The sequence below is a fragment of the Musa acuminata genome, chromosome BXJ3-4 (assembly GCF_036884655.1).
Source record: "Musa acuminata AAA Group cultivar baxijiao chromosome BXJ3-4, Cavendish_Baxijiao_AAA, whole genome shotgun sequence".
NCBI lineage: Eukaryota > Viridiplantae > Streptophyta > Magnoliopsida > Zingiberales > Musaceae > Musa > Musa acuminata.
The window spans coordinates 31,785,524-31,857,612 of NC_088352.1; the positions used below are offsets into that span (position 1 = coordinate 31,785,524).

Here is a 72,089-nt window from a genome sequence, read left to right on the forward strand (position 1 = left end):
CGTAATACTTATATTGATCTATCATTATTTGGTTTAGATTTTGATATTAAAATTTTTATATAATAAAAATATGATTATGCTTACGTGTCACTTTTTATATCCAACCATGTGTTAAATGTGACGTAGAAAAGCTGCTCATGAGTTCCCTCCGATCACTTTTTTCTACTTTTACATTGAAGATATTGAGCCCACCACATTTGTCTGTTTCAAAGATTCAAACCTTCTTGGTTGATCTTTTTCTTTTATAAATCAGCAGCCTCTCTCAACATTATATCCTCAAACCTATCTTCCTTCTCTCTCTCTCTCTCTCTCTCTCTCTCTCTCTCTCTCTCTCGTCTTAACAACATAATTCTGCACAAGATATAGTTAATTTTCGATCTTTCAAGTTTTGGCTGCAGCTATGGCCCTTACTCTACGTTCATCGACTTCTTTCATGACCAACCCCATCGACCCCAGCAAGAGCCACAAGGCCTCCGACGAGTCCCCCAGCTTGCTCCCCCTCAGCCCCCGTAAGCCTGCCTGCCGCCTCCGAGCGGCGAAAGCGTCCAACCACGGCATGATCGAGCGAGCACCGGCAGTGCACGGGGGCTGGAAGGCCGAGCAGCTCCACGGGCTCTCCGGCGTGCACGGAGTTCCCGGAGGGACGGCTCGGGTGCCGGTCTACGTGATGCTGCCACTGGACACGGTGTCGCCGGAGGGGAGACTGCAGAGGGCGAGGGCGCTGAACGCCAGCCTGATGGCCCTGCGCAGCGCCGGGGTGGAGGGGGTGATGGTGGACGTGTGGTGGGGGCTGGTCGAGAAGGACGGCCCCCTGCGCTACAACTGGGAGCCGTATCTGGAGCTGGCGCAGATGGTGGAGAGGAACGGGCTCAAGCTTCAGATGGTCATGTCCTTCCACCAGTGTGGCGGTAACGTGGGAGACTCTTGCAGGTACATCATGTTTGATGATGCTTTTGGCTTTGCCTTTTACTTTGTCGCTAATATTCATCTTGTTTAAACTTTGTCCACTGCTAATTCTATATACAATCTTGTATATGCTACCCAAAACTTGGATCCATGCAATTTTGAATTAGATATCCATCCACAAAAGGATTAGTGTCCCATGACATATCTTACTTGATTTGTGTAGATAACAAGTGTTGGGGGCTACTTGAGGCTAAGATTCACCCTTCACAAATAATAGGATAAGTCACTCAAAATATTACAATTTTTCAAGAGAAAAAAATGTTGAAAACAGTATTTCGTATCTGATTTGTTATGCTTCGATTAGATTAACCCATGAGTATTTTTGTTTTAATTTATGTCTAGTTAAAAAAAATATTGCATTTTTATTCCATAAATAAGGCCTATGTTGATTTATATGGACTTAATAGGTATTAAATAATAAAATCATATTTAAGTATTTCGGACCAATAATATAGTCTCAATGATCCCTTCAAATTGAGATTATGATATTGTAAACTATAAATAATCATTTTTAAATCTAAAATAAGGGGTAAAGATTTGTATGCTAATCATAAAATAATTTTCCAAAAAGGCCTTTTTCAAATTTACATCACTAATATAATTTTTTGATGTTACCTAACGAAAAAATAATTTCTTTATGTACAATAGTTTTACATCTTGGGATCTACCAAACCTTTCGGCTTGATATATATATATATATATATATATATATATATATATATATATATATATATATATATATTGTAAAAGTATAATTATTTGGGGATTTGGTCATTTCATTGGTAACACAGGCATCCAAAACTCCCATAATGTTGCGTGCCAAACTTCTTCTTGTTCGATAAGCGTTTCTTGCGTGACTCCTCTAAATTGGGAATCTCTCCCAATTCGAAGTTTGAGGCGTCCAACTGTCTTGTTGCTTGCCTTTGTGGATTTGCTATGGTTGCTTGGCTTAGCGCAGCCTAGTCATTGATTTGATGGCTCTCCTTTGTAGCAGTCGTCAATACAATATCATATGCCTCCATGGGGTTGGTGAGTCCACTTTAGCCATGTTAGGTGTACCTCCAATCAACAGTACTTGCATATATTCATCATCCCATTTCACATGACTGGTAAACTGAGGTGGAAGTGTCCTTCACATTGACAAACAATAATTAAATATATGTTAGTCCAATTGACTTTAGAGACGCATCGAATTTAAGTTTTCAAAAATTAAAATTTGACTTTGAGACGAGAAAGCATCCATTAGAACTCAATTTTTGCTGCAACCTTAGCTCTTCAGTTTTCATTAAACATGACAAATATCAAAAGCATAAAATATTGCAACGCCGGGGTTCTGTTAGTACTGTTGTTGACCTGAGCTAATCCAAAGCTTGGAAACTGAATGCAGCGTTCCATTGCCGCCATGGGTGCTTGAAGAGACGAGGAGGGATCCAGACATCGTGTACGCCGACAGATTAGGACGACGCAACCCCGAGTACATCTCGCTCGGCTGCGACACGTTGCCGGTGCTCATGGGGCGAACTCCCATCCAAGTCTATTCCGATTACATGAGAAGCTTCAAGGACAGATTCAACTGCTACCTCGGCCATGTCATTGTCGTAAGCATCAAGCATCTCAACAATTCTTTGTCTTCTCGATGTCATCAAATCCAATTGTATCTTTTTCGAAGGAATAAATGTTTCCGATTAACTCTAGAGTTCCATCCTGAACATATCAATCTCATGAAAGAATCATCAATTCGGCTTCAAACCAATGCAGTCACTTATTTACTTATTGCGCTTCAGGAAATCCAAGTAGGGATGGGCCCCTGTGGGGAGCTGAGGTACCCATCTTATCCTGAGAGCAATGGAACTTGGAGGTTTCCTGGGATTGGAGAATTCCAGTGCTATGACAAGGTGACCATCTAAGATTCGTTACATGCTCAAGATTTGCAGTTCTTTTTGCCCAGCATCCCTCTTTTGACAATGGCTAACTTTCCATATACGATCACGCATTAGATAGTCTCACAAATTAAATGGTGTTTATGCTTTGGGACAGTACATGAAAGCTTCTCTGCAAGCTGCTGCGGTTGCAGCCGGACATGAGGAGTGGGGCAAGGATGGGCCGCATGATGCTGGGCACTACAACCAGTTCCCGGAGGACACCGGCTTCTTCCGGAGAGAAGGCACGTGGAACACAGACTACGGCAAATTTTTCCTCGAATGGTACTCGGGAACGCTACTGGAGCACGGCGACCGCGTCCTGGCTGCAGCAGAGGCCATATTCCGCGGCACCGGCGCCAAACTATCCGGCAAAGTTGCAGGAATCCACTGGCACTACCGAACCCGTTCTCATGCAGCCGAGCTCACCGCCGGCTACTACAACACGAGGTTCCACGATGGCTACCTGCCCGTAGCAAAGATGATGGCGACGAGGGGCGTTGTCCTCAACTTCACGTGCATGGAGATGAGAGACGAGCAGCAACCAGGCCACGCCAACTGTTCGCCGGAGCTAATCGTTCGGCAGGTGAAGCAGGCGGCCAAGGCAGCCGGAGCGGAGCTGGCGGGGGAGAATGCATTGGAGAGATACGATGAGAAGGCGTACTCGCAGGTGTTGGCTACGAGCAGGGCCGACGACAGCATTGGCCTGAGTGCCTTCACCTACTTGAGGATGAACAAGAGGCTCTTTGAAGGTGAGAATTGGCGGCACTTCGTCTCGTTCGTGAAGAACATGTCGGAAGGTGGAAGGAAGGTTGTGCCCCACAAGAGTGATTGCAGCCACTCCGACCTCTACGTTGGTCACATCACCGGATGCAAGAGCTCGAAGATGGCTGAAGCATCCGCTGTCTGATGACTACGAGAATACAGACGGAGAATACATACGCAGATCCATGCATACATAATTGGATATGGTTGTACGGTGTAATTATAGCTGCACGCATAGCAAACAATAAACCAGAATTTAAGGACTATACGTAGAACCAAACAAAATTGAAAACTAGTTGGTTGGGCAAAGTATATGTTCATTCACTTAAAGAAATATATATATTTATATGACAGGTTTTAATAATTATCTGTAATTTCATTTTTATTGGTCAATATATGTAGTTTATTTTTCATAATGCTATATCAGGATATACTGCTTTCAAACAGTGGCAAAATCTCATCTTATTGAGACCGTCGATGGGGATTTTAAATTACTATGTTAAAATTCTAAAAACTTTGGATAGATTATGAGTCTTTTATACATGATCAAAAGAGGCAATGGAAGGATGATGAGTTGGATGATCTTTGTGCCTTGTTATTTTCTTGTATTTCTTATTACTCCTAATATATAAATCTGCCCTGTGGGTGGAATTCTATGATTTCTAATGTTACTCGGTTGGCTCTCCAACTTTTAAATTATTTTTATAAATGATAAATGGTGAAGGTGAGATTTGATATTGAGTCAAATATCCATGTATGGTTATTTTTGTCTCAAACGCCTATTACTCATGGGTTATAATTGATTATTAGCCTATGATAATTATCATGTTTGATACAGTATATTTTGGCGGCCTGAACACGTCACAGCCAACACAGCACGTCAAGTCAAAGCCCTACGCCACATGTCCCGTCCCGGGATCTCGGGGTGGTGCTGTCTGACATTGCTCTGCACATCCTGGAATGGCGGCCAGTCAGAATGGTCGTCCCATCCCTCGGCGGTTAGCGACGACGCCGAATCGATGATCATCAACCCTCGCGCCATAGTATAAAACCCCTGGCTGGCCTCTGGCCAGGGGAAAGGCATAAAACAAAAAAGGGAAAAAAAAAAGAGCAATCCCTCTCTTTACTAACTTACTCGTTGGAGGGGCCACAACCGAGGATCACCCGGTGAAGACTATTTTTGCAGGAGGGTGACCACTCGTTGACGGCGAGGGACTCGGCACGGGAATGCCAACCGCCCGCCAGTGTGGAGTTGTTAATCGGCCCTGATCTCGACCAACGCTAACAGCACTCCTTCCCGAGGCTTCGACCACCTCATCATCCAGATCACCCCGCAGTAGGCTCCCGACATCAACCCGCAGACCTAATAGTGCTAACTCACTGGCCACGGCGTATTTGTTCGCTAACATTTTGGCGCTATAAGGAGGGCCATGTCAAAGGAGCATCTTGCTGGAGCTCTCCCCGAGGGAGAACCACATGCTGACCTCCCTTCCGCCGAACCCGAAAGTTAGGTCCTCCCCACTCTCAGAGATGGCGGGATTCCGACCTTAATGCCAGATCGCTACTAGCGCCTGTTCAACGACCCGGGGTTGTCACCCCCCCGGATTTGTCACAGGACTCTCGGCTATGACACCCGAGGCATTCCTCGGCCTATCCAAGCAAGTGCGGGCCATGGTGGGCATGATGCAGATGCTCGCTCTGCTCATTCCTTAGATCATGCAGCTAGCGACTCCCCCGAGTGACCCGGCCCGGCAGAGGTCGAGCGGGGAGCAAGTTGAGACTAGAGAAGCCCGAGAGCAAGCGATGGACCCAAGAGATCCGCCTAGACAGAACATACTCGCAACCTGCTGAGTCACCCTACCCCACCTCGAGCCTGACACCGTATCATCCGATTCGACGGATGACTCGCTTAGGGCCTAGTTGTCCCGAGTCAATCAATGCCTCGACGAGTTCCAACGTGAGTTCCGAAAGTCATAGAGCGAGTCCAACGAAGACAGCTCAGGCGGGTCCCCTTTCACTCAGGAAGTACAAGACAAGCCAGTACCCCTCAACTTCAGGCTACTGGCATTAGAGACATACGACGACGACTCCGATCCCGCGGAGCACGTCTTTGCATTCCGGGCTCAGATGGCCCTCTATGGCACCTCCGATGCATTAATGTGTCGGGCATTCTCGACCACCCTGAGGGGACCAACGCGAGCATGGTTCAGTCGGCTACGTCAATCCTCGATCTCATCCTTCGACCAGCTTGCTAGGGAGTTCGAGCAGAACTTCCTCACCAGTGTGCGACCTAGGCCTTTCATGGCTACCCTGCTTGCGTTATCCCAGCACGAAGACGAGTCGCTTTCTTAGTTCGTGGCACGTTTTGCCATTGAGATCCAGGGATTCCCGGATGCTCACCCTCTCTAGTCATGCAAGCGTTTCTGATGGGTTTGAAGCCTTCGAGGTTCTTCTGGTCGCTCATCGAGAAGCCATCGATGACCGTCTCTGAAATGCTCCAGCGCACCAACCAATACGTCGCCGCCGAAGTGTTGGTGGCGAGGAAGCGTATAGAAGGCAAGAGGCCAAGGGTGGAACAATCCTGAGGAACAACCTCAGCAACCTTGGCGCCACCCTGCCGGGGGCTTGATCGACAAGAGCTACTCCCGAGGCCCCTGCCTCTTCCCCTGAAAACCTCCCACACCGAGATCTTCCTCCAAATTAGGGAAAAAGGTCTCTTGCGACATCCACGTCCCATGAGGGCCACTCACAAAGATCGGTCTAAATATTGCAGGTTCCACTGAGACTATGGCCATGATACGGAGGATTGCCACGACCTCCAGAATCAAATAGAGGGACTGATCTACAGAGGCCACCTCGGACGCTATCTCAAGGAACACCGGGAAGTGACTCCGCGCCCTAAGGAACCCGTCGAAAGATAAATCAACTTTATCTCCGGGGGACCTGTGATCGGTGGCAACAGCTCTGCGGCGAGAAAAGCCTACGCCCGCACCACGGTCGAGAAACATCCCCGGCCCAAGCTCGAGCCTGAAATCACCTTCGGGGTTGGAGAAGTCGAGTGCTCCCACCACGATGACATGTTGATGATCTCCATCTAGGTCGTTAATGCTCGAGTAAAAAGGGTGATGATCGACACCGGGAGCTCCGTCGATGTTCTTTACTTCGACGCCTTCAGAAGGCTCGGCTTGACCGAAGGAGACCTCACCCCAATGGCATCAGTACTCATAGGATTCACAGGGGATTCTATATCCCCGCTCGGGACTATGGCCCTCCCTGTCACCATTGGGGAGGTGCCGAGAGTGAAGACAATGATAATTGGTCCTTTATGGTGGTCGATCTGCCCTCGGCTTACAAGTGCCTCCCCTTTTTTCGAGCTCTACAATGGGCCGACGACTTTACGTGGACCTCAAAGTGCAAGGAAGCCTTCCCAAAGCTAAAGGCGTGCCTCGCCTCGCCCGAACCGGGCGAAACCCTTAGTCTCTACTTGGCAGCCTCACCATAAGTAGTCAGCTTGGTGTTAGTCCAGGAGGTGTCGCCTACTTAGCAACCCATATATTATGTCAGCCATATCCTCATCAGGCCTGAGGTGCGGTACCCCCCGATCGAGAGGCTGGCTCTTGCCCTTATGAAGATGGCCCGAAAGTTGCGGCCCTACTTCTAAGCCCACACAATCAAATTGATCATCGACCAGCTGCTGTGACAGATCCTTTCTAACTTCGACACGGCAGGTCGCATGCTGGGATGGTCAATCGAGCTCAGTGAATTCGACATTCAATACTCCCCCAAGACTACCATCAAAGCTCAAGTATTGGTTGATTTCGTTTCCGAGCTAACCCCTGAAGAACTTGACATGGGGGAGGACAACAACCAAAACACATGGACCTTGCACGTGGATGGCTCATCCACTACCGGAGCGGCTGGTATCAGGCTTATCCTCAAGGACCCATCAGGAGAAACCTACAAGAGGTCGTTCTAATTACAATTTCGAGTTACCAACAGTGAGGCCGAGTATGAGGCATTACTCCACGGCTTGCGCCTCGCTCTGGGGATGCATGTAACAACCTTGAGGTTTTCAGCGACTCCAAATTGGTGACAGGACACGTCAATGGGAGCTACGAAGCCTGCGACCCAACGATGGCACTATATCTCATGGAGACGAAGCGACTCACCCACTGCTTCAACTGTTTCTCAATCGCTAGAATACCTCGGGCGCAGAATGTGCGGGCTGATGCACTAGCTAGGTCAGCCTCCGCCCGCGACCCGGCGTTGGTCCCAGTGATTGAGTCCATAACGGCACCGACGGTGGCGACTCACGAGGTCGCCAAAACAGGTCTACTACCCAACTGGATGGAGGAAATCCTCCGCTTCAAGATGGACGAAAGGGAGCCCGATGACCCGGTGGCCGCGAGACGATTAAGGCAAACCCAAGCCTGGTACTACGTCGTCGATGGGAGGTTGTACCGAAGGGCCTTCTCTCAACCTCTCTTATGCTGCCTCGCGCCATCAAAAGCTAAGACGATCCTCGCTGAGCTCCATGAGGGGATCTGTGAGGAGCACATTGGGGGACGAACCTTGGCCTTTAAGATTCTTCGGCAGGGACACTACTGGCCAACCATGCGTCGGGACACCCTGTCATATGTACAACAGTGCCTGCAATGCTTGAGGCACGCCCTACTGCCACACTAGCTGGCGGTTCCCCTTACCTCGATGGATGCGACCTGGCCCTTCACCCAATGGGGGCTTGATCTTCTCAAACCTTTACCTCCAGCATCGGGACAGCGGTGTTTTCTTATAGTCAGCGTTGATTACTTCACAAAGTGGGTGAAAGCTGAACCCTTAGCTGCCATTACCGAGAAGCAAGTCCAAAGCTTCACGTGGAAGAACATAATCACCTAATTCGGGATCCCAAGGGCTATCATCTCCGATAATGGAGCTCAATTCAACAATGCTAAGTTCAAGGCCTATTGCTAATCATACGGGATCCAGTTGAAGTTGAGCTCTGTCATGCACCCCCAGACCAATGGCCAAACTGAGGTAATAAACTGGGCGATTTTGGAAGGCCTCAAGAGGAGGATCTCGGGCATGCACGGAGCTTGGGTGGAGGAGCATCCCAACATCTTATGGGCAATGCGGATGACTCCTAAAACCATCTCGGGGGAGACTCCGTTCAGCCTTGTGTATGGGACCGAAATGGTCCTTCTACCCGTGATGGTGTTCCCAACCCTACGCACCTCCAGTTACGAATAAAGGGCTTCCGAGGAGGGCCTCCGAGCAAACTTAGGTATCCTCGAAGAAAGGAGAGCCAAGGCACATCTACGTACCTTGGCATACAAGAAGGCAACAGCCCAGGTGTACAACCGCAAAGTCCGCCTGCGGCCAATCAAAGTCAAGGACCTCGTCCTCTGAAGGGCTGAGGTGAGCGACCCAACCCGAGTAAGGGGAAAGCTTACGCCTAACTGGGAAGGCCCATATCGGGTCTATGACATGGTCCAAGATGTTGAATCTCATATTTTGATGATGAAACCAATTGATATGTGTTTATATTTTAATCTACGTTTTGAGTGATGCAGGATGCTTCGATTAGGATGAGACAATTAAAGCAGGAAAAATCATATTGGGCTAGAGGAACATGTTAGAAGATTGGACGTCGAGCCGATGGATCGGTCGATGTATCGACAAAAGGCTTCGGGCCGTGGATTTGGGCATTAGGCCAAGAAGAGCAGATACTGCGCCAAGGATATCGGAGTTGCAGAGTCAACTAGCTGATTAGGAAATAGGCCACAAGAGATAACGATGCACCGAAGAATCAAACGAAGCGTCGAAGGACCAATGACATGCAGGACAACTTGATTAAGGCTTAGTATTAATTATCTAGATCGATGTGTGTTTTTATATGTGTAGGATTAACTATGATAGTAAGACATGAAGCAAAATGAAGTCTCGGAGTCAAGGACGTGATTACGTTGGGAGTTCGAGAGTTCGTCGAAAGTCCGGATGTTTGTCGGAAGTTCTGCCGAAACTAGTCGAGAAGCCTTAGAGCTTGCCAGAGAAGCTCGTCGGAACTCACCAAGAAGATCATTGTGAAGTCCAGAAGCTTGCCGGGAGTCTGCTAGAACATTGCTGAGAGATCGTCGGAAGATCACTAGAAGATCGCCGAAAGCTTGTTAGAAGAATAGACATAGGGACTTGTTTAGCTTAGCAAATATCTTAGGATTTTATAGTTAGTACGTAATTAGGCTTGGATTTGGGCCAACCCAATTAGGGGCCAGCTAGGCCAATGTAAGAACTGTGTTGGGCCCAATAAGAGGCCCAAACAGTGCCCCAAGAAGTCTCACCGTCGTGGCACAGTCTTCGAGACTGTGTCAGGTAGTGGTACTACCCTGCCAAGGGCGGTTCTAGCACTGCCCCCCAGGCAGTGGTACTGCCCAGGATAGTGTCAGCCAGACTGACATTGGGCAGTGGTATTGCTTAACGCAGGCAGTGATACTGCCCGTGCCCAGGGAATCCGAGATGAGAAAGTTTTAGGCTCTAAGTTTGAATCAACTTGAAGCCTATAAATACCCCTCTCATCCCTGGTTAAAGCACACAAGCACAGAGAGTTTAAAAAGAAAGAAACGCTACTAAAATCTTGTGATCTCCTCTCCCTCTTCTAAGTGTTAGACTAGTTTAAGATAGGAGTAAGTGAGTGCTTGTAAGGGTTGTCTCCTAAACTCGGTAAAAAGAGAAGAGGGGTGTATAAGGTGATTGGCCTTTGCATATTGAAGGAAGGCATCTAGTGGACGCCGGTGATCTCGTCGGAGGAGTTCGTCGAAAGTGGATGCAGGTCATGTTGACCGAACCACTCTAAAACTATTGTATTCTTTGGTTTGCATTTTATTCTTACCATTTACATACTGCAAACTATTTTACTTAGTCACTACGCTTTCATATGCTTCCAAGATATTAAGCTTCCGAAATCAGTTTATGTCGGAAACGATTTTATCGCAACAAAGTTTTTGAAGATGATATTTTACCGCTGCATTAATTCACCTCCCCTCTTAGTGCCGACCCCTGATCCTAACATGAGAGGGGACCTATCGACTCGAAACCATAGAGGGAAGCCCCCTGCCAAGAACTTGGAACGCAGCAAACCTAAAGAAATTTTGCCCGTGAGAAAAGTGGGTCGGGGTGCGGAGAAGACATGTGTAGCACATGCACATGCGGCCGGGAAAAAACCAAGGCAGAATTTCAAAATGAAAACACTTCTTGGCAAAAAAGGCATTACATGAGGAGGTCGGGCGGGACAACCCCAAACCCGACCAGCAAAAAACGAGGGATCCATCATCGAAGGAGGGGAAGAACAGCCCCTAGCTTAGGGGGGTGGGGGAGGGAATCTCGGGCCCATAATTAAAGGGGGACACTCACCGGCATGTCGACGTTCTGGTCCACCGGATTGTTAGCAAAGGGATCCGACTTAAGCTCCAGGTCCGGGTACTTTGCCCAGAAGCGAGCGTAGGCCACCTAGTACCTGTACTCGTACGTGGCCCGTCCCGACCGCACCAGGCCACGTTCGAACCCAGCGAATACCTTATACTCGACGATCACCTCCTCAATCCTTTTGGGCAGCCCTAGCCACTCCTCCTTCAAGACCTCCTCAGTGCCCTAAGCTATGGACCTAGCGGTCTCAATATCATGGGAAAGGGTCAGTAGCTCGTTATCCAATGATTGGACGTGTAACCGGCTTTCTTCCAGCTCAGTCTTTAAATGAGCCACCTCCTCACCCAATGCCGAGGCACGCTCCTCGACCGCGGCAATGGCCTCTGGCCCCCCCCGAGCCCTCAGTTCCAGGTTCTCCTTCTAGAGGGTGGCGTCGATATCCAACTGGCACCCAATCATGCGCCCGGTGTCGAAGACCCGGTCGACCAACGCCATGCCATAGTGTTGACTCTACGTGAAGGTCGGTGTCAGTACCCAAGCAGAAAGGGGTCAAGTAGGAAAAGGAAGCCACCACTTACCTAGACGAGCGACTTGGCCGCCCGCTCTGCCAACTCTTCGGAACGGGAGTTGTATAGATCCTTAGCTATGGATAGGTGGAGTGCCCCTCGGAGGAACTATTGGGCAGTAGGCCCGTCGCCCTAGATGCAACTGTTGGCCCTAAGGGTTGACCACCGGGTGGCATAGGGGGCCCCCGGCTCCTTGGCTGGAAGATCAGCCATACTCGGAGCCTGGTACTGCTCACCGTCGGCCCAGGAGTGGACGCAACATAGCTCCCGTATCAGTAATGGTTGCAGCAACACCCTCTTAGAAGGGTCGCCATCGGACGACCCGACCGATCCCTTCCCCTTCACGCCCCCTGAGCCCTCACCCTGGGGGGCAACCCCGGGCAATCCCAGGATGGCGCTCGAGAGAGTGGCAGGGCCCGCGGGTGTTTTTCGAGCCAAAGCCTTTGTCCTCTTCGGAGGGCGCCCCTCTGCTAGAGACACCGACGCCCTCTTCGGATTGCCCTCCTACGAGGGATCCCTACCTCCGGAGCCCTCCCCGTCCCGATACGGGGGCATGACAGCCTTGACGCTGGCCGTCTTCTTCACCAAACGAAGATCCACCATCACTACAAAAGAGGACTGGTCGGTCAGATAAGTCAGGACAAGCGAACAAGCTATCATAAGTGAATGGCCATACCCCCGATGGCGGGGCTCATCTCTGCTTTAATCATTCCCCCCTCGGTCATCTCTTTAATTGCCCGAGAGGAGGACTGGATACCCCTCAGTAGATCCATGACTGTAGTTTCCCCATCGGAGAGCGACGAGGGGGCGTTATCGATGGTCTAAAAGGCCCACCCAGTGCTAAAGCCCCACTCTTCGCTGTAGCTAATAAAGAAGAAACATCTCTTCCAACCCTTGTTGTTGGAAGGTGCACCACTGATCTTAAAACCACTACGGGCGGTCAGGTAGTACCCGCCTGGCCCCCTACCCAAGCGAAAGTAAGCCAGAAAGAAGGCCTAGGACAGCTCGATCCTAGCCCCCCGACACTCTCAGATGAAGGACACCAGGTACCGCCACGAGTTCGGTGACACTTGGGAGGGCGAGATCCCCCAAAGGCAAAGACTGTCCCTAATAATAGGGTGCATCGGGAGCCGCAGCCCCGCCTCAAGCGCCCCCACGGTCAGCCCGAACCCATTAGGAAATCGATCATATGACCGTTGCTCGGACTGAGGGACATGCATATCGTAATGCTCTGGAATGTGGCAGCATCTTAGAGCACTCTCAAAATGTCCTCGGTCACCACCGAGTCCATGTCATGCCACGACTTGAGAGCCTCAAGCACGGTCGAACTCCTTGAGGCCTTCGAGGAGGTGCTACCCGAAGACACACAGACCACCTCGTCCCGGGAACCCCCAGAAGAAGAAAAAGGAGGAGGAGGAGAAGGGGAAGGAGATGAAGACAATGACGAGGATGATGACGGAGACATCCTGACCTCAAAATTACAGGCAAAAAAGCTAGGGCGCGGGATAAAGGATGTAAGCAAGAAGGATGGCCGAGTTGCAAGAAGGGAGCCGAGGCACGGGACGGGGGGTTGAAGGCAAATGTGATGATAACCACCCTGGGTAGGGTTTATGAAAGGCGGGTTACCCACAGTGGGGCGACGGTTGGGGTTTCCCAAGGAGAGAAACAGTTGCTGCATTTAAGACCCGTCACAACCCCTCGGATCTGCTAGATTCACCTGCCTCGGAGCTCGTGCCAGAAGCATCCCATCGCTCGGCCCACCACATGGCATGACGGCATGAACCAACATCCACGTAATAGTTGCTTGGCCCGTAGGTCAGGATCTTGCCCGGGTCGCTCCAGATTACTCTCGACAAGCGACCCGCCAACACCAAGGCCCGAGCCCGAGTATAATAACATGGCTCGCGATTCTAGCTCCTGCCCGGGTCACTTTAGATCACTCTCGACAGGCGACCCACCGGCGTCGAAACCTGAACACGAGCATAGTCACTCGACTCACGATTTCAGCTCCTGCTCGGGTCGCTCCAGATCGCTCTCGACATGTGACTCGCCAGCACTGAAACCTAAGCATGAGCATAGTTGCTTGGTCAGTAGGTCAGGCTCTTGCCCAGGTCGCTCCTTATCGCTCTCGATAGGTGACCAGCCGACACCAAGGCTCGAGCCCGAGTATAATCACTCGGCTCGCGATTCCAGCTCCTACTCGAGTCACTCCATATCGCTCTCGACAGGCGACCCACCGATAGCAAAACTTGAGCACGAGCATAATCGCTTGGCCCGCAGGTCATGCTCTTGCCTGGGTCGCTCCAGATCGCTCTCGACAGGTGACCCACTGGCACCAAGGCCCGAGCCCGAGTATAATCACTTGGCTCGCGATTCCAGTTCCTACCCCGATCGCTCCAGATCGCTCTCGACAAGTGACCCGCCGGTACCGAAACCTGAGCACGAGCATAGTCACTTGGCCCACAAGTCAAGCTCTTGCCCGGGTCGCTCCAGATCACTCTCGACAGGTGACACGCCGGCACCAAGGCCCAAGCCCGAGTATAATCACTCGGCTTGTGATTCCAGCTCCTACCCAGGTCGCTCCAGATCGCTCTCGACAGGTGACCCATGGGCACCGAAACTTGAGCATGAGCATAGTCGCTCGGCCCGTAGGTCAAGCTCTTGCCAGGGTCGCTCTAGATCGCTCTCGACCGACGACCGCCGGCACCAAGGCCCGAGCCTGAGTATAATCACTCAGCTCACGATTCCAAATCCTACTCGTGTCGCTCCAGATCGCTCTCGACAGGCCACCCGCGAGCACCGAAACCTAAGCACGAGCATAGTCGCTCGGCCCGCAGGTTAGACTCTTGCATGGGTCGCTCTAGATCACTCTAGACAGGCAACCAACCAACACCAAGGCCCGAGCCCGAGTATAATCACTTGGCTCGCGATTCCAGCTCCTGCCCTGGTCGCTCCATATCCCTCTTGACAGGCGACCCACCGGCACCGAAACCCGAGCACGAGCATAGTCACTTGGCTAGCAGGACAGGCTCTTGCCCAGGTCGCTCCAAATCGCTCTCGACAAGTGACCCACTGGCACCAAGGCCTGAGCCCGAGTATAATCACTCAGCTCATGATTCTAGCTCCTTCCGGGTCGCTCTAGATCGCTCTCGATAAGCGACCCACCGGCACCGAAACCTGAGCACGAGCATAGTCACTCGGCCCGCAGGTCGAGCTCCTGCCCGGGTCACTCCAAATCGCTCTCGATAGGTGACCCGCCGGCACTAAGGCTTGAGCCCGAGTATAATCACTCAGCTCGCGATTCCAACTCCTGCCCGGGTGGCTTCAGATCACTCTCGACATCGAAACCTGAGCACGAGCATAGTCACTCGGCCCGCAGGTTAGGCTTTTGCCCGGGTCACTCCAGATCGCTCTCAATAGGTGAACCACTGGCACCAAGGCCCGAGCCCGAGTATAATCACTCGGCTCGGGATTCCAGCTCCTACCCGGGTCGATCCGATGCCCGAGTCATATCTCAAAAAACCTAACGCCCAAGTCATATCTCGCGACTGATTCGATGCCCGAGCCACATCTCGAACAACCTAATGCTCGAGTCATACCACGCGGCCAATCTGATGCCCGAGCCACAGCTTGAACAACTTAACGCCCGAGTCATACCTCGCGGTCGATCCAATGCCTGAGCCGCATCTCGAAAAACCTAATGCCCGAGTCATATCTCGCGATCGATCTAATGCCCAAGCCGCATCTTGAACAACCTAGCGCCCGAGTCACACCTCGCGGCCGACCCGACGCCCTTCCCTGTCCGACGCACGAGTGGCTCCACGTTGATCCATGATTCGTAGCTCTAATTGGGTCACATCGGTTGCTCGCCGGCTCGCAAAATCGAGGTTCATAACTCCGACCCACGCCAAACCGGTTATCCGACCGACCAGGATGACAGGCCCCGACTGCCCGGCCAACAGAGTCAATCCTGCCCGAGGCACGGGGCGTTGCCCCTCTGATTGCCCCACGACGAGTCAATTCTGTTTTCCCCTCCTAAGCAATCAGCACCCCTCCAACTCAGGCATGCCTCCTGGCCCGTTAAGGACCCCATGGCACGCTTGAGGGAGGGGGAGAAGTGATACTGTATATTTTGGCAGCCTGAACATGTCACAACCGACATAACATGTCAAGTCAGAGCCCTACGCCACATGTCCCGTCTCGGGAGCTCGTACCAAGAAGATATACCACACGTCCCATCCCGGGAGCTCGGGGCAGTGTTGTCTGACATTGCTCTGCACGTCCCGGGACGGCAGCCAGTTAGAAGGGCCATCCCATCCCTTGGGGGTCAACAATGACGCCGAATCGATGCACCATCAACTCTCGCGCTATAGTATAAAACCCCTGGCCGACCTCCGACCAAGGGAGAGGCAGAAAACAAAAAGGGAAAAAGATAAGCAATCCCTCTTGTTACTAACTTGCTCATCGGAGGGGCCATAGCCGAGGACCACTTGGCAAAGGCTATTTTTGTAGGAGGGTGACCACTCGTTGACGACGAGGGATTCGGCACGGGAGCGCCAGCCGCCCGACAGTATGTAGTTGTTAATCGGCCCTGATCTAGACCAACGCTAACAACACTCCTTCCCAAGGGCCCAGCCACCTCATTATCCAGATCACCCCGCAGTAGGCTCCCGACATCGACCCGCGGACTTGGCCGTGCTACTCACCGACCACTACGTATTTGTTCGCTCACAATGTTGTTTTATTGATGAAATTAGTTTATGGCTTTAAGTACTAATAAAAATCTGTGTATATATATACTTATTTATTGATTATTAATTTTTATTAGATTAAAACTTGATCTAGAAATCCTAAATCCAAAAGTTTTCTTTGTTCCTACGAGTTTGCAAGGATTGAACCATAATGATCAATGGTATATATCTCGATTGTGTACCCATCTATGCCACAACGTTATGAGTCTCAAGCTGAGATTTCGAATTTTGTACATTACAAATATAATACATTTTACCAAGTCGGGTTCATGATACATTTGAAAGCAACATAGCTAATGCTTTCTTAGAAAGCATTAAACATAACTCAATCAAGAATCACGTATCACAAGTTTTAGATGATGCTTGACAACAGATTGGAAAAAGGAATTATAGCCAAATATTTTTCCCATAAAACCAAACCTAACATAGGAGATTCAAAAATAAGAAAATATTTCTTCTTTTTTTTTTCTTCTAATGGCTCCAAATATTGCCTTTAGGTTAGCATGGGTGATATTCCTTCAAAATCATATAATCCTTATCATGTAATCCTTCAAAAAATTAGCATGGGTGATATTTCTTATCATTTGAATCAGGCAATCCTTCAAAAGATTATTGTCCTCCAAAGAATGGATAGATGATGGATATATAACTTATATATCAAGGTTAAAAATGATAGTTTTAATTCTGTCAATCATTATAAATGCTTTAGAGGTGTCTTTCTTAGGATGAGGGTTATGTATAGAAGAGATAGGGTTAGCAAGTAACGATGGAGAAGATACAGTCATAAGCTGGTTTTGGCTATTAAACCTAGAAGGACAAGTGGCAAAAAAAAAATGAACGGAGGACATATTGATCTCTGAGGCTACTATAGTTGCAAAGGAAGGAATCATTACTTCAGAGATATTAGAAATCGAATGGATAGGGTATTAGATTGGTTACAGATTTATTGAATGGGACTTGATCTAACTTGGATCCATCATCTAAATCCATAACCAACTCATGCATGGTCATTAGGCTCCTTGAGATCCAAAATCTATGGGGAAGGATATGATGGAGGGAGTGGGATACATATGTTTATTTGAATTTGTACTTTTTGGAAACAATGCTATGGATGGACGTTGGGAGATATTAAGGTTAGCCTCCATAAAATATTTTATTAAGTGCATAGCATTTCGATAAAAAAATTAGTAAAATCGAAAGAGGAGGGTGGCGATTGAGGTAGGAAGCCCACGGACAATATCATTCAAGAACTTTTACCTCCTCAGACTGAACATAGTCAGTGGAGGAAATCTTGATGCATTCTAATGTTCATTTGTGCAACAAGTTGTTAAAGGCCACGCCACCTATGAAAGCTTAGTGGTATTTATGGGAGGCATGGCACTTTTACCATGGGAGGAAGATGGAAAAGATGTAGTATCACCCTTGTTGGGGTTTGGAGGCTTTTGGAAAATACCTTTAGTGGATGGGGGAGTTACTGAGGTGGGAGGGGAGCAAAGGGCTACCATCTTGTGTATAGTCAGCATTTGACGACAATTATATATCTATGAACAATTAGGTGTTTTTAGTTCAAAATCATCTACATGAAAATGTTGAGATCTCTTAAGTTTTGTTGTAATTTTATTCTCGACATACTATTTTATTGGTATAATAGACTAGGAAATAATTTATTGATTCTTTACTAACTATATTACTTCATTTATCTACATCTTCTAGTTGTATTTTTCTTAGATTAGCACCTAGATATAATTAGATTTTTTTTTCTTCTCTAGTTTGAATATATATAAAATTATCTACATCTTCATCCTATATATAAGCAATAATATAGAAAAGTAAAATTCTCTTTTTCTATTGTCTTATGTAAAGTATCGTAGTAAGATTAGGTTTTGATTTTTTTTCTTTACCGGTATATGATAGATTTGTTTTTTTCTCTTCTAATGACTCTCCTTATTTTTATGTATGTTTGAAATTTTAAAGTTTATTCCAATTTTTCTAAACATGCCAAGCGATTATGAATTAGAGTATAATTTAATAGTTTTATCATAAAGATCATTTGAATCTATTTAAATTAAGAATTTAGCCCATAGAAAATTTTTATGTCATGAGATTCATCTTTTGGCATATTTCAAATTGGTAAAAGCATGTAATTTAAACTATTAAGCCTCAAATTTTGACATAAATATATTTGATTTTATACAGTTTCTCAAACCGTTAATTTATCTGATATTCGATGTGACAATCTCGAATTTAGTGATGATAACTATAAGATATGGAAGAAGATTGATTATGCTATTAAGAAAGACGAACCATCTATAGTCACTAATACTAGCACTCCAATTGAGGTCACGTTATATAAGCGATAGGAGAAATCCAATCAGCTCAGCGTGATGTTTATCAAAACTAAGATAACTATTGGCATACGTGGTTCTGTTGACCAGCATGAAAAGGTCCGAGACTTGCTATAAACTATCGATGAGCAATTCATCACTTCGAAAAAGGCACTAACAAGTACCATAATAATGAAATTGTCATCCTTTAGACTCACCAACATAAAGGGTGTGCGTAAGCATATAATGCAAATGCGAGATATTACGACTCAACTTAAGAAACTCGAGGTTAATATATCAGAATCCTTCTCGTACTATATTCTAAACACCCTTCCACCTCAATACGGGCCTTTTAAGATTTCATACAATACACATAAGGACAAATGGTCAATCAATGAATTAATGACTATGTGTGTTCAAGAAAAAAATAGGCTAGTGATGGAACTAGTTGAGAGTACATTGGTGGTAACCACTTGCGAGAATAATAAAACTAACAAAAATCAAGCAAGCTCATCAGCAGGAAAAAGGTAAAATACCATCCCAAATTGATATCAAGAAAGAAAAGTATTTCTTTTATAAAAGGAAGGGACACATGAAGAAGGAATGTATGAAATTCCAATAATGGCTTGAAAAGAAAGGTAAACCAATCTCGTTTATATGTTATGAATCTAATATAGTTAATGTTAATATTAATACCTAGTGGATTGATTCTGGATCAACAATACACACTGCAAACTCTTTGCTGGGTATGCAAAACTTAAGGAGGCCAATGGGAAGTAAGCAAAACATCTTATTAAGTAATAAGATGGGCTCACATGTGGAGGCAATTGGAACATACATTTTAACTTTAAGTAGTGGTTTTATTTTAAAATTGGAAAGAATCTTTTATCTACTAAGTTTTTCACGAAACTTAATTTCTATTTCTAAACTTGTACTAGTTGGGTGTTCATTTAATTTTCAAGACATATTATTTCGTTTATTATATAAATCTGATTATGTTGGGAAAGATATTTTGTTTGATGGTCTTTATCATATTTTCTTATAAAATGATGATACTGAAAGTTGAATGCATGTTCACGTTGGTACTAAAAGGTGTAATATTAATAAAGACTCCTCTATGTTATGACATTGGAGATTAGGACATTTCTTAAGACTTGTGTAGACTGTATTAAGGGAAAGCAGATCAATAAGTCCAAAAAGGGTGGTAATAAGAACTCAGACATATTAGAAATCATTTATAATTGCTGATCCTTTGACTAAAGGTATGTCACCTCTGAAATTCAAGGATTATGTAGAGAAAATAAAACTTAGTTCCACTTTATAATTATATTGAAACTCTTATATGTATTGTGAAATTTTCTATGACATTAATTTGAGAAAATATATTGATACTAAACCAAGAATAAACATAAGGTTTATTCATTAAGTAATATTACCACATTAAGATTAAAAAACTAAATATATCATTATACATGATAATACTTGCTCTTAGAGGATTCATGTATTTATTTATTAAGAAAATTGTTTGATAAAAGTTAATTCAAATTATTAAGTTAAACATATGGACCAAGTGAGAGAATATAACCATTATTATTAAACATTTTATTTAATAATAATATAATCGTTCTTATTAAGTTCATCATTCATTATAATCAATTTCTTCATTTAGTATGATTTAAATATTTTAATTTTTCATTTAACCATTATTGTTAAAGATTTTATTTAATATCATTAAAATTCTTAATTATGGTTCAAACGTTACAATTTGAATTAATTCTTGAATATTTTGAGTTGGTGATAATAAATGTTCTTGATCGGAGAACATATATATAAACGAGAGCTTTGGTTTTTTGGCTTAACATCTCTTTAAGTATAAAGGATTTTCTTTTCGTTTCCATATTAGTTTTTCTTGTGTTTCTATTATAATGGTTTAGAAACATATTTTGATATAAAAAATTCTAACAAGTACAATTAATCATGAAACTTTATATACTCTAAGCTATTTTTTATAACGAGATACTTATGAATTTGAAGATCTTAATGTTCTTGTTGCTTTTAGAAAAGAAAGGAGGTAATGCACTATTCATCCTACTTTCAATTTTATATCATATCATATGTTGTTCTCATCTTTTATTTCTAATTTGTCAAACATAGTTATTCCTAAATCTATACACGAAGATCTAGTTGTGCCTAAGTTGAAAAAAGCTATTTTCAAGGAGCTGGGAGAAGAACGACACTTGAAAACTTATAAATTTATAAATAAAATAAACTTGTTGGTTTTAAATGGATGTTGATAGTGAAATATAAAGATGACAAATCAATTGAGAGATACAAAATAAGGTTAGTGGCTAAGAGACACACTGATAGATTATCAAGAGATGAATAGTATCCGAGTCTTGTTATCTTTTGTAGTAATATTTGATTTGCCTTATAATAGTTTGATATCTTTTGTAGCAATATTTGATTTGCCTCTATAATAGTATGATGTGAAAAATATCTTCCTTAATGGCAAATTAGAATAGAAAATCTATATGAATCTACCTTTCGGTTTTGAAGAAACATTAAGGTTTGACAAAATATGCGAAAAAAGAAGTCATTCTATGGACTAAAACAATCTCCTAGAGCATGGTTTAATAGATTAACTAAGGCTATAAAGAGTTATGAATATTTGCAAAGCTGAACAAATCACATTATGTTTTATAATAAGTATGCTGACAATGGAAAGGTCTCAATACTCAATTGTGTACGTAGAAGACATTATCTTGATAGGTAACGATCTTATTGAATAAGAGAAACTAAAATCCTTGTAGCTAGAAAACCAAGGAGAGATCTCAGTGTCACAAAAGAAATATATATATTAGATTTATTTATGAAAATTGATATATTGTGTTGCAAACCATCTGAAACACTCATTGACCCCAACCACAAGCTAAGTGCAAACACAGGCGGATAAGGGACGATATTGACGTCTAAGGAAAGGTAAGGGGCTGATGTTTAAGAAAAGGGATAATGATGCATGCATAAATATTGATTGGGCCGAGAGTAAAGATGTTAGAAGATCTTTAGTTAAGAGTTTTTTGGAATCAACTAGTGAAATTATATTTAGATAACAATGTAGCAATTAGTATCTCTCACAACCCGATGGATGCATAATGGTCGAACAAAGCACATTGAATCAATCAATATTGGATATATTCTGTTTATCCCTATCAAGTCAAGCGACAAATAACATATATTTTCACAAAAGGATTTCAAAAACAACAGTTTAGCAAGCTGAGACGTTGAACATCAAGCTGAGATGTTGAACACCTTCGAGTTTGAGATCTCTCAATAACTGCTAGAATTTGATTCTCGAGATTGATGTGATAAACTAGGATATAATTATTGATTTCTTCCTAATTATATTATCTCATTTGTCTATATCTACTAGATTAACACTATATCTATTTGAATAATTTTTTTTTTCTTATATATACGTCTTCCTATATACAAGGAAACAAGTGAAATTTTCTTCTGTCCCGTTCAACAAACTTCACAGAAGCCGAGAGCAAAAAGTATTTGTTAAGAACAATCAACAGAAATTATTTGCTTTGCCTCGCTAATACAACCATTCATGGGTTCAAATATGTGGCCACCGTTGCATAATGCAAATGGGCTTTAAACACTCTCTAACATTGCATAATCCATTGGTCCAAACAATTAAATATCATTATGACAGTTACATGAACTACAGCAGTGGCCTGTAGCACCTGGAACAAATATAAGGTCTATCAGAAAAGTACAAGGATTGAAATGCATACATGCCTCGAAAGAGAAACTTTTAATTGTAGTGATGGTAGATGTCGAGTTTGAAATATTCATCTTGGGCCACAATGCAAAAGGGGCAAGACCTGCGATGCAGAAGGCCAAATCGATCAACCATAAAACTTGTTCAGTAGTTACAGGTACACTGAGATACACAGCTTACTAAATAGGTAAGCCATCCGACAGGTGTTTCCTAAAATTCTACGATGGTGAAACTGTGTACAGTCACATTCTGAGAACTGATACAGTTTGTGGCAGCAACCTCTTTCAATATAGAGTCGTGTATTTAGCTGCAGCCGGACCCTTCCATGTGACAGATCAACTCTGGCATCAAGGATTGTGAATCTTGAATCCAAATACCCTTGGAGTGTATCGTTGTGATGGCTTTTGCGGCTTCAGGTGTCCATAAGTCATCAGAAACAGGTGAGGAAATGTTGTTCCAAAGTAGGCTCCATCAACATCTAACAAAGTCAAGAAAAGTTCAACAAACTTATCTAAAGGCAACTTACACGGGTAGTATGAGTTCTTCCCTCCAATTATATGTGTGTGTGTGGGCCAACTAACATTCAAATATTGATTTTTGACTTCTGAAAGGGAATTTGATAGGATAAACATATTCATCCATGTAAGACTTGCAAGACCATCAGGCTTGACCCTAATTTTGCATAATGCAAACAAATTCTTATAATGGACCAGGTCATGAAAATAAATCTTCGTATACCGCATTTTCTTTACGATTGATTCAGGTTGTATCAATGTTTGTTTTAGTTGATCTGTCCAGCTGTCGAGTTAAAAAGATCTTCTTGGAATTGTATTAGCTAATTACACAATGGAAAAGTCATGTAGGTATATGTAAATATAGTAAGTTTTGTGTACAATTAACAACTCAAATGATGCAATTTAACCATAATCACATATATTATCAACAGCACAAAATGATAATCAGATACATTGATGTATGGGTTAAACCATTAATTCAACTTCAAGTGGAATTGGATAGCTATGAAAGTGCATGCAAGTTAGTTCAGATTAATGGTCCATGAGAAAATAGAAGACAACAAACACCTCACCAGAAACAATATAATGGGTATGATGGCCCTTTGTAATGGATGTGATAGCCCTTGAACATATATTTGACTAGTGTCCCTCAGCAAAGCTCAATGGCACAATAGGATCAATGTAGCTAACCTCATATAGTTGGGAACTATGGCTTATTGCTATAGTCGTAGTACCAATTCATGTCAGATCAGGATATGACCAGATTAAAATCCAAATGAAATCCTAGAATATCTTGGATTTGATTGGAACATGTTACTTCGAACTTGAATATATATTTGATTTATACATGCGACGAGTAGCATGAATACAAATTAGAAAGCAGCTTATCATGATGTAAACAAAATTAACAAGTATTTCAGATTTGAAAGCTATTTTCACTTTAAAATGATTGCTAGAAAAGGATACTGCCTTGGTACTTCGACCTAGGATAATATATATCTTCACATTTTGGACAATATATTTTCACAGTACTGGATCGAGGGATGTCTGATTGGCCAACAGGAAGGCAAGGCTGGCCACAGCAGTAAACTCGAGGGCATCTTCCAAAATCATAGTTCTTGAACTTTTCTAGCTACAAAAAATTGAAAATTTAAAATGTCATTTGATACCAATCAATTAAGAATAAAAACTGATACCATCAAATATGGGGAATAAGTACAAGATCTCACCATTGCAGCCATTCCTTTACTGGTTAATATGTATCTGACATGAATTAAACCATAAAGCATCTCAGCTGCTGATTCCACTAACTCATTTTGTTCTTCAGTAAACAAATCACCTGGGCATGAAAATTAGACGTAATTGGTACCACATGATGCCAACCATAACGACAAATAATATTTAAAGTAAAAATCACCATGTAGGCAATAGAGTTTATTGTTCATGTGTATGCAGTTTATCATCATGCAATTGTTCAATATGAGATGGACCACTGAAATATCAAACTTAAACAGAGTAAAAAAGGTTTACATTGGCATGAATATTGGAAGCACACTGGACTACAATGATTAATTGATTATTTTGGAGGTTCAAAGCTTTGCAACACCTGATACTTATACACTCATTAACATAGGTATGCAAGAAAGTAGGAATGGCATACAAGTCTATTTGAATGACAAAAGTATGAGATCTAAATTAAATGAACAGAGTAAAATGTATGTACCACAAGAAAGTACAGATACTAAATAAAATCACTTGAGGAGTAGCCTAAATAGCATATGTACTATGCCTGAAACTGCCATTTCCTCTTTATTTATTTATTTACTTAAGGGGAAGGAACTTTTCTTATTTTTTTCCACCCATTCATCCATTACATAACATGCATAGGAGACAATGGGACTCGAACCCCTAACATTTTAACTGCTTGGGACTACGAAGGAAGTTTGTCAATGGGCATATGAAACACATGGAGAACCAAGTGGCAAGTTGAAGCCCATCAACTTTAATAGGGTGATGAAAAAGGAAAGCTAGTAATAACATGGAGTACTTGAAAATGATAAAACTAACAAGAAAAGTTGACTTTTAATTCACTATCGTTCTTAACTGATTACGATAAGACAGGTGAGAATACTATATCAACAGTGATAATCGTAAAAGAAAGCTAGCATGTGCATGAAAAGAGAATCATGAGTTTCCAACCTACATTTCATAGTTTGCCTATCACTTGATTTTAATAAGATATACTTGATCCATACCTAGTATATGGTTAGGACAGAAATTGGTGGGAACATCTAGAATCAATTGCACTCATCTTGAGTTGGGAGAATTTGAACAATTTCAGCTGACTACACATCCTCAGAAGAAGAAAGAGAAGAGTCAAGGGGAAAAACAAGAGAGCCAAGATAGAGATGAGATGAAAAATGATCGACTGTCAAACATAGGAAAATAAAATTTGATAATTCACATCTATCATGATCATCAAAGTTCTCACCTACCACATTGTCACAATATCGGTCATTCATCATCGTGTATGATAGAGAGGAAATGCTATAAGGAATAAAAAAGGGAATAACATCTATTATGACCATCAAAGTTCTCACCTACCACAATTGTCACAACATCAGTCATTCATTATTGTGTATGATAGAGAGGAAATGGTATAAGGAATAAAAAGGGAATGATAGAGAGTAATTCTTAATTTGTTAAAAAAAATGAATGAAAATGTAATCGGAGACAGAATTAATTCAAATAGTTTTCATTATATGTTTTTGCATTTTCTTGTACTTGTTTGGTGATAAGAGAAGCATTAGAACCATAATGAAGCTTATCATTATCTTTAAAGCTACAAATTGATAAATTTATATCTTTTGTATAATATATACATAATATTAATTGAATAACTCTAATAATACCTTTGGACAATATGTATGATGGTTATTTTTAATGGATTGTTCTCTACGGTTTTCATTTCTTGAAAAATATTATTTATATTATCTAATTTAATATTTTTTATGAAAGATAGACATGAAATATATACACAAACAGATCTTTTTTTTAGCATACATCTATATTGTCTTTATTTCATTTCATATCTCTTAAAGTTTAGCTACTTAAAATGAATATATATATATATATATACATATATATATGCAAATTTAGAGTTATTTTCTCAATCGAGTACGATCCCATTGGTTCAATTCAAATGATCCTACCAATCCCCATCACATCTTGTAACACCCATTTTGCAATCTAAGCCTACTTCATATTGGCCATGCACAACAAATTACAATGCCATAAAGATAGTACAAGGACCAAACAACATAGAGTTTAGCAAAATATCAAAAAAAATATAAACACCTGATTGTAGCAACTAGCTGTTCAAAGCCTTCTAAAGTTATTTGAAATATTATTGTTAAGTAAAAAAGTACAGATGTCCAAAACTTAACCAAAAGAAATATTTAAAAGATCTGGAATAATAAAATAACAAATAAACCCAAAGACAAGCCCCATTCCGTAAGTTTCCCTTCCATGCAGATTTTAGGAAGGGACAATTTCCATAGTCTTACCCCTTGAAAGCAAAGATTATTTTTCTAAGAAACTTCTAATGGAACAATTATATCAAGGGAGAAAACTGAACTATATAATACACATACACAAAGAACAAATGAAAAGTTCATTTATCTATAAATTATAAGTTTCAGCCATATCATGTCGTTTAAAAAACCCCTTGTAAAAACCCCTTGGAAGAACTTGCTCATATTGTACATAGTTTAACATTCCTTTTATAACATGTATTATATTCCACCCAAATGCTTCTTAACACAATGCTGACATGCATATTGTTTAAAGCCAGCTAAAAAGCGAACTCTCCTTCCTATATAGCTCACCATTGCATAAATGTTTGAATTTGAACAACAAAGATAAATTTAAATCAGATTCACTATATCAATTTGCTAAAGATCCATGCACCTTTATAGATTGGAAGTAAACAATTATCCCCTTCCCTGATACAACTAACAGAATTTGAGTTGAAGCCCCGCTTATGGCATATTTTCATATCCTTGCCTAACCACTTAGCTCAATATCTTGTTCTCTGAATCTCACGTCTTTAGAATGGCTGTTTTAATGTTTATTACTAATGCAATCTAATTGTCAACAGAAGATCCCAAGATTCTATCATTCAAACAACAGAGGCAATTGATAGAAAGCTTCTGAAGAGAAATGAAATACCAGAAGCAAAATCTCAAATTGTTTAATGACTACTTCAACACCAATTATCAAAGACAAAAGTTTCTTCAACCAATATACACTAGCAGTTCCAGTTTGAGCAAGTTCTAATCAGACACTGAAAACTCAAGTTCGATCAGTTTTGGCCACTGTTAACAACTGCAATCCAATTTCATATATTGGCCAAGAGAACTTTCTTGCTTATGTTGTTCACCATGGAGATCACCTGTAATTTTACTATTTATGACCATCACTGATCAAATTTTGTTAGAGAGAGATTTTAATTCAATCTCCAAAAACATCTTTTGTCCAATATCCTCCACTTAGATTGTTAGAGAGAGAAAATTTTCTATACTGGGTTTACAATGAACAGGTAAAATTACAAGGTGCTATCCCTGTAGTTTCCTATTTGCTCACGTCCAATTAATATGAAATAAGAAATAGGGTGCTAGCCCACCTGAAAAAAGAATTGCTCATATACATGCTAACCATTTTCTCAAGCGATTGTTGTTTTTTAAAAAAAATAATAATCAAATCATGGATTAGTATTTTTTTTTAAAAGATGTGCATTATTATGATATTATCTTTTGAATGGACATTTAGTTAGAATATTACCAAAGTTTAATAAAGTCAAGTTTCATTAAAGTTATTTATTATCTAGAACTTACACACTTTTTATTTTCGGATTAAAACATTAAATTTAAAAATATTCATTTGATCATCCTGTTTGTTTGGGTTTCAAAAAAAATCTAAATATATTTATATCATATTGTCTTCCCATTGGTGTAAATATGTTTTAGTAAAAAATCTGTTATCAGTAAAAAAAATTTCATAAGAAGTTACATCATTATTGTCTTAGAAAATTCGATACAGACAGATAAAAGAGCATTCCCATAAATTTTGGGTTACTATTAAGCTAAGGTGAGTAGAGAGCAATAACTTCATGAATTATATTATGATCTTCACATAGCTTGGCAAATTTATTTGAAGTATACTCACCTTCTCTATTGGACTTTAAGATTTTAATTCTCTTATCAAATTAGATTTTAGTCTGAGCCTCAAAGATCTTAATTTGTGAAGAACTTCATCCTTAGACTTTAAAAAGACAAGTATAGCAAAATCTAGATAATAGATAACTTTAACAAAAACTCAACTTAATTAAACTTAGACAATATTCAAATTAAATGTTCATGAAAAAGATGATATCATAATAACGCATTTTTTTAAAACCAATACTAAATCGCAATTTATTTTTTTTTTTAACAAACAACAAACACTTATAAGAAATAAGCATGTATATGAGCTTTTTTTTTCCAGTGGTTAGCATCCTGTTTCATATTAATCAGAGGCAAGGAACAAGCTGTGTATCTCGGACAGTTCAATTTGTGTTGATTCACAATGATCCCAAAATCAAATCAAAAGGTTCAAATGTTTTTTTTCTCGAAATTGAAACTGATTTGGAGGCCTCAAAAGCTTATCTTCAACAAAGAAGAAGAAAAACCTCAGTTTCTTTAAGAATTTTTTAATAGGAGTGTCTTTGAATTTTATGTCAGTTGTTTACACCTGTCAATAAGATAAAAGTATAGTGAATTTGATGATTTTATTGGGCTTCTCAATTGTTTTAAAATTTTAAGCTTTCATTCCATAAAGTTATGCTCATCTATCATGTCCTTTGGAATGAAATAAAACACGAGATATTTAAAATTTCTTAATATACAATTGCTATCCCAAGATTTAAAGTATTTTATAATTTTCCAATAAATAATTTAAAACTATAAAAATCAAGGAATGAAAGGGTACAAGTAAGTGACCCGAGTTCAAAGTTCCCATATAAAGCTTAATAGGAAGCAAACAATAAAACATATTTAACAATTAACAATTATTGCTTTCAATTCCAAGGAAACCAAAAAGCAAATTAAGATCAAACGATGCAGCAGCATGCGTCATCAGTGAATTACCACAGGGAATAACATGAGTATGTTGAGAAGGATAAAGACAAAAGTATGCATAGGATAAATGCATCAAAACTAAAAATTACCATGGGAAGACTCCACATCCAAGATTAGATCAAGAGCATAGTCATAGTAGGGTACTTGACTGCTTAGACCACATAAGTTAAAATCATCTTGTATGTACTCATCATCAACCTCACAGAAGAACTCATTGCCTCTTAGATTACAGAACCATGAAATCCAAGATGTGTCTTCCCCATCAGAACCACTGACATCTGACTCTTCACTATCTGTTTCTGATTCTTTTTGCGGCTCCAGGAATAGTAATGAAAGCATCGTCAGAAAGCTTACACGTATAAATATGACTGGACTCACATGAGAATACAGATGATGAAGTCAACATATACCACCACCAACAGAAATCAGCAATCTTTCCACACCATGACTAGAAGCAAGTAAGCCAGCATATGTTTGGCGGATTAATAAGAGGAAGAGAGAATGATAAATTATCATCACATTTACAAAACCATGATCATGACACAATCAAGATGCATGTGCACTAATTCTCAAAAAAGCACAAGAAAAATCAACTGAGAACTAGATTGCACTATATTTCATCTCTATGGCATTTCTCACCAACTCCAGACCACTGAATTTTAGCATCAAATATTCCACACAAGCTATGATCTCAATTCAAAAACTGAAGACATATATACAATTTATAGTCGATCATACAATATATACTTGCCTCATAAAGTTTATCACTGAAATAGTTTCTAAATGAGAATAATTGACATCCTGTAATTTTTTTTATTTTACCTTGGCACATATTTATTTAGTAACAATTTATAGTCGATTGTATAATTCTAGATTTGTACTTAGCTAAAAACTATTTGGATTCTTATGATTGACCACATATGCTTCACATAATGTACATACATTATGTGATACTTTAACCACCAGCATTTCATGTCCGCTTCCAAACATTCTAGCTAGGAATAAAGGAAGTGTGCGTACGGAAATGCTTTAATTTCCTACAGTCTGGAACTCACCTCTTAAGAAAGATTTCGATATCCTATTAAACCTGAGATTGGGAAAGCAAAGAGTTCCTTTTGCCATTCCCTAAACACACATAGCCTAACTTATTGTGATCATCGTATCAGTACTCAAGTTAGATGCAATATAATCAAAACTGTCAAAAAAACAATAAATGACCTAAATATAAACAGTTGACAAATATAAAGTGTCAATACATTACTAAGGACTTGGTTTATAATATGTGCCATACAATGTTAGCCGCAAAATGTCATCACCACTACAAAAGCTTGATGCAAATACTAAATGGTAGTGCAAAAAAAGAATGCCATTGAACCAAGCAATGACTTGTTAATCACTTAAAGAAAGATATTTGTATCCTAAACCTGATAATGCAACATCAAATAGAACTTGCAAACAGATGAGAAGGGGAGATTAAATAAGAATTCCAACTGTTACCGTACAAAAAAAACATTGCATGCTGATGGTTTAATAATTAAAAATAGCATGTGACAAGAAAAATATGAAACAAATAAATCTTCATCCGTCTTCTTAAAAATGATGCCAGTATTAAAACATCAAGCAAACTATCTAACTCTACCAAAACACGGAATTTCATCCAAAATTACAATTTTTTTCAGTATATATTTAAAGACAAAATCTGGTATATCGGCAGGAAACAAAATCACCAATTTCACATGCTAACTATACCATAAATAACTAAACCTAAGTAACTGGAGACATCAAGAGTGGTAATCTACTTTTACTGCATTATTACACCAAATACATCTGTTCTTTTACTTTAAAATTTCATACACTAACAAAAACCCTAAGCAATTCGATGATGAGAACTTGTTAAAATATCCAAAGAAACAGATCCATTTATTCTCCAAATATAGAAGAAGACACAACACTAAGTGAGATAGCAGAAAATACAGAAAATCTAACCATCTGAGTACTTGTTTTTGGAAAGAGAAGCAGAACGCTGGTCTTGGTCCTCGAGGTGCTTTCCGGAAGAGGTGGACGGCACCGACAGCCTATCCCTCTCCCTGCGGTTCAAGACCTTCGACGTCGCCGTTGACGATCTCTCCAGGTGTTTGTCGAGGGCGCCATTGATCCGCCTACGATATGAGGCTCCAGTCTCCACCCTCGACCCACTCCCTCCCCGATCCCTATGCATACCTCCCTCCTCTTCGCCCCTAACAACCCCCCTTTCCCAAAGCCTGCGAGAGATCAACTCAGCTCCCCATGTCGCGACGAAATAGAACACCAACCCACAAATCCGAATGATACCGCCAATCCGATGCCAGGAAATGCTTGGTTGCACGAATATGACGAAAAATAAAAAAGAGAGAAACCTCGGAATTTGATCGAAAATTAGGGTTTCGCTCCTATCATTCTCCGAGAGGAGATGAGGGAGCAGCTGCTCTTCCCTTCGCGATCGGAAGGGCAAATGCTACAGACGAAGGGAAGCGGCAGGGCCGGCGTCGTAATTACGAGGCAAATCGGGGATCAAGGATAGACGAATGCTTCCCTCACTCGTCACACCATTACTCTCAGTCGTACCCTAACAGGCAACAGTCTTAACACTGATCCTTCTTAAAATTCTCCAATCATCTAACGAGTGAACTCCGAGTAATCAGAAAAGTAGTGAGCGAAGGAATTGCTCGAAATGAATAAGAGAAGGGTAGCGCATCTGGGCCGTTCATCTCGCCTGTATCTTTTGTTTCGTCGGTAGTTTCAAGCGCCTGAGGGTCGCTTACATTCCCCTAGGATAATGTGCCGATGGGATCGGGTGCAAATTCCAGCCTGACAATCAAGTATTGCAAGGCCACTCAGAGGATGACAAGTGTGGATTAGGATCTCACTTTCCCTAATTTGAACACAGATTTGAGAGCAATTAGGAAGCTTTTTGTTCTATTGTTGACGGATTTGGTTCAAGGATGCACCATATGTACAAATAAGCCAGGGTTCAATACGGGCCTGTAATGGGCTTTGTCTGTGAACAAGACAAACGTACCGATTTGAGCCTGCGAAGAAATATTTCGCAGATTAATTTATAATTATTTCGGTAGAGGATAAAATAATATATATATTTTTATTTAACTAAATATATAATTTTTAAAAGATTTATACAATCGATTTTAATTTATGACCTTATTATTATTGTTATTATTTAAGTAGTAAGAGAACTTCGCATGCATTTTGCAAACGATAATGGGTACTTGATTGATAACGAGAAGGGGTTAAAGGCTTATATGTGGAGCATCTTAACATTTGAAAATTAACACGTATCATATTAGAATTCGTTGGGACAGATACGTTACTTGCAAGCTTATAAACGACACCTCTTGGAATCAAATTAAATTTTGTGGACCTGATCAAGATTTGCTCCAAAAGTCGCGGTCTAACACTGTGACACGCAATCCATATAACAAGTACACATAAAAGTCAATAACACTGCACAATCGGTTTAATATAGCCAATTGACACATTACTATTAATATTCTCCCAAATTATGAACCATAAGGCATTAAGAAGCAGGTAAAATGGTCGAAACTGTTAATGATTTCCTTGTCGGGTGGGAATTAATTGCATCACATGACTGGCAGCATTGCCAATGTGACTCTGATTAAGATCTAATTGTTAAGCTCTAGATACAGTTTCATTGACCAATATTTAAGCAGTCGCAAGAAATCCTCTCGTTGGCAAGCATGCGACACATCATTAATTGCTGTGAAAGTGGCCCACCGGCTTTGTGCATATGCGTCAAACAGAACAGTGCAGCCGCAAAAACTGATTGCATCCACCGACTCCCCGATGTAAATATATTGTCTACACAGGAAAGGAAAACATAAACGTGAATTTTATTGGTTGGCTTAGATAGAGATGATCCAACACGTAACTTTTAGTGTCTTGAATAGTCATCACCTCATCAACGGGTCTTCGACCAAGCCAATTTGGTTTCGAAGAGTTCGCCAGATCGATCACCTCATCACTACCGCAGGTGCGTACCTCTCTCGGAACTTAGGAGATCGAACATGGGCTTCCGCCGCCACGGCTTCGTCGTCTCGGGTTGCGCCGCTGGCTTTCTTGTGGTCACCGTGTTGGTGTCCGATAGCTTATGGCTGCCGCAGGTGTCTTCTGTACTACCCATGTTTCGCCTGGTACGTACGTACCCCTGCTCAAAATACGTTGTGCAGTTTCCATCTCACGGCTCGCACACAGTTTGAGGAAATCTGTAATCATCTCACGGCTCGCACACAGTTTGAGGAAATCTGTAATCATCTCACGGCTCGCACACAGTTCGCCTGTTAGTTCTAGTCTTGGGATTTCAACAGGTTTTGTTGATGGGACTGCCCAACATCATCCCATGCATGCTTCAGGTTCCTCGATATGTAAGCTTCTGGTTTGTCTTTATCTCCACCACCGGGCAATGATAGAGGCATTTCATTGTCCATAATTTCCCGTTTCAAGGATTCAGCAGAACCTCTGTTTTGTGAGTGTCAAGAGTGTTATTTACATGCTATCTACAGGGAGTCCTAAAGCTCGGGTGGGTTGTTGATTCCCCAAAATGATTCATTCAGACTGCTCTTTCTTGGAAGAGACACAAGGGTGCTGCTGCTGCTTGATTGTCGAGTACTATATACAAATCCTTCCCCATAGAATAGAAGCCCAGTCATTCTTCGTCTACTTAGAGTGGTTACTAAGAGAAATATTTTTGAATTTGAAACATACTCAAAAATAAGTATTTAAAACCTTTTCCACATAAAAGGAAATCGATGTCGAGTTCTAAGATGTGACGAAGTATCTAATGAGATAATTAATATAATAGTTTTGATTGGTGTGAAGTAGACAACTATAAATGAAGTATTATGACGTAAGATAACTTAATAATTTTATTAGAGTATGAACTACAAACTCAAAAGTTTTAAATCCAAAATAATAATCTTATGCTCATTAAATCTCAATCTTAATTTTTACTCACTTTCAACTTCGGATTAATCCAAAGGGTTATACGAAGTTGTGAAGCATATTTATTGCAGACAATAAAACACTTACGTACAGACTACTTCAGAACTCCCTAAGGAAATCATCCATCTTGTGTAGATTTTAAATACCAGAGAATGGCGCAACTTTGCTTTATTTCTTTCTACTTTTTTCTATATTTCCTTGTTGTACATGTCCACAGACGAATCCAAAAGATGGACTTCGGATAGAATTAGAGGGAGCTTCCACGAGGAACAAGACCTTGATAATAGGAGTGATCAACGAGGCCTCTGTGGAAGACAATGGAATGCTGCAGCTTTTCCTCCAAAGCATGCGAGAAGGGGAGGATACTGCGTTCTTGATCAGACACGTTCTCCTCGTCGCCACCGATCAGATTGCATACAACCACTGCATGGTTCTTCAACTCCATTGCCATCAGCTTTACACTGACACTCTTCTCCTTTCTCCGGCCTTAAGCAGCCAATCTACAACCTTAATCAGCCTCGCTTCGACGCTAACCCTATTCCTTGGAGAAGTTCTCTTGCGTGGGTACAGCTTCATCTTCACAGTAAGTTTCTTCACACTGATTCCATCGATTACTGCCAACACCATGGAAAAAGACCCGAATAGTTTTGTCGGCTTGCGAAGTTTATATTGGGTTCGCAGCCTTACATATTTCTTTGCTTGCAGGATATGAATGTCATGTGGCTAAGAAACCCATTCGCAAGGTTGAATCACAATGGAGAAGACATGCTGTTAAGTGGCGATCTATACGACAGTGGCTTATACTTTGTTTCTTCAAATACGAAGACCATGGCCTTGTTCAAGCAATCATATGCTGTGATGAATGAGTCAAGAAGCATGAAGGGAGATGATGTGCTTCATCTTATGAGATCTAAAAGGTTCATCCAGCAGTTGGACATGAAAGTGGGATACTTGGACACAGCACATTTCACCAATTTTTGTCAGGGTACTCTTGATATTGCGAAGGCCGCCACAGTGCATGCAAACTGCTGCCCCAGCAGCAAAGCAAAGTTTGCTGATCTCACAGCCATCTTAGATGTCTGGAAAACATATAATAATGGAACACCTAATGTCACATTCCCTGCTCACAGTTCTTGTGCCCAATCACGGAAGGTCAGTTCTACGTTTATCATACAAGTGAGTAAGGTTATGTTTCGTAAAAGAGTTCAGAATTCTTTCAGGCTCATGCATCATCTTGTTGCTCATGCCCAGACTCATCAGCTGAAAACATCTCTGCAAGCTGCTGCTATGGGGAACAAGACATTGGTCATCAGTTACTTGAATAAGGCGTATGTTGAAGAGAACGGCATGCTCGATCTTTTCCTAAGAAGCTTGAAGGAAGGGGAGGATACTGCATTCTTGATCACCCACCTCTTCCTCATCACAGTCGATCAGACTGCGTTCGACCGCTGTAAAATGCACAGACTTCATTGCTACAGGCTTGTTTCTGAGGGTCTCAATTTCTCCGAAGAGCAGCTCTTCATGTCTGATGGATACATCAATTTGGTGTGGCAAAAAGTTGTGGTTCTTGGAGAAGTTCTCAAGCATGGATACAACTTCATTTTCACGGTAGGTTAAATTACCCATCTAACTTTGCTTTGGTTTGCCTGATGCTCATCATTCAATCCCTCATTTTGGTATGGTAAAACAAAGGCCTCAGAGGTCAAACGATGGCTTGAAAACCAAAAGACATCTAATTCATCTAAGATCTTCTTCTGTTTCTGTAATCAGGATATGGACATAATGTGGCTAAGGAATCCATTCTCCAGGTTGAGTCTCTCTGGGGAGGACTTGCAGATAAGCTGTGATTATTACAATGGCAGGCCTTACGATGATTCCAATCACATCAACACTGGCTTTTTCTATGTGGCCTCAAATAACAAGACCATCAAGCTGTTCGACATGTGGTTCGAATCAAGAAAAACCCTCAAAAGGATGCATGATCAAGATGTTCTGGAGTTTCTGAAATCTAATGGCGTCTTCAAGCGGCTGGGCGTGAGTGTTCGCTTCTTGGACACCCTCTACTTCAGCGGATTCTGTCAAGTCACCAAGAACTCCAAGGAAGTGATTACAGTGCATGCGAACTGTTGTCGAAGCATAAAAGCGAAGGTACATGACCTGACCGAAACCCTAGAAGCCTGGAAGAAGTTGAAGGGCACAACAACAGTTGGCTGGCCGCAGCACAGAGCATGTAGTCAATCATGGAGCGCATGACTGCCAAATGTAGCGTCCGAATCTTGTATTTGTTGACGTTATATAGATTACAATGCCTGTTTTGATGATATCCAACGTTGATGTCAATATCTGATGTCATGTTAAGAAGCTTGGTTGGATGACGAAATCATTTCAAATAAGAGTTCGCAGAAACCTCTGCACCCTCTGTAAATATAAAGTTTAGATGAGCCATGCATGAAAAGGGAATCATAAAAGAGGTTCAATACAAGCATGGACATTGTCGCAGTGTGAGCTTGTGCAGGCATCCGCCCTACAAAATATCATGCTATAGTACTGTATTATCAAGATCAACAACATTAAGAATCTAAAATGCGATTTCAGGGTGCAAGTGGAGGAGCATGATCTGCCAAAAACGAGAGCAGAATATATAGATCCCAAGTTAATATTTCTGCAAGCAATGTTTTACTGATCAAACAGCATCAAAATACACTGCAAGGCCACAACTCCAATGGCAATAGATACAAACTTCACTGCTAATGGAAGCTCCCGCTTTCACCCTGAGCCATATCATGAACTCTTGCCAGGCTATACAAGTAGGAGAGCAGCCCAATCTCAATTCCAACTGTGAATGTCGTTTTCAGATTACAGGTAACACGAGGCCGAATAGTAAGTAGTACTTCAGGAGACAAGGAGTTGGTAAGAGTAGTTGGCATCAAATGCCCATCAGTTAAGCACTAATCTTCGGATTATGTCGTAAGGGAAAGAAAGGATATGCCCGTACAACTACATTATCCATACTATATTCTCAATGAATTTTCGGCTTATTCCTCAAACTTGATGACTGAAATCTGGAAGAACTCTCTTCTATTTCAGCAACCACACTCTCTGCCAGAGAACTGGATTTCTCTTTCCATGGATGGCAGTGCAGGAGTTCTGCCTCCGGGAATGATGCATTGCTAGGAACATTGAGAAGCAAATCATGATCAGAACTATCAGCAGTATACTGCGAAGGAACTGACATGGAGCATATATCCAGAGGAGATGCCTGAAAATTCCTGTGTCTGAAGTGATCGCATTTGTTTTTCTCAAAGCTATCTTCATTGTTGGTTAATTTTGACCTTGTATCACTAGATTCAAGATGATGTAAATTGTTTGAAGGAGAACTCGAGACCACATGTTTACAAGCTCTCTTAGGGCTTTTAGTGGTGGCTTTCAGATCTGAAATTCAAAAAATAACTAATCTGCTTATCAGACAAAAGAATTAGCTGCATATAGCTCTTTGCATCAAGTATGTATTACTAAAGGAACAATTTAATTGTCTTATAGAAATTATATTCTTATCATCAATGGAATTATCAAGAGGAAATTCTTTTCAGGAGGCCACTAAATTTCTCAATTAAAGTACCAGATTTTAAAGCCTTTAGTCCGATGTAAATTACTGAACACATAAGGCAGTTAAATTATTTGATGCATGAGCATGATGAAACACAAAGATCAAAATGAGAAAACAAAACCAATGGTGGTAGTGAAGAAGACAACTCTGCAACATTGCAAAACCGTGAGCATTGAGCATCTGATGGGGTTGTATACCCCTAAGAAGTTACGCCAAAACATTGTGCCGCTGAGCCTAGGGCAACTTAACACTCATTCGATGTTTTATTTTGGGCATCCAACATAACTAGCCTTTTAGAAGTGAAGTTCTAGCATGCTATCCTTAATCAACTTGATGTCATGAGATAAAATCAAGGTAAGATGATAAATATTTCTTCCAACTGTTTTACCATACATCACTGGGTCCTGAATTCTGGATATCGTTACCTATTTCTTGAGATACAAACTAGCTTCCTCAAAAGCATATGAGCAAATTTTATTAGCTCAGAGAGCAGTGATGGTACTTTCATGCAGAAGTGTCAGATCATGAGAGGCAAACATAACAGTTGCTGGAAATCTTATCATAATTCTTTGTACAACCACTTAACCAAGTGAACATATGATAAATGAGGACACTTAAGGATTCACAGAATGGAAGAGCACTTCTTATTTACTGAAGATGCATTAGATTGGCAAGACAGTACATCTCTACTGCCAGCATTCAAGCATATAATTGGTATAACAATAATGATCACTGTGTTTGGTAGCTTATGCCAACTTTAACTGTGATTCAGTGATTTAACTGCATGAATTCTGGAAGAGGAACCACCTACTTCCAGCACTACATCAAGACAGATATCTGCCACTTGGAACCGTTAAAATTAATTTCCCAACATAAATGACTTTCTTTAACATTAGCCTGATGACAATCATTCCCTTACTGGTTCAATCAGCTAATTGAATAAGTAAACAATCCCGAATAAAAAGTATGACTTATTCTTGATGAAGCCTGTACTTGTCATGAAAATTATAGGCAGTTTTTGGTAGGCAACATCATCAACCACCATAAACCTTTGGCTAGAAGTTCATCAATAACTAGCCACCATTAGTCCATCAAAGCTCCCAGCATTTGAGGAGTTAAAAACAAATCAAGAAAAATAGTATGATTTAGTCCACCTGAGGTGCTAGCACTAGTTATGTAATAACAAGCATACATAAAGATATTAAGGATATGGGTGCTTCTGAGAAATTCCCCTATCCGTAAAGTTTTAAATGCATAAGCATACCACACACAATCATGCATGTTCCTGTACAAACAAAAGTGTTCAAAGGCAGCTCAACCTTATAGTTTAGTAATATAGTAAAGCACTTTGGTTTAAGATCTGGAATATGGTCCTGCATCTAAACACAAAAACCTCCGATGCCATTAACCAACTATTTTCTAAGGATCAAACACAGATTCTGACAGCATTAAGAATTAAAGATGGATGCCTTGTAGGTAAAGATACTCCAACAAGTAGAGAAGGAAAAGTTATCACAAATCAAGATGACAAAAGCAAAGAGAAGAAAGAAACTACAACAGAGAAGTGATGAGATCAAACCTGAAGAATTCTGGTTTCGACTGTCATGAGGCCTTTTGATGGATACCAAATTGTCAATTCCAGGAAATTTTGATCCTATAGCTTTACCCTTTCGTCCTTTTATCTGTTTACATGTTTATTCCCTGATCATCAGAAACTCACTTGCAAATATTTTATCATGCCCAAAGAAGTCCCTGAAGAATCTAGAACATAGATTAATAGGTAAAACTTATGGGTCAATACCTTTAATTTTTCATAGTACTCCACCCATCTAAATCTTTTCAAGTCATGTAATATGAGTCTCTTTAATGTCCTACAGTCTTCAACATTCGCTTCTGAGAAGGAGAGATCAAAAGTTCCTTCCTGAAGCAATTGCTGGAAATCTGACAATGTCTCGCAGAATTGGGGACTTCTAAACATGGTTCTGAGGCTGCACATTCAAGAATAGAACAAGACAATTACAAAAATAGTGCAGTTTTAAATTACAAGACAATAAAGACAATTTAATTTTTACTAAAGGAAAGAACCTTTCTGGAGATCTGACAGTATCTATGGAAGGCAGATATGTCATCAACAACTGCTTTTCCTCATTTGCTAAGTATTTCATAAAAATATCAAAATTGATGATATCCTGCATAAAGATGAACAGTTATAGTGAAAGCTCAATTTTGCAATATAAGTTAGTATAGTAAAATTTACTAACTACTCATGGTTATTACATTTGTCAAGTGCATCCATTTACCTTGAATTAGTCGTCAAACAAATATAACAGAAGCTCTAATCTTACATTTAGATCTGCAGAGAGCAAGGGTGAGTCTTTGTCTTGCAGGATCTTTAACTTCTCACCAAAAGTCTTATCCCTGCAAAGAATAACATAGACAATACATGGGCAAGATTTGTAAATTAAGTCACACAATAATTTGTGCATATACCAAAACTGATGAAAAGTAATATTTTGAAACAAGTCAGAACAAAAAAACATCACTTGTAAAGTGTGTAAAGCACCTCATAGCAGTCTCTTGGGACATATGTTGTGTCAAGTTCTTAAGCTTGTGAGTGCCACTGTCTGAGAAGTTTTTTCCCTTGCTTTTGGTGTCTAAAGGGAAGGACGTCAACCCTGCATATCTCTCATTTATGATGTATGATTTATCTACTGGATGCGAGCTTGCTTCTGATTCGTCCTCTATGTACTCGGAATTGGGATGTCTAATGAGCAAACCTCCATAACCTATCTCAGTGTAATCAAGTGGGGTTCCACTTTCATAAATCAGATCTTCTTCTGATGATCCTGAAAGATTAGATGACTGTTGTTCATAGAAAATGGAGTATAAGTCCTTTGTCAGCTTTTCAACAGGAGAGACCTTTGGGTGAGTCGCAGATGTCCTTTTCTTGGATGGTACTAATGATTCCCAAACATTTGATTTTGCTAGACCTGAATATGTGATGGAAAAGCCATTTAGTGTCAAGTCTAAATTGATGATAATAGGAAAAGAAAATTTTTAAGTAACAAGTACTTCAACAACAAAGGCTGAATCAGACTTCCATTAGTGGATAACTCGTTCAAGTCTTTAACTTCTCATGTGAAAGTAACATACAACATAAATATTATCAGCATTTGCTCAAATTATGAGAATCAAGAAAATCGAGGATAATCAGGCACTGCATAATAAGGATGGTAAAGTACCTACAGATTATTTAAGGATGTGAAGAACTGAAAAATAACTTCAGTGATTGTAAGACTTCAGAGCATTTTGGTTAACTTTGATAAGGTTATTTTGAACAAAGAAGCATGCTTCAAGGAAGCCATCGGAAATGCTCATATAGAAGCCTAGGGAACATCACAAACAGCTCAACTACTACCATTGCCACCGTCAATACCATCAGAACAAGTCAAAAGATCCCAACCATTTGGGGTAAACTACATGGACAGATTCCCTCCACCATAAGCAATCAAATCTCCTTGCAAAGTGTATTTCTTTACAAGCTTTGCTATATAAACTAGGACATACTCCATCAAGAATATTTTAATATTTTCCAATATCACAACTATTAACTCAAGATCAATATCTCGCATCAAATGTTTTATCTTTGTTCACACTTGGCTTCCTATGAAATTATGTTGACTATGTATACAGAAAGTGATATTCCAGAGCAATTTGGTTTATACCATCCTGTGGTACAAAAAGAATAATCATAGATTCCACAGCTTCCTCTTTAGACCTATTTAAAAAAATTAAAGGATAGATGTTATTTGTCTAAGGGGAATATTGTTTCTAGAAAAGATCACTTGAAATCTTCCAACAGCTTATCAAAAGGACACTTATGAAGCCTAATGTGAGGGAGTAACAACAAAAGTTAATATATAGAATGATTATGAAGCTTACTGTGAAGGTGCAAGAATTAAAATAAATATTTTTTCTAGGAAAATAAATTCATTTTGTTATAAGATGTAACAAAAAAATAATCAAACATATCAACAGGAGCCAACTACACTATCTCATGATGTAATAAACATTGCCATCACATCTAGTTTTAGAACTAATTGAGGACTTAGCTATTGCCATCACATCTGTAACGAAATGATGTAACATGTTTAAAACATTATCTTGAAATTAACCCTCTGGAGTTAAATACACTCTTTTGACTTCACTCCCTCAGAATCTCTGTTAAATGTGTGATCTTTCGACATATACTGTAACAAATATGGAATAAAAGTTGAAACATACATCACACACTTACAATAGATTACCATCAGATGTTCAATATAAACAGAAATGAATCATAACCTGTCATGTCATTTGCATCAATAGTTCCAACATGTGCACAACTCTCTGAAACTGATATAGCTGATCCAGTACTAGATCGATTGCTAGTGTTCCCCTCAACAATCTTGCAGAAGTTCTGATCAGAATACCGCATTGCATGCAAACTTTCCAATGGATTGCTGCTCCGCCTTTTCTTCTGCAGCTGCTGCTCTTTGGGTTTGAAGGATATGCTTTCAACTTTGAAAGTTCTCAAATTTTCCAAGTCAAAAGCTTCACGAGCATGTAGTGGGGTGTAATTTGTAAGCGAACCCTTGGTTCTCCACCTTGAACCACATGCATTGCATAAAACTGGCTTGTCAGGTGGCCCGTTCCGCCAAAGAGGGGTACCTATTGTCGTATTATCTTCAGCAGTTATAATTATATAACACAAGGCTATTAATTTTATCTACTGAAAGATGCTTTAGAACAACAGGCACAAAAATAATGGTTATATTAGACGGTCAGAATACTTTCTGTTAAAACCACCAAAGAAAAAAATAAAGAATGCAAAACTAACCTAGCAGTAGAATGATAAAAGTGATGTTACTATGAAGGAGATAACCAAAATCTATTCATTCCATATCAATTAAACAATGGAAAAATGAGAAGCGATAGTTAGATCAATTTATTGTGTTCTTTCTAATACCATAACATTCTAAAATATTTCCCTGCAGCATTAAGTTATCTAAGGTCCAAACACATAAAATTCCCGATGAAGGCCAAGGTTTAGTCTTCCCTAAATGATAAAATAACATAAGCATCATCATTATAACTTGTGTAGATTGTCTGTCTATTTCTAGAAACAAGAAATTGCTTCCAGGTGCTTTCCTTCCAAAATCCCATCAAAATGATACATGGTTTGTTTACAATCAAGTGTATGAGATATCATTTTTACTTAGTCGAATATGTATATCTAGTAGATAAATTTTTCAAAGCTATACAAACAAAATTATGGCAATATTGTGAGTCGTCACAAAGATTAAATGTTCTGATGGAAGCTAGCACAATAGGAGAAAAGAGCTTGAGGTTAATAATAGATCCTTGTAAATATATTAATAGACCTTTACATATCACAACTAGCACAATAGGAGAAAAGAAGAATAGTGCTAAAAGCCAACATAATGATGAGAGAGAAAAAAGTGAGGAATGATACAACTGAGTTGCTTCTTAAAGCAACTGAGATATAAGAATAAAAATATCTATTTGCCTTTGACAATTAAATCCTCATATCAGAATGGGACTATGTCCACAAATAGATAACTAAAAAAAAGCACTCCAAACACTTGTACATACTAAGAAGAGCAATTGGACAGAATACATTCATAGCTGCAATGTAACTATTTAACATGATATGTAGCAGATAGGTTGATTTCTTGAGAATCGCACGATTGATATAAAAAGGACCAATAATATGAAACAGATGATGATTCCTACGGTCTTGCGAAGCCATTTAGACAGTTGAGAATTAGGGATATCAATGAGCTACTAAGAAGAGTAATTGGACAGAATACATTCATAGCTGCAACTTAACTATTTAACATAATATGCTGCAGATAGGTTGATTTCTTGAGAATCCTCAGATGCATGCACGATTGATATAAAAAGGACCAATAATATGAAACAGATAATGGTTCCTACGGTCTTGCGAAGCCATTTAGACAGTTGAGAATTAGGGATATCAATGAGCTACTAAGAAGAGTAATTGGACAGAATACATTCATAGCTGCAACTTAACTATTTAACATGATATGCTGCAGATAGGTTGATTTCTTGAGAATCCTCAGATGCATGCACGATTGATATAAAAAGGACCAATAATATGAAACAGATAATGGTTCCTATGGTCTTGCGAAGCCATTTAGACAGTTGAGAATTAGGGATATCAATGAGCTACTAAGAAGAGTCATTGGACAGAATACATTCATAGCTGCAACTTAACTATTGAACATGATATGCTGCAGATAGGTTGATTTCTTGAGAATCCTCAGATGCATGCACGATTGATATAAAAAGGACCAACAATATGAAACAGATGATGGTTCCTACGGTCTTGCGAAGCCATTTAGACCGTTGAGAATTAGGGATATCAATGAGCTACTAAGAAGAGTAATTGGACAGAATACATTCATAACTGCAACTTAACTATTTAACATGATATGCTGCAGATAGGTTGATTTCTTGAGAATCCTCAGATGCATGCACGATTGATATAAAAAGGACCAATAATATGAAACAGATGATGGTTCCTATGGTCTTGGAAGCCATTTAGACAGTTGAGAATTAGGGATATTAATGAGCTTAGCATAGACATTCCAATGAGTGAACCTCAATAACCAAATTCACCAATTTGAAGCACCGGCTTCAAATTAAACTCATTCACATCAATTACCAGGATGAATCTAATTACTTCCAAAGGAACCGCTTAAAGAATGAACCAAGAAGAAAAAAAAATCAAATGAAACAATGAACTAACTATTAAACCTACAGTATTCGAGATGCATAACACGAGATCCCTTCCCTAGAAAACAACTTCAACACACTTTACCGATTTGTAAAATTGAGGCCAAACAAATCGAGGGGCAAAAGTTAAATAAAAATGGCTATTAAATGGGTGCCGTCTTCCAGAACATCCAATTAATTGTAAGAAATTAAACTATCAAGAACGAAGAGACAACGAGAAAGACTAAAAATAGAGAAGCCAAGGAAAGATCCAATTTTTCTCCCATGTTTTGCATGGAAATATTCATTGGAAGCATGAACAAACGCTCACTTGTAACTCCACAGTGATGGCAAGGTCCGTTCTTTCCCATTTCCACCACTCCTTGCTTCTTCCGGTTCGCAATATTCACAACAACTAAATAAGAGATCCACCAAAAAAAAACGAAAGGAAGAAAAAAAAAAAAACTGTTCTTTATAGTTCTAAATTACAAAGAGTTGTGCTTTCCGGGAGCCCATTAAACCAATATAGACCTGATAACCCAGACAACAGGGTCTCAGAAAGCACTTCTCGTGCTCTTTTATTAACCCCAAACAGAGGTCTCTGAGTTGTTCTGCGCAGTCCAAGAAGACCAGAGAGAAATGGAGCGGGGAAAGGGGTAACAGGCAGGAAACTGGTGAAGAAAGGACAGGAAGAGGAATCTGAGCAGCCCAATGGAGGGGAGAAGACCAATGGGGGAATCAAATTAATGGTGGAGGAAAAGGAGAGGAGGCGGCTTCCTTTTCTTTGCCCATCTCCTCCTCCCCTTTTATTTTTTTATCTTTTTTATTTGTATGTCAATATGTTATAGATCTGCTCAGTAACGTTAAATTATGGGCTCCCGAGTTTTCCCGCAATAAAAATATCAGGCTTCCTTCCCATCCTTCTTAGGCTCTTCTGAGTTTATCCGTAACAAAATGTTTCAGCATATATAAATATCCCACTAAATTAAGATATTCCATATTTGTTTTAGCATGCATATCTCCGTCACGCTTCAAAATATTAGAGCATAGATGTTGAAGTTCTAACTGACATTAATCACTTCCGTAAAATATATTATGATGAAAAATTATAGCATTAGATGTTGAAGTTCTAACCGTAAGGGGATTTCTTTTCATATATTTGTAATCGATCATGATGGTTAATAGTGATTAACAGTCTGAATTATTCTATAGATGTTGATGAAAGTAGTATATGTTGATGCACTAAAATGTGTTGGCAGTGGCATACATACATTCTTTGACTGGGCTTAATGAGATAATGGAAGGGAGGAACATTCATATTACTTGTATATCCTGTTGACTTTGGGCTTCTACTCTTCCATTTAAGTACAAAACTACTCCTGTCGTTTGTAAACAGGGAACAGGGAACTAACAAAAATAGAATATTACAATTTAGATGGACTGAATCACCCCAAAAAGATTTCAGGGGTGATGATGTCACGTCTGAAAGATGTAACATAGAATCTTGCGACTTAGGTGGACCGAACGAATCACCCCAAAAAGATTTCGGGGGTGTTGTCACCTCTGACATACATGGAAGTGGATTAACATTGAATATTATAATTTAAATGGACTGAATCACACCAAAAAGATTTCGACGGTGATGTGGAGTCGATTAACATAGAATATTACAATTTAGATGGGCTGAATCACCCCAAATAGGTTTCAGCGATGCTGTCATATGTAATTATCAGGATAATATGTGTGTAATTATCATATTGATATTTTTTTTCTTTCGTTCTAAATATATACATATATCGATTCAATTACCTTTAATTGTGAAATTGTATAATATTAGCACTACATTGTGTCTTCAACATCACTTGATTAAACATCAATTGCATGCTGTTAAAATTAATGAATTAAATTAAATTAACCAATGCTATTTATTTTGTTCGGAGGATAAAGTCTGATCTCACCACAAAATTGCTTGATCAGGATTTGAGCGACAGAAATAACCTTTCTACTTTCATGCAGTCAATAGTATACATTCAACATTATTAAAACATAACATAAATTTTTGTTTCATTGAGGAAAAGAATAACTACTTATGCTCACAAAAGAAGAAAAGAATAATGCTGCAACAATAATTATTCTATTGAAGGTATAATGCATATCCAAAGTCCCGTAAACAAGAGCCACTCCTTACATTCTTCCAAACCAAAAGGCTCCTATCATATATGCAAGCATATGAGGTAGACATCCACAATTCTCGGTGACCATTGGAGAGGTGCCTTCGCTTGCTCCAAATCTGACATCCCATCCTATCCTATCCTTCTTGTGTTATCTCTTCAAGAAACATAAGAATGCTTTATTTAGTCTCAGAATCGACGCTCCGTCTGCACCTTGATCCAATCCAAGGATAATTCTGTAAGAATAAAATTTATAATATATTATTATTATATTAAAAATTAGATTTAAGTCTATTTTAATTTATATGATTTTGATCATAAACCACTTAAGCTTTATGATTTATGCATGTCTAAAATAATTCCTATATTTTCAAGAACGTAATATTTTTTCATCAAATCTGAATTAACAGATGTCAGAGTCTAACATGCTGACTAATAATAAATTATTAATATAATAACATATATAATTTAAGTTTTAAAAAGGATTAAGGTCCATTTTAATCCTGTGATTTTGGTCATGAATCACTTAGGCCCTTATCGTTTACTCGTATCCAAAATAACCCATACATTTAAAAAAAATATAGCATATAAGTCCCTGTTTGTTTGGCAAGTCCCATAGTCCCACATCGGAAAAACCAGGCTTATTATCTCCTATTGGAACTATAAATAAGGGCCTGAGCTTTGAAGTCAGATGCACCATAAGTGGCACCACAAGAAAAACCTAAGTGTTTACTTTTGGTTTAAGTCCATACTCAGTTCAATAGTTTGGGCTTATAGTTGAGGTTTTTCTTGTTTAGTATTTTCGGGTGTTTTATGGCCTAGGAACATCTTCCTGAGGCATTTGTAATAGTCTCTTTTATAGTAGTGATTTGCTCCTCTTTCGTCCGTGGATGTAGGTCAAAGTCAATTGACCGAACCACGTAAATCTGGTGTTCTTGTCGCTTCTTGTGTTCTTCCGTTTTATTATCTTTGTTAGGTTGCCAAGATTACCCTTTGGTAAATTTCCTAGGGCTAGCTCTAACAAACTGGTATCAGAGCCTGGTTCTGGGATCTTTTGGCAACAATGACAATATCAAAGATCGTTGTCGAGAAATTCGACAGAAATGTCAACTTCGGCATGTGGCAACTTAAGATGGAGGCCATTCTGGTTCAAGACGAAGTTGATTTGACACTACAGGGGGCTGAGAACATTCCAGATGGTACGTCAATGGAAGATCTTGCGGGTATGGATAAGAAGGCCCGATCCAGCATTATTCTAAATCTCTCTGATGAGGTTTTACGGGAGGTAGCTACGGAGACTACGACTAAGAGCATGTGGGACAAGCTTAAAGCCTTATACATGAAGAGGACAATGGAGAATCGTCTCTACTTGAAGCAGAGTTTATATACGCTTCGGATGATTGAAGGTACATCTATACTTTCACATCTTGATAAGTTTGATTCTTTGGTTATGGATTTGGAGAATATAGATGCAAAAATTGATGATGATGATAAGGCTTTGTTACTCTTGTGTTCTCTTCCCCAATCTTTTAAGCATTTCCGTGATACTTTGATTTATGGAAAAGAAACAGTTTTGTATCAAGAAATTAAATCTGCACTGAAATCTAAGGAGCAGATAGACAAGAATATCACTGGGGAAAGTAGAGAGAATCAGGCTGAGGGTCTAGTTGTTAGGGGGAGAATGGATAAAAGAGAATTTGATAGTAGTAGATCTAAATCTAGATCTAAATCCAGACATAGAAATTTGGAATGCAGATATTGTCATAAAATGGGGCACATTAAATCTGATTGCTTTAAATTGAAAAATAAATTAAAGCAAAAGGAAAAATTTGTTGAGAAAACTATTGAATCCGCTGAAGTTAGTGTAGCAATTGATGAGAATGTTGGAAATATTTTCTCTGCTATTGATGACAGGACGAGGTCTAAAAATGAATGGATTTTAGATTCAGGTTGTTCTTATCACATGTGTCCCAATAGGGATTTATTTTCCACGTATGAATCTTGTAATGGTGGAATTGTTTTGATGGGCAATAATGCAACATGTGATGTTATTGGTAGAGGAACAATCCGAATTAAAATACATGATGGTATTGTGAGGACGCTCACTAATGTTAGACATGTTCCTGATTTAAAAAAGAATCTCATCTCTTTAGGCACCCTAGAGGCCCTTGGGTGTAAATACACAGCTGAAGGTGGAGTTATGAAAGTTTCTAGAAGTGCCCTTATTGTTATGAAAGCTTGTAGGTCTGGTAGCTTGTATATTCTGCAGGGAACTACTGTCACAGGTTCGGTTGCAGTTTCGTCATCATCATTGTCTGATTCTGACATCACCAAATTATGGCATATGCGTTTGGGTCATATGAGCGAAAAAGGTTTGAGCATATTGAGCAAAAGGGATCTACTTTGTGGACAGAGTACTGGGCCACTTGATTTTTGTGAACACTGCATTTTTGGAAAGCAGAAAAGAGTCAGCTTCACTTCTCCGGCAGTTCACAAAACGAAAGGTACTCTTGACTATATTCATTCAGACCTTTGGGGTCAAGCTCAAGTTCAGTCTAAGGGTGGTGCTAGGTATATGTTGACTTTCATTGATGATTATTCCAGGAAAGTTTGGGTTTATTTTTTGAAGCATAAAAATGATGTTTTTCTAACATTTAAACAATGGAAGGCTTTGATTGAGAAGCAAACAAGTAAACAGATTAAGCGACTTCGAACAGATAATGGCATGGAGTTTTGTGAAGGTGACTTTAATGAATTTTGCAAAAATGAAGGAATCGTTCGGCATTGTACTGTTAAGATGACACCTTAGCAAAATGGTGTGGCCGAACGTATGAACAGAACACTTTTGGAGAGAGCAAGGTGCTAGTCATAGGTGCCCAGCAAGCCAATCACGTGAGTAATGGCACGTGTGACTTGATACAGAATATTTTTTGCTTATTATATTTTGGCGTATATCACTTTATAACTATTGCATAAATACATATATATATTGTGATGTCCTTGGATTTGTGCAATGGGAATCGGATCGTGATGAGATCACGATAATGAGATCGATTCACCTTTAAACACATATCCTAAATAATCCCGGTCATAGGTTACTCGAGAGGGACATCGTGATAACCGGATAGACTGGTGTGCTATATACCCGTCCATATGATGGATGCAGTTGGTCTCATAGCTGCTCGTGTAGGGACACTAGGGATACAGTATAAGTGCTCATTGGAGAATGAGTTCACCGATTAATCCGCTTACGGAATGCTGGATGGTTGATGATGCCTTATTGTCAGACAGCGATTCCGTAGTCCTAGTGGTGTATATGGTCCTTAGACTTGAGACACCAAGGATGTCCTGTATGAGTGCTCCACTCTTTGATACCAGACTTATAGGTTTGGCTGTCCCAGATCTAGTACAGTTGGTCATTGGGAGTGGTAGTCGACCTTACGAGGGCTATTGAGTGTCGACAGAGGATCATTCACTCTCGGCGTCATGAGAGGAATATCCCATGTGTTCTTGCTCAGACAAATCCCTGGCTAGGGTCATTCGGGTTGAGAGAGAAAGAGTTCTCTTGGAGAATCCGATTAGAGCGAGACTTGAGTAGAAACCGTATGGGTCTGATAGCACCATGCTCGATATACGGTCTCTGGGATATTAGATGGATGAGGGACTATAGGTACATGGTAACTGAGGACAGACAGGTCCATTGGATTGGATTCCCTTGTATCGTCTGGGGACTACGGCGTAGTGGCCTAGTACGTCCGTAGTCGATGAGTCGAGTGAATTATTACAGAGATAATAATTCACTAAGCTAGAAGGAGTTCTAACAGGTATGACTCACGGCCAGCTCGATATTGGGCCTAGAGGGTCACACACATATGGCAGGCATTGCGATGAGTAGAGGTTCGGATATTTGATATCCGACGGAGCCCTTGTCTTATTGGATGCAGATCCAATACCCACTAGGGAATGACCCATTAGGGTTGGACACGGGATCTCTATAAATAGGAGGGATTCACAGCCTCATAGGCTAGAGTCTTTGCTTGCCCTTCCTATTCTCCTCTCCCTCTCCACCTCAGAGTAGGCCTGGAGTTTTTTGAGGAGCGTCATCGCAACCCTGCTGTGTGGATCACCGCTAGAGAGGAGGACGCTTGACCTCCTTCACCCTCTCCTAAGGATCTGCAAGGAAACAGGGATATACGATCTCCCTAGGTAACACAATCTCTATACGCAGTTTTGTGTTTTGCGGATTTTTGCGCACCAATCTTCGCACGACGACGAACATCTTTTTGGGAATCGGGGATTTTTGTTTTCTTGTTCTTCCGCTGTGCATGTGATGTCGCCCCCATGATTTCCCAACAGTGGTATCAGAGCCAGGTTGTTCGTGCGAATGATTGGTTTTGAACTGCGTGTGTTGTGTTTAGGAAGAATATTGACGTCAAAATCGTTGACGCAAAAGCGAGAAAGGGCAGCAACAGTTGCTGCCCTCGATCTACGTGCGTGCAACGCAAGGGCTGCGTCTACAACAGCTGGTCGGCGGCCTGCTTGCAGCAGGCTTGCTGCCGGCGGGGCTGGCAACCCACGGGCAGAGGCGCCGTAGGGTAGCGGCGCCTGCCGCCGAAAGGAAGCGGTGCCTGCCACCGCAGGGCAGCGACGCGCGACGCCTGCCGCCGCTGCTCCAGCGGGCGAAACCCCCCCACAGGGGCGGCCGCCCGGCGGTACAGCATCGCCTGCGGAGGCAGCGGCGCCCGAAGGGGGCACCCACCCGTAGCGGCATCGCCGCCAGCGGGCGTGCCGGCTGCAAGCGAGGGCAGTGCCCTCGCCCCGCCGCACAGGCCGCCGCCGGTAGGGTGGCGGCTGCGGCAGCAGTGAAAAGGGGAAAGGGTATTAGGGTTTTCTGGGCAAAAGATAGTTTTGCCCCTCGGAATTTGAGAAATTCCAGTTTCTGTCTTTTGTCCAAATTACAAAAATACCCTTAGGAATTGAGAAATTCCCTACATGTCCCTGATTTCAGAAAAATATTAATTAATTAAAAGGTTTAGTTGATTATTATTTTTATTATTATCTAGTAGTCCTACATGATGATGATTATTTATACATGTGATGTATGATGTGTGGACGGATGATCATGGACCGTGTGATGTGTGTACTTGTGATTATTATTATTGAGGTCTGCGAACCTCCATTATATTTCTCGTTTATTGTCGGGCCTGCGTGCCTATGATTAAGTTGTAATCACATGAGGAGGCGCAGTGGGAGCGTGGATGCGATAGCGGGACCCACGAGACGGACGATCGTGATGCATGGAGATGCATCAAGATGTCGACGGAACCGACGAGGACGAGATGGACGATCACAGGGCATGGAGATGCACCGTTGCACACATAGATCTTGATGTGAGTGATTAGGCCTACTGGCTCGGGCCTAATCATATTAGGTTGTGGTCCATGATCATCTGATGTGATTGCTTATACACATACTAGATATGTATATATATATTTGCATGCGGTGTCCATTTATAGACTAAAGCAAGCTTCTCGAAGTTGGAACATAAGATTTGATGAGTCAATCAGATCTTATGACTTCGTTAAGAACGAAGATGAGCCTTGTGTATACAGGAAGGTAAGTGGGAGCGCTATCACCTTTTTGGTGTTATATGTGGATGACATCCTCATCATTGGGAATGACGTAGGAATGCTATCCATAGTAAAGGCTTGGTTATCTAGACACTTCTCCATGAAGGACTTAGGGGAAGCATCCTATATTTTGGGGATTAGAATCTATAGAGATAGATCCAAGAGGATGCTTGGCTTGTCCCAGTCCAGGTACATAGAAACCATTATCAAAAGGTTTGGCATGGAAAATTCCAAGAGAGGTCTCATACCGATGAGACATGGGATATCGCTTTCTACGAGTATGTCCCCAAAGACTCCAGAAGAAAGGGCGAACATGGATATGATACCTTATGCCTCAGCAATAGGGTCTATCATGTATGCCATGCTATGTACTAGGCCTGATATAGCGCATGCTCTGAGTGTCACGAGCAGGTATCAGGCGGATCCAGGCTTGGAGCACTGGAAAGCAGTAAAGTGTATCCTTAAGTACTTGAGAAGGACTAAGGATCTTTTACTAGTATACGGAGGTAATAGCTTTAAGGTTGAAGGCTACACTGACTCAAGTTTTCAATCTGATGTCGATGATAGCAAGTCGAATTCAGGGTATGTGTACACCTTGAATGGAGGAGCAGTGTGCTGGAAGAGTTCCAAGCAAGATACCACTACTGACTCGACCACAGAGGCGGAGTACATTGCTGCATCAGATGCAGCAAAGGAGGGAGTCTGGGTGAAGAAGTTCATCAGAGATTTGGGAGTCGATACAGATAGCGACAAGTCGACTTCCTTATATTGCGACAACTATGGGGTGATTACTCAAATAAGCGAACCCGGGTCTCATCAGAAGTGTTCTGAGGAGGTTCCAGCTTATAAGAGAGATCGTAACCCGAGGAGACGTAGTAGTGGAAAGAGTTCCATCCGAAGATAACATTGCAGATCCACTGACAAAGCCGTTGTCTCAGCTTGTCTTTGAGCGTCATAGGAGTCTGATGGGGATCAGACACATAGGTGATTGGCTTTAGGTCAAGTGGGAGATTGCTAGTCATAGGTGCCCAGCAAGCCAATCACGTGAGTGATGGCACGTGTGACTTGATACAGAATCTTTTTTGCTTATTATATTTTGGCATATATCACTTTATAACTATTGCATAAATGCATATATATATATATTGTGATGTCCTTGGATTTGTGCAATGGGAATCGGATCGTGATGAGATCACGATAATGAGATCGATTCACCTTTAAACACATATCCTAAATAATCCCGGTCATAGGTTACTCGAGAGGGACATCGTGATAACCGGATAGACTGGTGTGCTGTATACCCGTCCATATGATGGATGCAGCTGGTCTCATAGCTGCTCGTGTAGGGACACTAGGGATACAGTACAAGTGCTCATTGGAGAATGAGTTCACTGATTGATCCGCTTACGGAATGCTGGATGGTTGATGATGCCTTATTGTCAGATAGCGATTCCGTAGTCCTAGTGGTGTATCTGGTCCTTAGACTTGAGACACCAAGGATGTCCTGTATGAGTGCTCCACTCTTTGATACCAGACTTATAGGTTTGATTGTCCCAGATCTAGTACAGCTGGTCATTGGGAGTGGTAGTCGACCTTACGAGGGCTATTGAGTATTGACAGAGGATCATTCACTCTCGGCGTCATGAGAGGAATATCCCATGTGTTCTTGCTCAGACAAATCCCTGGCCAGGGTCATTCGGGTTGAGAGAGAAAGAGTTCTCCGGGAGAATCCGATTAGAGCGAGACTTGAGTAGAAACCGTATGGGTCTGACAGCACCATGCTCGATATACGGTCTCTGGGATATTAGATGGATGAGGGACTATAGGTACATGGTAACTGAGGACAGACATGTCCAATGGATTGGATTCCCCTGTATCGTCTGGGGACTACGGCGCAGTGGCCTAGTACGTCCGTAGTCGATGAGTCGAGTGAATTATTACAGAGATAATATTTCACTGAGTTAGAAGGAGTTCTAACAGGTATGACTCACGGCCAGCTCGATATTGGGCCTAGAGGGTCACACACATATGGTAGGCATTGTGATGAGTAGAGGTTCGGATATGAGATATCCGATGGAGCCCTTGTCTTATTGGATGCAGATCCAATACCCACTAGGGAAGGACCCATTAGGGTTTGACATGGGATCTCTATAAATAGGAGGGATTCACAGCCTCATAGGCTAGAGTCTTTGCTTGCCATTCCCATTCTCCTCTCCCTCTCCACCTCAGAGTAGGCCTGGAGTTTTTTGAGGAGCGTCGTCGCAACCCTGCTATGTGGATCACCGCTAGAGAGGAGGACGCTTGACCTCCTTCACCCTCTCCTAAGGATCTGCAAGGAAACAGGGATATACGATCTCCCTAGGTAACATAATCTCTATACGCAGTTTTGTGTTTTGCGGATTTTTGCGCACCAATCTTCGCACGACGACGAACATCTTTTTGGGAATCGGGGATTTTTGTTTTCTTGTTCTTCCGCTGCGCATGTGATGTCTCCCCCATGATTTCCCAACACAAGGTGTATGATCTCAAATGCAGGGTTGACAAAGGACTTTTGGGCAGAGGCGATTAATATGGCCTGTTACGTTGTCAACCGTTCTCCGTCTACAACACTAAACTTTAAAACTCTGGCGGAAGTTTGGTCAGGTACTCTTGCTGATTACTTTGATTTAAAAATTTTTGGGTGTCCAGCATACATGCATGTAAATGAAGGAAAATTAGAGCCTCGAGCGAAAAAAGTACATTTTCCTTGGGTATGCTTCTAGGGTGAAAGGATACAGATTATGGTGTTCTGATCCCAAATCCCCAAAATTTGTAATCAGTAGAGATATTACTTTTGATGAATTATCTATGTTATCTTCTAAAGAGGAATCTACTAGTTGTATAAATGATAGTGCGTAAACGCAGGTGGAGCTTGAGATTGGTAGTTCTGATTCTTTTCAGTCGAACTCTTCTACTCAAAGAATGATAGTAGATGGTCCCGAGTCTACTGACGCAGATGATCCAGAAAAAGAGCAATACTCCATAGCCAAGGATAGACCACGGAGAGATATTCGACCACCACAAAGATATGCAAATTTGGTTGCATATGCTTTGTCTGTTGCAGAAGAAACAAGTGAAGTTGGTGAGCCTCCTTCCTACTCAGATGCAGTTTCTTATGATAATTCCGCTAAGTGGTTGATTGCGATGAATGAAGAAATATAATCTCTTCATCAGAATAGAACTGGGGATCTTGTGAAGCCGCCTTCGGGTAAGAAAATTATTGGATGCAAATGGGATACCATTGCTGAGGGGAAAGTTCTTGTTCAGAAAATTCATACAAAGGACAATCCTGCTGATATGCTTACGAAGTCTCTTCCGGTTTACAAGTTCAAGCAGTGCTTGGACTTGGTTGATGTTAATTGTTGGTGATTGCCCGTTGGGGCTTTTATGAAGAAAGTGGAGCAAGTTTTGTTGGGACATGCCAAGGTGGAGATTTGTTAGTTTGGCAAGTCCCATAGTCCCACATCGGGAAAATCAGGCTTGTTATCTCCTATTGGAACTATAAATAAGGGCCTGGGCTTTGAAGTCAGATGCACCACAAGTGGCACCGCAAGAAAAACCTAAGTGTTTGCTTTTGGTTTAAGTCCATACTCAGTTCAATAGTTTGGGCTTATAGTTGAGGTTTTTCTTATTTAGTATTTTCGGGTGTTTTATAGCCTATGAACATCTTCCTGAGCCATTTGTAATAGTCTCTTTTATAGTAGTGATTTGCTCCTCTTTCGTCCGTGGATGTAGGTCAAAGTCAATTGACCGAACCACGTAAATCTGGTGTTCTTGTCGCTTCTTTTGTTCTTCAGTTTTATTGTCTTTGTTAGGTTGCCAAGATTACCCTTTGGTAAATTTCCTGGGGCTAGCTCTAATAGCAACGAATGAAGGTAAAGAGGCAAATTTATGAGAGGCTAGAGGTAGAGGTAAAGGAGAGCTGGACCACCACATCATAGGCGCAACGGGTGGGGGCATAAGAAAGGATGAAGTGGGAGGCGATGGGGACAAAAAGACACCTAGGAGAAGGAAGAGGGACCAAAATACCACTACGAGCCTAGCGTCGAATTAGTTGATATACATCCACTTGAGACAAGGTCGGAAGCTCCTAAGCTCATCGTTAGCGTGGGAGAGACCACGTGCGTACAACACCTTGCTAAACTACAGCAGCTCCGTGCTACTACTAGTGGTCGCTTCCACGACGATGCCTCCTCCCACCATTAATAGTAGTCATGTAAGTAGACTCTAACGTTTTGTCACGGACTTAGCTAATTTTCTCTAAGTCGTGTGGCACCCTCGCGTGTCCGTCCACAAAGGTCAACCTCCTTGAAATCTCTCATGGTCCCTTAGAACTTACAAAAGAGAAAACAGATTAGAGAAAGCACCTCACTCAGGATCCACAAGCAAACATCACCGAAAACACTTCATAGCTAATGCAAATTACAAACGAACTTTATAAGCTCTGAACGGTTGCACAACAAAGGGTCAAAATGGTCCACTATATACCGAATATCTCTTATAAGTATCTATATGACACAACCTTTATTTACAAACCTACAATGGCCACCAAACCCAACTAAAATAGGGTTATTAAAACTTCGACCATCCCTCTACATTCTATGCAAAGCATGAACATACCAAAAGACACAGATATATATAAGCATTATATGAAACATTCTGTTTATCAGTTTGTTTGTGACATTCTCCCCCACCCATTCCTTTGACATCCTCGTCGAAGCCTTTGCCGACACTACAACTCATCGCCTTCGCTGAGTCTTCAATCTTCTGCTCTAGCTGCAATGCACCTCTTGGTTCCCAACTACTCTCCGCTGCTATTGTTGAGTAGTCGAACTTTTGATCTGCCATGCTACTTTAATTCACCAATGACTCTGACTCTAGTGTAGGGTTGGTTGAGTTGTGCTGATCCATGTTGGTTCCTACGGATCCAAAGATGAAGGAAAAGACCATCCCTCCTATGTGCTAGTCTCTCAAATGCCTCGTGCTCTTTGAACTGGGTGGATACTTGTTGAAGCTTTAACAAGTATCGCTTCACAAACTTCTGAAGTTTCGGGTCCTTCCTCTATAAAATTTGTCCATCGACTCTTCTTTCACTTAGTTGTCACTTCCAAGTAGATTCGCATCACTTCTGCTTTCGATTGACATTTGTTGGGAAATGAAATGGATAATCTACTCTCAGTAGTACTAATCACTATTAGTGAGGATTTAACAACTATTGTATTCCATTATCTTCAAATGGTCTTTGAACCTGTGCAGAGCTCCTCTACTGGATAGATAAGAGAATTGTGGTACTCGGTTTCACTCATTCTCTTAAGAGTTGAGAAGACAAAGGTTACTTGACTTCGCTCGCATCCTCAAGGGTTGTACTTCGTGCATCGTGCTAGTTACTGGCCTTCACCTACTCTTTGCTCACACTTTTGAAGCACTTGAAGTGTTTGCACTCCTTGCGTTGAGTTAGCTACTATGATTCACCTTCTCAATGCCATCAAACTTCTGGAATGCAGTAAGTTTTCACTGCAACTTGGAGTAAGTCTCTAATAGATTTTGATCACCATTGGGATTGTACCATCTTCTCCATCAACCTTGCCACCTACTCCACTAAGTAGCAAAGGAACAACACCACATACTACTTGTTTTGTTTCTTGGTCGTGCACTCTTATATGACCCGAAGTTCTTCACTTTCGACTATCTTGATGAGAAGCTCGTTGACACTGGTCTTATAAAGTTTCTTAGCCTCTTCCCTTCAACCTTGTCCTGGTACTTGGAGTTTATCTCTACATGTTCCACCTCTTCGGCCCCTTTCACGACCAAGCACTCTCCCTCCATGAGAGCAAGGGATCAATGACTTCACGGAAGTCCCGTCTCTGCGGTACCATGGTGCTGTCATGCCTATGGCCCTACTATCTGTCACCTCGCATCTACATCTCTTTTCTTCATGATCGGTATATCTGCCTCTGTGGCACTCCTTCGAGTCCACCTCCATTTTAATTGATGCTTTGTTTTGGGTAGCTAAGTCCCTCTGGACTTATTGTCACTTCCTCGCCCCTTTCGACCCCTTGCTTTAACACCTCTGTGTTCTCCAAGCAGTTCTCTTTGGTCGATGAAAAGATAGACTATAACTCCCATGCATGGCCTCCGTCGTCATGTTATAGGGTTTGCACCGATTCTGTTCTCTTTAGCTTCCTTGATAGCAATGTTCGCTTACTCGACATTGTCCTCTAACTTGTCGGGCTCCCTTTAGTGAATATAGGCTCTGGAGCAGTCTAACTCTCTAACTGCTTCGATCATACCTCTACATGATCAAGTCCCTCCCATGAGATTCAATGGTACTTGCATTTGAACTTTTCCCTTGGTGGTACACAGCCCCCATATGCTAATAACCAAGACTTTCATCCAATGCAAAATTCGATGCACGCATGGACGACCTGCCTCTACGGTACCATAGTCTTCATTCAATAAATCTATAGTCCTTGTCGTCATATTGTTCATCGAAGTGGAGCTCCCAGTAGCTCCCGATCATACCTCCAAATGATATAGTCCCTCACGGGGGCTTGTGTTGTATATAGTATTGCCATGGACTATTCCACCACGATCCGCTACACCATGTCGCCTCCTAGTGACATCTCCAGTGTATTCTAATCCTTGTGGGATAAATTTGAATTGTGATCCCTCCATGGCCTTGGCCAATACATCGTAGGGTCTCTTCCACCTTCGATTTTATTCACTCCTTTGGCAATCGATCCTCATCCACCTGCTCTTGGGTCACACCTAGATGAAGCATTGCTCTAGGACAGTTCGTCGCCTAGTAGCTCCCGAAGTCCACCAGCTTGTTGAATCTCGGATTTTGATGATGAAGTCAATTGTCATTTGCTGTCTAATCTATGTGTTGAGATAAGTGTGCAGGATTAACTACAATGAAAGTTAGATAAGCAGCAGGAGTTACGCCAGAGTCAAGTCAATGATCACGTTGGGAGTTCGAGAGTTCGACGGAAGTTCGGACAGTCGTCGTCGGTTCTACGGGAACAGATCTGAGAAGTCCAAGAGCTTGCCAAGCGAAGCTCGTCGGAACTCGCCAAGTGGATCGTCGCAAGTCCAGGAGTTTGCCGGAAGTCCGCAGGAGCATCACCGAGGGTTCATCGAATGATCGACGGAAGTTCGTCGGAAACTCGTCGGAAGAAGCGATTGACGCACCGAAGCAAGCTGCAGAAATTATCTTAGGATTAATCGTAGTTAGCACATTAATTAAGTTGGAAATGGGAGGTGATCCCATTAGCTTAATCTTGGGGCAATTGGGCCCTTGAAAAACCGAAATTGGGCCGAATGGAGCTACCTATTCGGACCCTGATTGCTGTGGGAGGTGCAACCGCCCAAGCCAAGAGGTAGCACTGCCTGGGCTAAGTCTCCCAAGGAGACTGGGCGGTGCAACCACCCCAGCCAGGAGGTGGCACCGCCTGGGCTTAGTCTTCGAGCGAGACTGAGCGGTGCAACCTCCCCTGACAGAGAGGTAGCACCGCCTAAGCTCGGTCTTCGAGCTCTGGCAGGAGGTGCAACCGCCTTAGTCAGGAGGTGCAACCACCTGGGCTCAGTCTCCGAGCCAGACTGAGGCGGTGAAACCGCCCTTGACAGAGAGGTGCAACCGCATGGGCTCAATTTTCGAGCTCTGCCAGGCAGTGCAACCGCTCCAGTCAGGAGGTGCAACCGCCTGATCTCGGAATTCCGGGATTTGATAGTTTTGAGCTCCAAATTTGAACTGGGTTGGGGCCTATAAATACCCCACCCATTCAGCACTGAACACACAGAGACCTACACCGAAATCTTGATCTTTTCTGTGATTCTTAGAGCTCAAAATTGTTGTAAAGGCCAAAAGTTCTCCTCCTTCTATTCTTCAAAGTTTTGAGTTGTAAAGAGAGGAGAGAAAAGTTATGTAAGGGTTGTCTCCTGAGCTCGTTAAAAGGAGTGAAATTGTAAAAGGGCAGTTGGCCTTCGCCTATTGAAGGAAGGCCTCTAGTTGACGTCGGTGATCTCGTCGGTGGAGGAAGCCAAAAGTGGAGTAGGTCAAGACTGACCGAACCACTCTAAATCTCAATTTGCATTTACTTTGAGCATTTTATCATTACTGCAAACCTCCTAAATAGCTACTGCCTTCTGCGCTTTTACGAACGAGTTTCTAAGTTCAGAACTTTCCGAATCTGCGTTTAGACGTAAATCGACGTTTTCGTACGATCATTACATTTCAGTTTACGTTTACGTTTTGACTCCAATTATAACTGCAAACTGCCTTCTGCGCATTTACAAAACATATCTCAAAGTTCAGTATCTTCAAAGTTGACGTTTAGACGTAAACCAATTTTATCGTACGAACGTCGCATTTCAGTTTGCGCTTGCATTCTGATTTTTATCATAAACTGCAAACTGCCTTTGTAGATTTACTTTAACGTCATCTCGCTTAATCTTAAGCTAAAGTAGTCTTAGAATCTGATTTTACATCGAAATCGTTTTTTTCGTTCGAACGCAACTTTCGATTTTAATCGCAGAAAGTTTTCCGCTGCACTAATTCACCCCCCCCCCCTCTTAGTGCTCTTGATCCTAACAATTGGTATCAGAGTAGGGTTAACTCTCTAACGGATTAAAACCCAAGAGAGATGGCATACGCCGGAAACCAAGAGGGCCATTCTATTACACGTCCACCCATGTTCAGTGGGACGGACTACACCTACTGGAATACCCGAATGAGGATCTTTCTTATTTCTATGGATTTTGAACTTTGGAATCTTATCGAAAATGGATTTTCGAAGTCTTCTCTTCCAATGATCGATTGGAATGAATTGGAGAAGAAGGATTTCGCTCTTAATGCAAAGGCTATGAATGCCTTATTTTGTGCGCTTGATAAAAACGAGTTTAACCGTGTTTCAACTTGTGAAACCACATTTGATATTTTGCACACACTCGAAGTGACTCACGAAGGCACAAGTAGAGTGAAAGAGTCAAAAATCAATCTACTATTACATTCTTTCGAACTTTTCCGGATGAAACCGAGTGAAACCATTGGCGACATGTTTACCCGTTTCACGGATGTCGTCAACGGTCTAAAAGGACTCGGAAAAAGTTTTTCGGATTTTGAGCTCGTAAATAAGATACTAAGATCCCTTCCTAAGAGTTGGGATCCTAAAGTCACTGCTATTCAAGAGGCAAAAGATCTGCGTAACTTCCCTCTTGAAGAACTAATCGGGTCATTAATGACCTACGAAATGACTTGTAAAGCTCATGAAGAGCAAGAAGACATCCTTCCAAAGAATAGGAAGGATATGGCACTTAAAACTTCAGAAGGCCACTTGAGAGAAAACTCAAGTGATGAGGACTGTGATGATGACTTGGCACTTCTAACAAGAAAATTTAAAAAATTCTTTAAAAGAAATAAGTTTAAGAATGACGCAAAAAATAAATTTGAACCCAAGAAGGACCAAGTTATTTGCTATGAATGCAAAAAGCCGGGATACTACAAGAGTGATTGTCCCCAAGTCAAAAGGAGAACATCAAAGAAGAAGGCGCTTCAAGCAACATGGGATGACTCGAGCGCGTCCGAAGAAGAGGAGTCCAACACCGAGCAAGTTGCTCATTACGCCTTAATGGCCATCGAAGATGAGGTAACAAATTTAATAGATGCAGATTTATCATTTGATGAATTATTAAATGCTTTCCATGAATTATTTGATGAATGTAAGACTATTAGTAGAAAATACAAATTGCTAAAAAAGGAGCATGATAGTCTTATTTGTAATTTTGATAAGTTAAAAGCTGAACATCATGATAGTTTAAGCTCATGCATAAAATGCCATGATCTAGAAACTCTCCAAAAGGAAAACTTGCTACTTAAGGACACCTTGAAGAAATTCGAGGTTGGTAGCAAATCATTAAACATGATCCTTGCAAACAAGGGTCACGTTCCTAAAAGAAGTGGAATTGGGTTTGTGAGAAGTCCTCACCAAAATCCAACCACCTTCTTAAAAGGCTCCATCTTATATGTTCGACATCAAGAAAAATATAACTTTTGTTGCAAATTTGGACACAAGACGCATTATTGTCCATTCAAGAAAATTAGTCCAAATAAATTGATTTTGGTTCCTAAAGGAACCATGATAAATTCTATGCAACATGATAGACAATGTAGATCTATTTGTGAGGCACCCAAAAGCAAATGGGTACCTAAAAATCATCCCTTCCTGTAAAAACATAAAATTTCGGGCTGGAGTAAGAAATAATATTCTGCTCCTTGATTCTCGATAGTCATGACCCAAGATCCAAAAAGGAACTCGCAATGCTCTCTAGCTTAAATAACAGAATCATAAATGCGATTTAGATACAACCTTACTTGACTTTTTCAGAATTAGAAACGTATGATTCCCAAATTCACATATCCTCTGATTTTCGAACCCGTCAATTTCATCCGAATCCAAGTCTGTATCAAGAAGTAACTAAGTCTGTCATGAACTTAAAAGGCTTACCAACTTGAATAAACTATCACAAACATGTCTACGATGTTGAGAGTATGCACGTTAAAAGATCTATCTTGATCATGCAAAAGTTTTTGCCTTAAATTGAAAACTCTTACGTAATTACGTAAGTAAAGTTAATTGCTCTGAATGAAAACTCTTCTCAATACAAAAAACTCCCATATCAAATCACACTGATCAGAACAAGTGCTCACTGCCTGTAGGCGGTGGCACCTCCCCAGCTGGCGGTGGCACCTCCAACTGTCACGTGTTGGCAGCGGTTGCACCGCTCCAGCCAGAGGTGCAACCGCCCGCAACTCTGCCCTTTTTAACCCAAGCTAGGGCCGACGGTGAAACCGACCCCAACTCACTCCCTTCCCTCCTCTACTCTTCCAAGCCTCCTCCATCCCCATTTCACCCCATTTAGCATCCCAAATACCCCTCATTTTGGAGCAAAACATCAACAATCCTTCCCTCTCTTGAAGATTTCACTAAGGTACTCTCTAAGAACCCCTTAAACTATGTTTTTTCATTCATTTACTCTTGCTTATCACTATCCCTCTAAACAACAGTAGTTATGGGATCTAGAAGATCCTCAAGGGACAAGGGAAAGAGGAGATTAGTAGAAGATTTTGATCTCACCCTTTTTAATTCAAAAAACCATGCTGAAAAATTTTCCTCTTTCGAACTTAGGAGTGTCAATAAGGGAAAATACGTAGATATAAATGAACTAAGAGACTTAGAGACTATCCAATGGTTTGCAAACTTAGATCTACTTCCAATCTTGCAAATTAACGAACCCATCTATCCAAGACTTGTTTTACAACAACATACAAATAGATGATGAAGAAAGAATGTCCACCTATCTTTTAGGACAACACATCTCAATAACAGATAGATTCATTTGCGACATGATAGGAATTCCCATGAAAAGTATAGAACTTTACTTTAGAGGATCATGGGATGATGAAACTATTGGAACATCCTATGTTGAAGCCTTAGGAACAATCTTTGCCAATCCAAACTTAGCATTTGTTCCTAAAAGTTGTGAACATCTACTGCCTCTAAACACTAATATACTTCATCATATCCTAACTAGCATAATTCTCCCTAAACTATTATCATGATGAAGTGAGTCAATTAGAATTGGGAACCATGTATTTGATCATGAAAGGACGTGACATCTGTCTTAGTTATCTTATCCAACAAAACATGTTAGAACTATCTAAGAAAGACATGATGCTCCCATATGGTGGTATAATCACTAGAATAATGAAAGCTTACGATATTCTAATACCAACGGAAGAAGAAGTAATAAAAGTAGATAGATTTAGCATAATAAATAAAATCTACTTCACCGACTAAGATGTTATTATAGAAACGGTAACTGGGTTAGAATGCCAAGAAGAACTGATCCCCCTCAACCTGAACCAGAACCGGAAACACCAGTATTTAGGGGTACCCAATCTCCTCCGATCTGTCCCTTTGAGTAAACATCCATTTGAGCAAACTCATACATCATCCGTCGAAGATATTGGGATTCGGATAGACCGATTCGAACAAAGACAAGAACGGCTTGAACAACAACAAGATCAAATCCTATCTGAGCTGCAGCAAATTCATAGTCAATTTGACTCCTTGTTTAGACACTTTAATTTTTCACCTCATGAATGAGCTTGTATGAACATCTGTTGTTGTTGTAAACTCCTTATGTTACTCGCCATGATGTGCTTTGTCTTGATCCTTGATATGGTTGTAAACATCTATCGTGGTAAACATATGTCTTGTGCCTTGTGGTAAATATAAACTAAAAGGTTATCTCGGATCTTTATGGTATCATTTATTTTTTCGGTATGTGATGTGTCCGAATTAGGAATGTTGTACTTTGAAACTAAAAGTTTTTGAAAACCTTGTGCTTTGATTTCATAAAAAGAGAATTAGGAATGTTGATATGTCCGAATAGACAAACTAGTTAAAATTATTTTTCGAACTTTATTGAATGATCAAATCACTTGATTGTCATTACATAACATGTGTTAAAATGTTTTGTCTTCATGATTGTATTTGAAAATCAGTAGCATAATCTTGTCCGAATGCATCTCATTGTCTGAATGCTATAAATCAGATTTTCTCGTACACTCTTATGAAAAATATTTTTCTGAAATAGATTTGATGAAATGATTCCTGCGTATGAATTCCATCTTGAAATATGGATGATAATATCTTCACCTGCACAAAGGATTATAACAAAAAAAAAGGAAGAAGTATTCAAAGCAATCTATGTATAATGCCTTCCTCTATATGCTTGCTTATATTATTTTCCTGGTATCACAACTACCATGCTTTTTGTTGATGACAAAGGGGGAGAAATATATGAATTGATGCTATGATTATGCCATGCTTGCATCACCGAGAAATATATGAATTAATGCTATGACTATGCCATGCTTGCATCACCAAGAAATATATGAATTGATGCTATAAACACTGATGCTATGATTATGCCATGCTTGCATCACCGAGAAATATATGAATTGATGCTATAAACACTGATGCTATGATTATGCCATCCTTGCATCACCAAGAGATATACGAACAGATGCTATAATTTGCATTATGCCTTGAGTTGATACCTTACCATGTGAAGAAATACAACACTTGCTAAGATATTTGAAATGTATACATGTAATGATATCAAAATCTTACTTCACAGCCTTACATGTTGATATCCTACTATATGATGAATTGTTACAATTACCATCATTCAAACTTGTTATATAAAATCTGATGATGGCTATCAAGCCTTGACATCATCTTCAGAGAGATACATCATGATGGGAATCATGATGGGTGTATTGATAAGTTCAAATGATTTAACTTATCAATATGTCGCTTGAATTCTTAGGTCTTGAATTCAAGATTGACTTATCTCAATTATGGCATATAGATAGGGGGAGTTAAGGATAACTCTATTATCAATTGATTGTCATCATAAAAAAGGGGGAGATTATTGAATCTCGGATTTTGATGATGAAGTCAATTGTCATTTGTTGTCTAATCTATGTGTTGAGATAAGTGTGCAGGATTAACTACGATGAAAGTTAGACAAGCAGCAGGAGTTGCGTCGGAGTCAAGCCAATGATCACGTTGGGAGTTCGAGAGTTCGACAGAAGTTCGGACAGTCGTCGGAGGTTCTGCGGGAATAGATCCGAGAAGTCCAGGAGCTTGCCAAGCGAAGCTCGTCGGAACTCACCAAGTGGATCGTCGCAAGTCCAGGAGTTTGCCGGAAGTCCGCAAGAGCATCACCGAGGGTTCAACGAATGATCGACGGAAGTTCACCGGAAACTCGCCGGAAGAAGCGATTGACGTACCGAAGCAAGCTGCAGAAATTGTCTTAGGATTAATCATAGCTAACACATTGATTAAGTTGGAAATGGGAGGTGATCCCATTAGCTTAATCTTGGGGCAATTGGGCCCCTGAAAAATCAAAATTGGGCCGAATGGAGCTACCCATTCGGACCCTGATTGCTGTGGGAGGTGCAACCGCCCAAGCCAGGAGGTAGCACCGCCTGGGCTAAGTCTCCCAGGGAGACTGGGCGGTGCAATCGCCCCAGCTAGGAGGTAGCACCGCTTGGGCTCAGTCTCCGAGCGAGACTGAGCGGTGCAACCTCCCCTAACAGAGAGGTAGCACTGCTTGAGCTCGGTCTTCGAGCTCTAGCAGGAGGTGCAACCGCCTTAGTCAGGAGGTGCAACCGCCTGGGCTCAGTCTTCGAGCCAGACCGAGGCGGTGCAACTGCCCCTGACAGAGAGGTGTAACCGCCTGGGCTCAGTCTTCGAGCTCTGTTAGGCGGTGCTATTGAATCTGGGATTATGATGATGAAACTAATTAATTGTGTTTAGATGTTTAACTGCATTTTGAGTGATGCAGGTCTACTCGATCAGGATTAGACAGTTAACGCAGGAGGAATTGACGTTACGCCGGAGGAGATCACGTTAGGATATTGGATGACAGAAGGCTTCGGACGTCGGACATCGGGCCAAGAGCGGAATTACGCCAAGGATATCGGGGTTGCGGAGGTCAACCACCGATTGGGCAACAAGCCGCAAGAGAGGACGATGCACCGAAGAATCGGACGAAGCGCCAACCAATGACGTGCCGGGCAACAGAATGTCAATTCGCGTTGTAACAATTGTCTAGATCGGAGTAGAGTTTTGGATTGTGTGTGCAGGATTAACTACAATAACGATGAAGACATAAAGCGAAACAAAGTGCTAGAGTCAAGCGCGAAGGATTCGTTGGGAGTTCGAGAGTTCGACAGAAGTCCGAAGGTTCGTTGGGAATGCTGCCGGAACTAGCCGAGAATGAGTAGGGAGCTTGTCGAAGGGTTTTTCGGAAGCTCGCCGGAAGGTTCGTTGGAAGTTCGCGGAGCTCACCGAGAAAGATCGAAGCTTACCAAAGAAGCTCGTTGGAACTCGCCAAGATCAAATCGTGAAGTCTAGGAGCTTGTCGGGAGTCCGCAGAATGGTTTCCGAGAGTTTATCAGAAGACCGTCGGAAGTTCGCCGGAAGCTCGCCGGAAGAAGTCTTGACTTACGGACTTTGTAATAGCTTAGAAAATGTCTTTAAATTCATAGTTAGCATGTTAATTAGGGTTAGGATTAGGTGTTAATCCTATAACCCAAGTAGGGGCCAATTGGGCCCAAGTTGGGACTAGTTTGGGGCAAGATTGAAGCCCAACTAGTGGGCTGAAAACACTGTAGTTGGGCTGAAAACACTGTAGGCGGTAGCACCGCCTGGGCTGGATGGTGGCACCGCCCAGTGCCCGAGAGCTGGGCGGTAGCACCGCTTGGGCTGGGCGGTGGCACCGCCCAGCACTGTCAACGTTTGACAGTTACAGGCGGTGGCACCGCCACTGACAGGCGGTGGCACCGCTAGCATCGGGAACTCCACAAGAATTCAAATTTGGTGCTCAAATTTGAATCCTCTTGAGGCCTATAAATACCCCTCAAATCTCAGCTGAGATAATAACTTTTGAGAAGCATTTTGATTGAGAGAAAAGTCTTAGAAAGTCTTAGCAAGTCTTGTTTTCAATTTGCTAGAGAGTTCTCCTCCTTCTTTCTTATTGAAAATTTGTAAGAGGTTGAACTGCTTGTAAAAAGTTGTAAGAGGGGTATTTACCCTTCCATTTCAAGAGATTTGCTAGTGGAAGGTGGGAGCCTCATCGAAGAGGGGCCTTGCAAGTGGATGTAGGTCATTTGACCGAACCACTCTAAAATCGATGTAATCTCTGGTTTGCTTTTCATTGTCGCTGTTTACATTACTGCAAACCTTCTTACATGCTTTAGTTACTTATTACCTTTGCTGTGCAACTCTAAGAATACGCTTTCAAGTTAAGCTTTTCAAGTTCCGTTCTTATCGTACGAAAGATTTTCTAAAACCGAAGTTTTAATCCGCTGCACTAATTCACCCCCCCCCTCTTAGTGCTGCTCCGATCCTAACAATTGGTATTAGAGCCCGGTATTTCTCATTTCGGACTTACACCCGAGAGAAATGGCTCTTCATGGCTTTCAAGAGGGCTTTTCGGTTGTTCGTCCACCATTGTTTAACGAATTGGACTACACTTATTGGAAAACTCGAATGAGAGTTTTCTTGATTTCTATGAATTTAGATATATGGAATATTATTGAAAATGGTTTCCAACTTCCCTCTAAACCGATGAACGAATGGTCGGATTTGGAGAAGAAATATTTTTCTTTAAACGCAAAGGCTATGAATGTCTTATTTTGCGCTTTGGACAAAAATGAGTTTAATCGGATTTCCACGTGCGAAACGGCTTTTGATATTTGGCGAACACTTGAAATCACACACGAGGGAACTAGTAGAGTCAAAGACTCGAAAGTTAACATTTTAATGCATGATTTCGAGCTTTTTCAAATGAAGCCGAGCGAAACCATTGTTGACATGTACACCCGTTTTACGGATGTCGTCAATGGTTTACAAACTCTTGGCAAATGTTTCTCGAATTTTGAACTTGTTAGTAAAGTTTTACGATCACTTTCTAAAGCTTGGGAATCAAAAGTAACGACAATACAAGAAACAAAAGATTTAAAAAAATTTTCACTTGAAGAACTTATCGGCTCATTGATGACATATGAAATGGTGCGCAATGCACATGATGAACACAATGAACACTTGGACCACCTTCCAAAGAACATGAAGGATTTGGAACTCCGGACAAATAAATACCACTTGAGCGATGACTCAAGTGATGAGGACAATGATGAACTTGAACTTCGAACACTAACTCTTAATAAGTTCATTAAACAAAAATCTAAAATAAATAATGAACTTGAACGGAGGAAGAGGCCAAAGAAGAGGAAGGCAACCAAGGATGAATCAAGAACTTCCAAAGGTGAAGCGACGAGGGCTTTGACGAGCTTAAACTACAAGGTAAGTAACTCAACTCTCTTGAATTATTTTGAAATTACTTGAAGTTTTTAATGAGTTCTTAATTTAGATAGTAGGAATAGGAAATAAAAAAAAAATTGTTTTTCAAAAAATTATATCATGTTTTTCTTTTTAGCATCTTTGAAAAAATTAAAAATTTGATCATGAAAAGTATATTGCTAAGTTTTCATACATGTTATGTTTTGAAATGTTGAATGATGTATGCAACATTATGGATGATAGTTATATATAATGCTTAGGATTAATTCATGCATGTGTATTTTGATGATAGATGTGATATCATGATGTTTTATTTTTGATGTGTTTGGTCTTGACGGTTTTATGACGAAACTTTTGTTTTGATTTTAAATGATGATACATGTTTTCACAAAAAGATTTGAACACCCTCACATGAAATCAATTATATGAAATGGAAATAAATTGTATATCCTATTGAGATTAATGAATTTAGTTTACCAATCTTGTGAATCTCTTGAAAATAAACATGATGAATATTTTAAAAATAAATGAGTGTATCATGATTTCTCTTAAACATATTTTTTTTTGAAATCATACTTGATGATGAATATCAAGATATTAAAAGGATGTTATCATGGTATCATACTTGATAATTATTATACATGATGATTTATTGGTCTTGAAGTTATTCAATTTTGATTAAATGAAATCATGTTTAACTTGAAGTAATGAGTTGAAATCAATATTTTTTTTGGAATTATGTGTTGCACTTTTTTTTATCTTGATGATTTTTGATTTTTTTGTTTTAAAACGATGATGCATGGATTTGAAAGAAAAGGACATGCATGCATGGAATCAATCAATAAGTTGGAACAAAAGGAGGAAATATTTTTTATTGAAAATTTTCTTTTTCTCTATCTTATTGATTTATACCTAAGAGACCAATAAAATTATTTATGCCATTTTGAATCTCTTGAAAGAAATGTTGAGATTTTGATGATTTAGACGATCTGAATTTAATGGGTTTTATTGAAATCATGATCTTGATTTCTCGTAATTTTCTATTGAATGAATCAAGATTGTTTTCTATTTAAAAGGAGATTTGTCAAAATATTTCATGGTCTTTTAGTATTCATGATATTGATAATTATATTTTGAAACTTTTTGTAAATCAAGATTCTTCATCATGATTCTCTCGTTTTATAAAAGATGAGATGTTCTATGTGAATCATAAGATTTTATATGCATGAATTAAGATTTTGTTCTCCTACGATTCTTTTTGCTATTAACTAGCAAGAAACTTATTTTTTGTAAACCATGATATGCCACATGACATCTTGATAATTTATAACATGAGTTTTCTTTGTGAATTAAGATTGTTTCCTATCATGCTTTCTATCTACAAAAGAAGAAATTTGTCAAAAATGATATATGTCTTTTGACATTCATTTTTCATCCTTATTATTTACCCTTATCATGATTTGAAGATTATAGTAAAGAGAAATGAATTACATGATTGTATTGTTATTCCCTTCTATTTGACAATAAAAAAGGGGGAGCAAAATTTGCTAGATAGTAAATTTGCTAGCTTGCACAATTCGAAAAGAGGCAAACTTGCTAGCTTGCTAATCTCAAAAAGGAAGCGAGAAGTCCTATCTTGCAAATCTCAAGAGAAGCAATGGTTGCCAAGTTACACATTTCAAAAAGAGGCAAAATAGTCCATCTTGCACATCTCAAAAAATGTAAAATTTTGCTAACTTTTTATGTGCAAAAGTTGATAGCTTGTATACTATAAATTTGCATACCAAAAATGCAATCTTGTCTATCTCAAGATGCAAAACATGCTAACTTGCACTTTGCAATGGAAGCAAAATTGCTAGCTCAAACATTGCAAAGGAAGCAAAAATTTGCTTGCTTGAAACTTGCAATATAATTGCTCTTGCTATGCTTTGTATCAAAAATAGGTTGATATCCTTAAAAGCATCGCATTAAAGTTTTTTAGTATTGCAATGTATCACATGTATCGTAAATTGAAATTTTTGAGACTATTATCATATCATGTTGATGTCTTTCATGACATGAATTCTTTGCATTTTTGTCTTGTATGTATCATGTGATGATTGAAATATTGATTGATGTAAATTCATAATTTATGCAAAAGTCTAAATCATTGGTTCCTCTCCTTCTTTTCGGCAATGACATAGGGGGAGAAAGATTGCTAGCTCAAGGCAAATGTTGGCTAGCTTGTACTCTTCCCTTCTTTTCGACAAAAATAAAGGGGAGAAAGCTTTGCTAGTTAGAACATGTAAAGAAAAGCAAAGTGCAATCTTGCACAAGAAGCAAGTGTTGAATTGTCATGATTAAACTTAAGAATCTTGTTATGCTTTTGTGCTTATATGTTGTGATGAAAATCTAGCTTCATGTTACAAAAACTTGCATATCTTTTAAAATAGCTAGAGCAACTTCTCCTTTTTGTTGATGACATAGGGGGAGAAGTATATTGATGACTTCATGCATTGAATTGAATATTTTATATATTTGCATGATGGTTTAAATATTTTTTCATAACATGTGATGAATGTTACTTGGATTTGGGATAATCCAAGTGCTCTATCAATGGCATATTGATAGGGGGAGTTTGGTTAAACTCTGAGGAGTTTAGGTTAACTCCGTTAGTCATCAATTAGTTGTCATCATCAAAAAGGGGGAGATTGTTGAATCTAGGAT

At 40.6% G+C, this 72,089-nt stretch overlaps 4 protein-coding genes across 10 annotated transcripts; 2 read left to right on the plus strand and 2 right to left on the minus strand.

The window, feature by feature from the left end:
* Positions 1 to 278: 278 nt before the first annotated feature.
* Positions 279 to 4,014, plus strand: LOC103981958 (beta-amylase 3, chloroplastic). Its single transcript, XM_009398736.3, has 4 exons — positions 279 to 930; positions 2,354 to 2,564; positions 2,751 to 2,861; positions 3,004 to 4,014. The coding sequence occupies exons 1-4, from the start codon at positions 401 to 403 to the stop codon at positions 3,793 to 3,795; spliced, it is 1,644 nt and encodes a 547-aa protein (XP_009397011.2). The 5' UTR covers positions 279 to 400; the 3' UTR covers positions 3,796 to 4,014.
* Positions 4,015 to 22,494: 18,480 nt separating this feature from the next.
* LOC135637272 (putative casein kinase II subunit beta-4) lies at positions 22,495 to 31,746 on the minus strand. 4 transcript variants are annotated; one of them, XM_065149886.1, is made up of 5 exons: positions 31,172 to 31,731; positions 29,275 to 29,553; positions 24,239 to 24,348; positions 23,976 to 24,141; positions 22,495 to 22,972 (listed from the first exon to the last, which is right to left on the minus strand). In XM_065149886.1, the coding sequence occupies exons 1-5, from the start codon at positions 31,401 to 31,403 to the stop codon at positions 22,842 to 22,844; spliced, it is 918 nt and encodes a 305-aa protein (XP_065005958.1). In that variant the 5' UTR covers positions 31,404 to 31,731; the 3' UTR covers positions 22,495 to 22,841. The 4 variants fall into 4 exon arrangements, with proteins under 4 accessions (XP_065005958.1, XP_065005959.1, XP_065005960.1 ...); XM_065149887.1 differs by having other exon boundaries at positions 29,275 to 29,490; positions 31,172 to 31,713; XM_065149888.1 differs by having other exon boundaries at positions 22,897 to 24,141; positions 31,172 to 31,746.
* Positions 31,747 to 33,153: 1,407 nt separating this feature from the next.
* On the plus strand, positions 33,154 to 36,591 carry LOC135636831 (uncharacterized protein At1g28695-like). Its single transcript, XM_065148907.1, has 5 exons — positions 33,154 to 33,390; positions 34,416 to 34,781; positions 34,904 to 35,350; positions 35,450 to 35,806; positions 35,969 to 36,591. The coding sequence occupies exons 1-5, from the start codon at positions 33,265 to 33,267 to the stop codon at positions 36,449 to 36,451; spliced, it is 1,779 nt and encodes a 592-aa protein (XP_065004979.1). The 5' UTR covers positions 33,154 to 33,264; the 3' UTR covers positions 36,452 to 36,591.
* Positions 36,592 to 36,816: 225 nt separating this feature from the next.
* On the minus strand, positions 36,817 to 45,404 carry LOC135584280 (GATA transcription factor 27-like). Of its 4 annotated transcripts, XM_018825444.2 has the most exons (9): positions 44,938 to 45,404; positions 42,150 to 42,515; positions 40,369 to 40,795; positions 40,151 to 40,223; positions 39,891 to 39,994; positions 39,607 to 39,793; positions 39,385 to 39,487; positions 37,458 to 37,630; positions 36,817 to 37,368 (listed from the first exon to the last, which is right to left on the minus strand). In XM_018825444.2, exons 1-9 carry the CDS (start codon positions 44,975 to 44,977, stop codon positions 37,282 to 37,284), a joined length of 1,560 nt encoding a protein of 519 aa, XP_018680989.2. In that variant the 5' UTR covers positions 44,978 to 45,404; the 3' UTR covers positions 36,817 to 37,281. The 4 variants fall into 4 exon arrangements, with proteins under 4 accessions (XP_018680989.2, XP_065004981.1, XP_065004980.1 ...); XM_065148909.1 differs by lacking the exon at positions 37,458 to 37,630; XM_065148908.1 differs by having other exon boundaries at positions 36,817 to 37,630; positions 44,938 to 45,403.
* Positions 45,405 to 72,089: the final 26,685 nt, after the last annotated feature.

Coding starts and splice junctions, on each gene's coding strand:
- LOC103981958 (XM_009398736.3), top strand. CDS start 401: ATGGCCCTTACTCTACGTTCATCGACTTCTTTCATGACCAACCCCATC. Junction 931..2,353: donor AACGTGGGAGACTCTTGCAG/GTACATCATGTT, acceptor AACTGAATGCAG/CGTTCCATTGCCGCCATGGG. Junction 2,565..2,750: donor ACCTCGGCCATGTCATTGTC/GTAAGCATCAAG, acceptor ATTGCGCTTCAG/GAAATCCAAGTAGGGATGGG.
- LOC135637272 (XM_065149886.1), bottom strand. CDS start 31,403: ATGCATAGGGATCGGGGAGGGAGTGGGTCGAGGGTGGAGACTGGAGCC. Junction 24,349..29,274: donor GGATGTGGAGTCTTCCCATG/GTAATTTTTAGT, acceptor TTTCATGCCCAG/GTGATTTGTTTACTGAAGAA. Junction 24,142..24,238: donor GTAAAGGAATGGCTGCAATG/GTGAGATCTTGT, acceptor AATTTTTTGTAG/CTAGAAAAGTTCAAGAACTA.
- LOC135636831 (XM_065148907.1), top strand. CDS start 33,265: ATGGGCTTCCGCCGCCACGGCTTCGTCGTCTCGGGTTGCGCCGCTGGC. Junction 35,351..35,449: donor CTTGTGCCCAATCACGGAAG/GTCAGTTCTACG, acceptor GCTCATGCCCAG/ACTCATCAGCTGAAAACATC. Junction 35,807..35,968: donor GATACAACTTCATTTTCACG/GTAGGTTAAATT, acceptor TTCTGTAATCAG/GATATGGACATAATGTGGCT.
- LOC135584280 (XM_065148908.1), bottom strand. CDS start 44,977: ATGGGAAAGAACGGACCTTGCCATCACTGTGGAGTTACAA. Junction 42,516..44,937: donor CCATCACTGTGGAGTTACAA/GTGAGCGTTTGT, acceptor ATACGACAATAG/GTACCCCTCTTTGGCGGAAC. Junction 40,796..42,149: donor TGATGCAAATGACATGACAG/GTTATGATTCAT, acceptor TCACATATTCAG/GTCTAGCAAAATCAAATGTT.